The following is a 59,421-nucleotide window of genomic DNA, read 5'->3' as shown; positions in this document are numbered from 1 at the left end:
GGATGGATTTGGATAAAACATTTGAAACCCTAAATCTATCATCTGTACTGTTAACACAAAATTTTTCAGTGAGAACTTAGAAACTAAAACTGACACAAATTTGTATAAATAGTGTTTTTTATGATCCACATAATATTGTAACATTCTTTAAAATTAAACTAAGCTAATCAAAAAGCCAGAGTAAGATCATAAAATCAGAGGAACTGCAGAAAAAAGGTGTAGCTTCAAATACTGTGTTTACATGAAATAGTACATGAGCCAGGTTAGGAGAAAAAACAGGTGAGAGAGAATGGAAAGAAGAACTGTACCTTGGACAAGGAAGAGCAAGACACTGAAAGAAGCTGCTGCTGGGAACAGCCTTCCGTCCTGGAGAGGAGATGAGGTTTTAAGTCCTCAAGCTCACATTAAACATCAACTCTAAGAGGGTGCATTTAGGAAGCAGAATGCTGGTAATTGGTTCCCTCAGATAACAGTAGCCAAGTCAATTCTAAATATCAAGATAAGAGCACTTTTCTGGTTACTTTTTTCTTTCACTTAATGGTTAGTAACTTGTTTCTGCTTCTGCTGTCAAGATTTCGTGCTACAACAAGCATGCGACTTCTGTCTTCAAGCTTTGCTAATGTTAAGGGTGACCTCAGTTGAGGCTGACAAACAAGCTATTTTAACTTCTCCAATAGCTGTGATTCTAGCTGAAGTGGTGTGGTCTATGACTTAATTTGGGAATCTCAGTATCTGGAATGTTTTTTCAGCTAAGTAGTGAGGATTAGTTTGAGATCTAAAAACACTAGGAAATTCTCTCTTAAAAGTGTGCCCTTTACTTTTCTAAGCAGGAGGAAGAAATAGGAGTGTAAAAAGGTACCATCTAAGCAGTCACAAGATTAAAAACACAGGTAGATTACTAGAGAGAAAATAACCTTTTAGTTAAGATCCTAGGATTTTTGTGTAGAGAAAATGAATAACAAGAAGAAATATATCAGAGAGAAACACAGAAAAGATTTTGTACAGGTGTTCCCAGTAGCATTAAAAAAAAAGTGCTTTCATTAAAAATACAAATATATAGAAAGAGAGCAGAGTTCAGTGAACTGACTGGTGAAGAAACTAAACTGAGGGGCACCCGCCTGTAACATGTTCACTGTGACTAACAGTGACGCTAAAAACTTAAGCTGAGCTGCCTGTAGAAAAAATAGATTTCCATAATTCATACATGCTCATTTCACAGTGTAAAAACACATAGTTATTTGTCAGAGACTGAGAGAGACTATGTGCTCTGGGTACTTGTCTGATACTTTCTTTTCTTTCTTAATTATTTGCAGTGTTTCTTTAAAAATACGTGCCCGAATGGGAAACTAATCTCCAATGAAAAGCCTGTTCCATCAGGCCAGCACCCCTGGAGGCAGCCTAAGATTACCAGTCTGTCTGAAAGTTTGGAGTCAGGTTGTTGTCTTATCTCCGTATTGTTGTCTGCTGTGTTTTAATTCCAATAGTAATTAGAAAAAAACCACAAGTGTGTATGAGTCACAATTTTAAGTAGCTGCCCCACCCATCAGTAACATGAACGAGAAAGATTGGCTTCGTATGCAATTCTCAACTTGAACTGTGAACCAAAAGCAGTAGTCGGGAGCTAAAAGGAGCAGTCTGGAAGTAATCCCGAGCTTTACTAAAGCTAACGTGCGGTTGATGTTCTCTTGCTGAGGGTTTCTCTTGTAAGTGCTGACCTAGGACAAGACAAATGCTCTCTCAGAACTCATGAAAATGGAAGCAGTTAGACTGTAGGCCAGAACAGGCTTGGTCACACACCAGTGTGCTGTTCTCTGTTGTTAGTGAAATATATGTTAATAATTATCAGAAAATTATTTCACTTATAAAATATTCTAATAGATAGAAAACTAAGTAGAGTCACTGCTCAGGAAACAACTGTCAAGTAACGCTCACCTTCCCAAAAAAGGAGAATTTCATTTAATATACATAGCTTGCAAACCAATGGTCTAGGAGGTGCTAAGACATACCAAGTACTATTTAACTGTGACTCTGGAAAAATTTAATTTTTTTTTTTTTTTTCTCCTTTGGCTTCCAGACCGATTTCACAAAAACTGGAATGCTCCAATTTCCTAACCATTTCTTTCAGCGCCTGTCTCTCAGCGCTCTGGAAACTGCTTTGACTTATACAATGTTCCACATCTAAATAAGTGCACATTATTGCAGACAACTGAGAGTGACTGCATAAACAAGTTACCACATTTTTAACATTCATAAAGGCTTACGATCAGAATAGTCAGAAGTGTACTTTGCATGTGCAGTTCAGCATTTTCATACTTCCATGATTTTATTTCCAAACCAAATTGCCTACGAAAAGCAAAGCACATATTCATCAGCGAGAATTAACTACGTACCAAGCTTGCAGATCCAATACAAAGCTGCTTTTGAGTTACCATGGCATTAAAAATAGCATCTGAAAAATTACTTGAGAAAAATGATTTTCCATACATGAATAATTTAAATATACAAGTGGCATTTTATTAAACTGTTTTCCTATCACCCCCAAGAAGTTGTATTTGGGGAAGACATATGCAGTTTAAGAATATTAAGTGTAGAATAGCAGCAATAGCAATGACAATTTTAAGGGTAGAGTGGCTGCCAGAAATGCTTGTGAAACAAGCTACATTTTATGTATGGCAGTCTATTTCAAATGTCATTTTTCTGGCCTTAAAATAATTCTCCCTTACATTAATAAGTAATTACAGAGTCAGATTTAACTTATTTTGAGTACTCATCTGAATACTTCTTCACAGTTTTAAGAGATTTAGGTTATTTATTTCTTAATGTCATGTCATACTCATCTGTAGTCTTCCACAGGCAAATGTCAGCATATTTTTACAAATCTGAACAAACCTTCACTGTAATGTTTCTGTGAAGTAGGGCAAGTCAAATCATGCTTCAGAGAGGGGGCAAGGGGAAGAAGAGGTAAGTGGAAATAGTGGCACTTCGGCAGTACTTTATGATAGTCCTGTAAGGACTTTCATATGTTAGTGGATAGATGAGCAGGGAAAGCACTTGCTAGGGAAGGAGAACATGCAGAAATGAAAAGCTCACACTGCAGTAGGACCTGTTTGAGAATAAGTAGCTAAACTGAGTGGGAAGTCTTGTACATCTTGCCATTGAAATTATTCTGCTGTGACCTGAAAACAGCTCTTCTGCCTTTAAATGGTAGGGAAAAACAGCCCATTTCTTCCCAGTTTGTACACTGATGACTAAATTCAGCACTTGTGATGCTATGAACAAGTCAGACAAAAGTAAGAGTGAACTTATGCAATACAAATATTATGACAACCAACAGTGGTAGGAATATAACAGATAGCTTAAGGTCTGGTTTGCCAGTTTTTGTAATGTAATTTTTCTAATGTTTCCTCGGACGTAGCAATCACACGTGGACTGACTTTTAAAGAGACACGTGTACTTCATATAATATGAACTAATTCACTCGCTCTGCAAGGTAAGACACCGTGTTTCATCACATATAATGGCCTTACCCTGTAAGCACACCCACTGATGACAGGCAAGAAAACGCTTACCAGTAGCTTTAGAGCAGACATGCATAATGATCTCATCATCCTTTAGAAGGACAAATCAGTGAGGAATATTATAGCCATTGTGTTATGAAGGGCAATATAACTTTGAGAATTGAAGCATGGCATAAAACATCTACATGTTATATGTATTATTAAAACATATTATTGCATATTATGTAACATGACACTTCTGCATTATTGTGTGTGGTTTTTCACAGAATTGACCACATGAAAATTGCTTACAGTAATCAAAGACCAGATGGCAGAGTCTGAGGCTCATCATTCTTCCCTAGTTAAAGGCCAGCTTTAAGTGTGGTTTGAGGACTCCAGCTAAACAATACCATAAACAATACGATCCTTAAATTCATGAAAGTGCAGTTCAGAGACAATAGCATAGATACTATCCCATTTTTCAGTTAGATTTAGTTGTATCTGAGAACTGTTACAAAGTATCCCATAGTGTATTTCCTTATCAAAATAACTTAAGTCCTAGGTTCTAATAGGTCTACTTGAAAAAATATTTTAAAGAGCATTACTTATTTTACAGATTTATTATTTGAAATGAACTGTCACAGAGGATTACAAAAAGTAACATAATATGGAGCACTTAAGCACAATGCAATACGTAAGTATGAATTACAGCAGTTCTCTTTATTTAAAGAATACACTGGATCTTCTCAGAAGTCACATCTCTTACTAAATATAAATTTTTCTAAAAACATGTATAAATAGATACTAGTATAATTCTTCATTTAAGTCAGTCCTGTAAGGAATTTAGAGACTGTCCCATGGCCAGAGATGTCAAATACCTGCTTTATTTGATGTGCTTGAATGTTTTGTTCCAATTGAAAATGAAAATTTAGAACCTACAACAACCAAAACTAAGCTTTTGGTGCACGGCTTCAAAATGTGATCAAAGTACAAAGAAAAGTAGTATTATCTTTCAAATTCTGCAAGCAGTCTTAAACAGCTGGACTCCACTTCCATCAATCTTTCTGGGATGCTATAGGGTTCATCTGATAAAGAATGAATGGAAATACGTAAGAATATTCATATAACTCCAGTCAGTGACATAGAGCTTTAATTGATTACCACTTTAGCTAAACAGGAGTTATAGAAATGTATTTTTATCATCACATAACTCCTATTTTAAAAAGTAGCACAATACAGTATCAGTAAAGCACATGTTACATGAGAATGACAGATTGTGAAAAGTAGCCATCAGTCATCATTAGTAGAATGTTTTGGGTATTTTCTTTAGTAGGGTCCTGGAAGGACTGATAATCCAACATATTAACTGATGATCCAGATATAGATGTAAAATGGGTGCTAATAAAAGTTTGCAGAAAAACAGACTAGTAATTTATGTGGATAAGATCGATCACAAAGAGTGATCTGTGTAAGATGGAAAAGTGAGCCCATTCAATCAAAAAACATTTTTCATAGAGCTATGGGTAGGCTGTCCCTTTGGAAAGGTAAGACTGTATTATGGAAAATACAGTTTCTGGAAAAACCCTAGGTGTCACATGAGACTGGAGAAGCAATTTAACGTGAGCTCCCCCTGCGATAATATGGCAAGAAGCGGGAATGCAGTCTTTGATACAGACATAGGAGAATAGTGAGTAGCAGTATGGAGGAGCGTATTCCAATGTCACATACAGTGATAAATTATGCCCAGTGCAACATGGACATTTTTTTTTTTTTTTAAGAAAAATCTGTTGGCAAACTGGAGAAGGTACCAGTTTTCCAGTCTGGAAAAGTCCTTATAACAGAGATGGTCTCTTTAATACAACCAAAAGAAGATAGAGATTACATGCTCGCAGTTTATGTATCCCTAAAGAGGAAAAAACCCACAAACAAACCAAAACAAAGAATGCCAGGCTCCAATGGCTATTTAACATAGCAGAGGTAGACATTGGAAGAATGGTTCCTCGTGACACTTTTGTGCAATTATCTACTTCATTGATGATCATTTGAATAGATCAAATAGGGGGAGGGAATCCTGAAAATGAAACTCAAAAAGGAGGGATTGGAAATTCCTGATGGATATAATACAGGGAAAATTTGGTTAGTGAGTAAAACAAGGGGCAAAAACCAGATGTGTTCCTCAAAGTAGGTACATCTCCCATATAGTGAAGCTACATGTAACAATAACTCCACACGTAATTGCTTATTTTGTGCCTTACTACCTAATGGCCAAGTTCTATAATCAACTTTAGACATCCTTCTTATGAAGATCAATGACAGATCTTCAAGTTGAGAGCACTGCATATTCCTAAATGCCTGCTACAGTCCAAAGTCCAAGCTGGAATATGACATGACTTTTCCTTTACGATGAACTTGCCATCTCCAGTTTAGTACATTACTTAGCTCCAGCTGTTACTGTTCTTAGGAGTTTATGCTAGGCTCCAGCTGTCACTGTTCTTAGGAGTTTATGCTAGATTCCAGAATTAATCCAGGAGGGTTGCTGCTGTATTGGATCACTTCAGATGCTGGCCAAAGTGAATGTTATCCTGGAGCTCATCTGCAGCAATTGAAAGGACAAACGTCCTCCCCAGTAGTGTAATTCCGGCAGATGTTATTGGAGGGAGTAAGTGTTGCTCAGTTATTACTGTGCTTAACTAAAGGTCATCTTCCTTATCTATAAGGAATGCGTGGCAGCCCAATTAAAATGAGTTACACAGTGCTTGGGGTTTTGGCTTTCTCTACCTGTCACTATTAATGATATGACTGCTAACATAGTACCTTTGGTGCTCTCTCTATATTCTGTTCTCCAGAATCAGATACATACTCAGATAAAAAAGTTCTTCAGCCATTCTGCACTGCCTGTTTGCTCTGTAGGGGTCACTTCTGTTTCTCTCCACATCTCTCTTCAGGCCCACCTTTCCTATGTAAAGTACCCTAACTCCTTGCATTCCCACATGTCAGGAAGATATGGACATGTGCAGGGATAAGATTTGTTAACTCTACTTGAGAAACAGTTGTAGAAATTCTCTATTAACTTCTCTTTCTGTATCAACGAAGGGAATTTCTACTCACACCTCTGTTTCTTGAATATGAATTCAGATTAAACCATGGAAGACATCCTTAAAATGTATTTTCAAGGTAAAAGAGAAGCCAATATTTCAGCACTTTTCTTGTTCTGCATTTTAGCAATACCAACATATCTGTTCCATTATCAAGACTGTAAATGCTAGGACAACATGTAACATATCTTTTATTTCATCACTGTACAAAGAAATTCCTGCAGTCCTCACTTATTTATACCTTAAATGCAAAAGCTTTATTATCTGTAAAACAAAAAAGAACACTGTGTTAAAACCTACGTTATTTAACATATTAAATACGACTTCGTGACTAATGTGAATAATTGTGACATTTTCAAAAACTTCTTCACGGGTCTCGGACAAAGGGTTTGAAAGTAGTCCCCAAGCCCATATGCTGCAATGCTACCACACTTATTTCAGAAGATTCACCTAACACATGTAAAACAGTCTACAATGAGTTTGGATGCTCTTCAGATCTCCTGCAGGTTAAGCTTCAGTAAAGGGAGTAATTAGATACATTTAACATCTGCTACAAAACCACCGACATGATTTTTTTGAAGGTTTGTACAAAGACTCATAGTAGCATTCCCAAGCTGTTTCCACGTTAATTCAACTGTGAGAGAAAACAAAAATGCTTTTTACAAGTGAAGCAAGTTTTGTAACTGCTTCAGTGAAAACACTTACTGCTACTTTCACATCTTCTCTTTTGGATCACTGTAATGTTGGCCCTGCTCCTGCTGAAAGGCGCTCTATTATTGTTGCTACCTGATGGATCGCTTTTCTAAATTTCATGTAAATGCAAATAGCGACAACCCAGCAGTGCACTTCCAGATATTTGAATGATGATACCCACAGTTTTTGCTTAAAGACACTGGCATGTTTTGTGGCAGAAAGATGTTTATATTCTGTATACCTCCTTATTTTAAGTATCAAACAGTAAAACCCGTCATAAAGCTCAGGACCGAGGCCATTAGCTTGTCTTGAATGACTACTGAACAAGCACTTAATGACTAGTCACAAATCTGTCCTCTTCCACAGCAAAATGAACATACCGTTTCAATACCTTCAACATGAGATAACACAGACCAAGTAAGACGTTCAATTGTAGATCCACGTAAGAGCTTTAATGAAAGCACAGAGAGTAAAAAATACAGTATTCTGAAAAGTTCCCCCCTAAAGATATGAAAATACTTCATAAGAAAGGCAAATTTTCATTTTACAAATAATATACAAATGTTGCTCATCGCAAACCATATAATACATTTCTATGTTACAACTGTTGCCTTCTTTTAGGATTGCGTGTTCCCTGAACCGTTCTCCTTAGGAAACAAGAGAGTACTTATCACCCACAGTATAATGAATGTATTGCTAACTATGGTGGAAACTGTTGAAGAAAATGATTCAAAACATACAGTTCTTTTATCCATCAGATTGATACACTAAAGGGATTACTCACATGAATCATATTAACAAGGATAAATGTTTTGAGGGTCAAATTTCAAGCAAGATTGAACAATCCAGACAGTCAGCTCTCCACGCTCTGAAAAAAAAAAAAAAAAAAAAAAAGGTACCATCATGCTTTGTTACCAACCTAGAAAGCAAATAAGCCACTTTGGAGCTTGACATTTGGGGCTGATTAACCCTCACCCTCAGAATGCATTGTAAGAGAGAAAAGATCCTTCTAGACAAAAATAAGAGAGATGAAGTTATTAGTTAGTGAGATTTATGCAGAAAAGGATGGTGCACAGACTACAATTTCCGCTTTACCCCAGGCAGGGAATATATAAAACCTATTCATGTTATTTGATAGCCTAGCACTGGCTTTCCATTGTCACAATTCTGCTCTTTTCCACTTGCCACAATCCATCATCTGCTGAAGTAGATTTGTCTCAGTCATTTAACAAATGATTCTTTTCTGGAGGCCAAAAGACTTGCTGAAAAACACAGCAGACTCCAGTAACTGGTGCAGAAAGTCTGGGGAACGTTTGAGGAACGCTTTGATTTATGGATGTTTGGAATTACATTATGAAAAAATTGAGAAACCTTGAATGAGGAGTAGAGATTGGTTGAACAGTAAAAATACCAGTAGGATTCTACTGAAGGGAGAAAGGAATTCGATACCTTTCCTTCTAAAATAAAGCTTTAATGAAAAAATTACTTGCTGAATGTTATGCAATCTCACGGCAGTACACTCTTTGCTCAGCTGTAGACTGGGTCAACCTGCTCAACGTCCTAAAGACGTACCTCCAAAGAAGGAAATACCCAGAATGCACAGGAGGAGCCACGATCCACATCTTAGCAGCCACACACAAAATAGTAACTGACCCAGTTCTTTTGGTGACGCTGACCTAGACAGGGACTCTGTTCTCCTTGGCCCACTTTTTCATGATGCGGATAATGTATTCTACTTGAGGATTACCAGTGCTCCTCAGAAGATGCAGCACTTCCCGTAAAGTCTCTCTGCAAAGGTGAAAGGCAAAGATTTAAAGGACAGTGAGAACCAACTGATACCATTTGGTTTCTATAAACAACCCCCTCCTGTCACATATCTTGCAAAACATTGTTCCTAGACAGAGAGATGCTTCCATCTGCAGAGCAGAGATAGGTAAAAATGTGCAATAGTTTAGATCCTAAGACAATAAATACATCAAAAAAGTCTTGCATGCAATTTCAACAAGAGAGAAATTAAAAGTAAAAAATCAGCAAAACATAATTAACTGGTTTGGAATTTAGCCTGTATACATATATATATACACACACACACACACAATTTATATAATGTTTATTATACATAAAAATGTGTGTGTATACATACACATACACGTGTGTTTATATGTATATATTTAAATGTATATAATTTATCATATTTATAATATATATAAATACATAAGTGTGCGTATACACACACATGCATATATGTATATATTTACACACACACACAAATCCTTACTCTTGCAAAATAATTCCCCAGAACAGAGCAAATTATTAGGGAGTTTTCTGTTTGTTTTTATGCTGTTTGCTAGTCTTCAAAATGGCAGCATCCAACTTAATGTTGTCAGTGCACCATACGCCTTACAAATGAACACAAATAGCATGGAAATTAGTATTTCCAATAGAGTAAACCAGCACAAACCTGCAGTTTGCCAGCCGCTTTACGGTAAGAACTTGCATGCATAATGCAGAACAGGTAAGCTATATGTATTTTACTGCATCTAGTGCAGCACTTGCCAAAAGGACTCCTGAAGGGTGCAGCAGTTAATTACATTATGCCAGCAGAGAAGGGGATACAAGAAAGATGTAGAAGCCAAGATACACACCTTCCAGTCATGTACAAACAGCAATTTTGGCCAGGGTGAAATGGCGATCTGGCATCACAGCTGAATATTCATGAGGGAACAGTTCTTAAACTGGGAAAGGGAGTTCACAACTCCCTTTCATTCTTCCATTGAGTGAAATGGGCCAAAAGTAAAACGATCAGCAACACTTACAGATCACTTCCTTTGAGCTTTAATCAAATAAGTATCTTTGTCTGACAGGGACAAAGTCTTCAGAAAGCAAATTTTAGTGAAAGCCTAGTCTCATCTACTCATTGTTTAGAGAAACAGTGTCCTTCCTGGACTGTTGAATAAATGTTTCCCTATTTTTGTTCTATGAACCTTAAAATGTCATAGGATAGTTTTTCCATTCTCGGGCCATTGACATGAAATGAGTTCCTTTCCCTTAGGATAGAAGCATAGTAGATTTATAACTTAGTTTTTGCTAGAACAATGATGACCAGCAGTATATTTTGGTGCCCTACAGTTCATAGCATTCACTGATAAGATACTCTCTGCAATATATTCGGTAACTGATGGTTTGGAAGACGATCTTCAAAAACACTACATATGGAACCACTGGTCAGAGTTTGTATTTTCCAAAAGGTCAAAAAAAATTTGGAAGAGGACATGCATTCCTGAAGCTATGATCATGATTCTAACTTACAGCTAACTGGAAATAGGAGAAGAGCAAATAAATTCAAATATAACAAACAATACTTACTTTGCTTCTCGGCCAGCTAAGATCATTTGAAAGACACCCACACAAGCACCTCTTTTGCCTTCCCAGTATTCAGGATTACTGTCCAGTCTCTCCAGAACATCAAACGCTTTGGCTGAATAGTAAAACTGACCCATCTGTATAAAAAGAGAAACAGTACATATTTCTGAGTATGTGACCGTCTTTCAGAAGGGGATTAAACGTTTTGATCTCGGTTTTCTGAAATCAGCAGTAAGTCTGGCTGGTTTTCTCCTGGCTGTGAGTGACACAAACAGGCACATTTCAGTTCCTTGTAGGAAAACACGCAATATTATAACATTATTATTGTAGGTCTTTGAATATATTATAGAGAAACGCACTGTAAATTTTATTAGTTGGCTATGATCAGCTCTGTTCTTGTTTTGATCATATATAGCTAACATTAGCTAATAGAACATCTTTCGTGCCTTTGCTTTTTACAACCAGCATTAACTAACTTTAAGGTATGAGTTGCCCTATCTATAGTAGGTACAAAGTCCTCTTAATATCAGCTTCAAACTTTGTCAAATGTTTTAAAATAGAACCAATTTTCCTCATCTAGAGATGGTCACAAAGGCAGATTTGGATGTCTTTTGGGCTTCATTTAGAGCTAAGTTTTACTCTTCACTGTTATGGTACAGTACAAAATAAGATTCAGTGGCCCTTTATTCTAAAATTTTCCTGAGCATAGGAAAATTCACTGTGTACCCTATTTTTCTCCATCAGTTTCTCTACTTGTAAATGGGAACAGGAAGCAAGTTGGTTGATACAGTCAGTGAGAAAGGTGTGACTACAGTAACTGTGGCTTTTGAAGTTAGTATAATTGATGTGGACCTTATTTATGACTGCCAATTTTCTTCACTTGGCCAAGCCTGAGTAGCAATGCTGTTTGTGGCTATGCATCTTCCCATGAGAGAAGATGGAAGGCAGATTGCACATAACCTCCCATTCGTTGGTGGTTAGAAGCCTGCATCTGCTGAGAAAAAAGGGCAGGCTGTGTGAGTTATATTGGGATACTTTAGTCAGAGAAGGTACTGCAGGTACCTACTGACCTTTAGTCAGTACAGGTACTGCAGAATGAGTAATTATTCCCTTTTCCTCGAATACGTGGTGATTTTACCACAGGGACTGGCAAGCACTTATCAGATGGAAATAAGGAGTAAGCATAAACCATATCAGATATCTCAGCTAAGGAAAAAAAAAAATACTGATCTCTCCAAAGTGGCATCTAAATGAGTTTCATATCATTTGACAAATGAGAGTGAACTGAATGTCCTCCTATCTCCCAGAAAAGCAGAAAAGGTTTCACCTCATATCAAATGCTGTTCCCTATAAGGATAAGATGCAGTAGTAGCAAGAGATTAGCCAGATGTCCTGCACCCCAGTATGACAGCTTTCTCACGAAACAACTCCTACAGGTCAGAATAAACTGCTATGAGGCATCCAGCTACACCGGGTCTCAGGTAGCTGTTGGCCTTGCACCATCCATGTTCATTTGGCATTCTGTTGAATGAAGCCAAGTGTGACTGCCTTCCTCAGGTACGGTTATGGCATTGTCTGCAGACCTCCAATATAATATAATATTTCAGAAGCAATTGGAGAATGTTACACAGGCTCAAACAATGTGGGCCTTATCATTTAGTGGGAGAGGTACAAACAGTGAGCAGTGTAGGAAGGTAAGTTATAATGTTACAGTTATAATGTTTTTTTGATAGTCTTCACAATGAAATTTCTTGGTCTTTGGAGCAGTCATCAGTGGCCATGCATAGACAATGTAAATAGTCTGAAACATATAGTCCTGTAAGCGCAATTTTTAAGACTTTTGGATAAATCAAAAGGTGGAACTGCTTTTCCTCTAGTGTACTATATGGTTTTGAGAGGAATTGAGGCAGTAATCAACTGATTTAAGTGAAACTCAAAATGACCTAGAGATCAACTCACTTTCAAAGCTTGCAGTCACCAGAAATACCTAAGGCTTAGCCATGTGCTTGACCAAAAAGACCGTTTTAGGGTGAGATGGTGAATAGAATACTTACGAGATGCTTAAGACAAAACTCCATCAGTTTTGGAAGAGTGCTTTTGAGATCAGAAGGTAGATTGTCTGACTTATAGTTAAGTGTTCTTTAGGATTTTGAGAAGCATGGTACTGTCAGATGAATGAAAACAGACAGTAAGAAAGAATGTTATGGATGGTATGCAGATATTTTGCTCTTTGGAGAGCTTGGCTGTACTGAGAATCATTGGGAGGTTTTCAAGAGGACTCTTACTATCTTTCCTCCATGTTGGGAAGCTTGGCCACTGTATCTCTAATAAATCTATGCTAGTAGCTGCTAGCTCTTGTGTATTCATTTATCTTAGGAGTCTCTATTGAACCAGTTCCATGAGCTTTAAGTCTATTATCTTTGTTCTGCTGTTCTCACATCTGCCTTCTTAAAACAGTATACTATTATACTTTCATGATCACCAAATTATATGTCTTTATACTCTACATTTAATTTCAATTACACCTAAAATGGCTGCTCCCCAAATAACTTCAGTCCCCCTTCTAATATAATCAGCCTGTGCCAATACATTCTGAAAATTTGATGGCCTGTGTCTCATGATAATACTTTTCCAAAGAACATCCCCTTCTCCCATCACAGAACCACTATTCCTCTTCTCTAGGTGCCAACACAGTGCAATCATCCTTGTAGACAGTAGAGAGGACACTTGGATCTAGCATGCCATTGTTGTCTACTCACATCTTGCACAGCACTACTTTTTACTTAGGACAACCAATTTTTCTTTCACCTATAACACCATATACAATCCTCTCAAAACAGTTGGTCGCTATATACCCTGTGGATGAAGCTCTCATGTTTTCTTTCACATGTTTTGCAGAAGAGCAAAGACCTTGATAAAGCAATTGCAAATAGCCTCTTGTTCGCAAATGTTTGCTCAAACTTCTAGTTTGCTATGCAACACTTTATTGGGCTGGACTGAAAAAAAAAAAAAAAAAAAAAGAGGTGCTACTAATATGGAGTACCTCACTGTAGGTAAATCTCATAGAAAGTTTTCATTTGTCCATTAAGAACAAATCTGAGCTAAGCCTCCCTGTGTATAGGCACCATCTAAAGAACTGGAGATTAGGAACTGAGGCAGAATTCTGATCAGATCCCCAAGACCTCTTCTCATTTATACAAAGCTACATTAGTAGTGATTTTGGAGGTGTGCCAGCAGTATATTAGTACTTGCTATTTGAACTACTAAACATTCTCTAGAAGCTTAGTACATATAAAGTAGCACATATTTTAACTTGCTCTAAAATGCCCAAACCATCCGTTCAGTCTCTGCTAAAATGGACGCTGTCTGGTCTAGCTTGATTTTTAAAAGCATATCCGTCAGCTCAGTTTAAGCTCATCTCTTTAAAAATCTACTCTAGAAAAGGTTCAAGAGAAGAACTGTTATGTGTTAGCATGGATCCCAAGCAGTTAAGTTCACAATTTTTTATCAGTAGTTTTATTCATAATGACTACACAAACACCCTCTGTTCTTTGCCCCATTCAGGCAGGGCAGAATGGCGGAGCTGGGAAATCTCTTTCCATTTCCTTATTATTAACAAAGGAGAATCTCCCATTGCCATTGCAAACTTGAAGGAAAAATAATGCCGTCCCAGAAAAAACTCCAGTACAAGGCTCCTTGCTGAATCTATACTAGATTTTCTTTTCTTAAAAGTCTCTTGTCATTTCTACCAACAATGAATCCCTAGTAGTAAAAGAAACTGTTGTTACATTCTATTAATAGCTCAAGCATGCAGTAACTACCAACGTTTTAATCAGTGGATTGTCTATCCAGAAGACCTGTTGGTTAAAAAGCTGACTAGTCCTTGCCAACTTATGCACATTAATAGTCATATCACTGTTATAAGTGAAAATTCACTAGTGGTGATAAAAACGGAAATTATAAAAAAAAAAAAAAAAGGTGATTAGTAAGACCACTGAATTGACATGCCATATACCAAGCTCCCAAGAGAAGACTCACTTTGTAGCAATCGTTTGCAATGAGCTGCAAAAGACTAAAGGATTCCCCTGAGGTCTCCATCTTCAAATAGAGCTTCCAGGCCAGCTGTGGCTTCTTATTCATAATATCTGCAATAACAACAAAAAGTTGGAATTGTGAAAAAAATACACCATGCACAATACTCAATAGGAGGTGGAATAAATATTCCTAAACCTCTTTGCTCAGGGTAACAGCATGCCTTTCCCTATGAGCATGAGGTTGGGAAGGGAAACTTATCACCAATAAGGCAAAAGGTCAGGATAACAGTAACTCATTAGAGAACACCAACATCACGGAGAAGAATTATGAAGTTTACATCTCAAAATTTACATTTCACAGATACAACGATAACCACAATTCCTATGATTTCAGATGTCATTAAAGAACAGAACGGAAGGTGTTAGAAAAGGCATTTTACCCAGGACAAGAGCTGTGGCAATCCATTTAGACGGTGAGACTTAGGACTGTGCGTTCTTACACATGGAAAAATTTTAATTGGCACTAAACTGAGGTCTTTAATGCTTGGTGCCCACCTCATTCTAAACATTCAATTCCCATGGTTCTTAGCAAACAGAAGTGCAAAAAAACCCCTACAAGCATAACAAAATTCGTCATTATACACCTACTAGAAAAAATGCTTCAAAATTCCTGACATTTTGTGGTCATTTTAAATTTGCATATATGACTGGAAATTTTCATTGGCCTTTAACTTCAAATATCACTGTTATAATACAACTACAAATGAAACAATCTGAATCTTCCATCTCAGCTAGTGGAAATTCTACTAGGATGTTTGAATATAGAGAATTCTAAAAATTGATTTTCTGAAGATAAGAACCCATTCTATTTATTCCTGGTACCTTCAAGTCCTGGGGAAAAAAAGGAAAAGAGCTGAAGTATTTCTTTCCTTTTCAAATCTTACAAGCTACTCATAGAGCACACTGACTGTTAATGCATGGGCAAGTCTTGTGCTCTTTCAAAAGAGGGATTGCTTACCCTTTAAATCTGTGCCCCTAGGGCCAATAGATACTTTGTATGTAAAATGGGTGGCAATCAACAATGAACACATAACATCAAATCAGAGGATTTATAGACACTTCTGATGTAGAAGGTATGAAGACATCAAACCAGATTTTTTGTTTCATTAGCTGCAGATAACGTACACAGTGGCAAAAAAACGGGTTCTAATTCTATATGTGATTTGTTGAGCTAGTGAACCCTACCTTCTTAACAAGGAGGGGAAAAAAAGGAGAGAGAAAAAAAAAGCATTTCTGATACTCACCAATTACCAAACTATCCATTCAGAGAAATATAGTACTGTGCTAATTTAGTGGCTTTTTACCTTCTCTGCAGGAGGAGTTCAATATAAATCATACAACATTAAACAAAAAAAACAAACTGTCTAGCATCCAAAAAAGATGCATCTCCACTACTTTTCGCCCATTGCAAATATTTCAGGATTGAATTGTCTATGACTTGATACTTAACCATACTCTGACATGAACGTATTATGATGCTTTGAAATTTCCATAGCAGCTTTCACCCAGAAGGACGTAATAGTAATTTACATACTTAACACAAAAACTCATCATAGAACAGTTGCGTCTGCAAAGAATTCTAGCAGCTATTTGGGAGTGAATGTCAAAATTTTAAGACAGATACAGAAGAATACACCAGCTCTACTGAAACTCCACCAGGAATTTAGAACGGAGAAAGGCCCACTCAAGAATAAGTAGCAACTCTTACAGAAGTGCTACAAATTTGTTATTGATAACATGGTGTTAGTTTTACCTCTTGTATAAAAGGTAGCACCTTCAAAAAGTTCCACATCCCCAGCTCTATGTCAAAGAACTGCTTTAGCAGAGAATCAAAGGGATGCACACTACTACTGAACTACCACGATTTCCCTTTGCGATGGGAGTTCTCCCATCAGAAAACAAATGTATATAAAACATTCACAAATAACCAGGTACTGTGGATTGATGAAAAAAGAAACTGGCATGTCCTAAAATAGAGTCAAAGATAGCCATCCATAGCTGTGATGTGCCTGTCTGGGAAGATCACATTAGCGATGTCAACCACATTTGCACTATGGCACAACCCCCTGAAATATATCTATTTAGATTCCATGTACTACTACTCAAATTTGATTATGATACAAGAACATTTTTGTATTGAGGCACTGTAAGGAAAACAAATTAGGCCAGGAAGTCTCAGACTTGAGTCATTAGAAAAGCCCACCTCTATACCATTTTACATGTTGCATTGTAGCTATGTCTGTATTGAGGTGTGTACTCTGCAATGTTTTCAGAACAAGTTTGGAAACATTGAAAAAGTTTGCTATAGGATATTAAGGCTATCAAGAGCTTACTCAGTTCAAGGGAATAATGGACAAATCTACAGAAGAAAAAACATGCTGGCAATTATAAAGGAAATCCCTGAGCCACAGGTGTTTGAATAGTGGGAAGTATAGGGTGGCAGGAAGGAAAATATCACACCTCTTTGCCTGGTTCTTTTACTCTTCCTTAGACATCCAAGATTGGCCACTCTTAGATAAGAGGGCATTGAGCTAGACAGACTCCCTAGGCCTGACCCAGTACGGCTGTTTCTATCTTATATTTAACCATTGCAGAGTTGTAACCAATCTTTTAAGACAGAAGATCTTCATTCAAACAATTGAGTAGATAGATAATTGAGAAGAAAAAAGTTCATGGGTTAGAACAAAGCTGCACTGACAGAACCATAACAGCACTGCACTGAAGCAGCAATTGCTTACAAAAGCCAGATGTATGAATGGTGCAATAACCACCCACGCTATAACTAGTGCAATCAGCTTTTCCACTTTCATACTCCTAAATCCACCTACAACATTAAAATCAATTAGGAAAGTGGATTGCCAAGACTGATGCAATAGAGGAGGATCTGTATTTTGCAACGTTGAGAGTAAAGTGACTCACAGCAGCGTGCTAGCCAGCTAAGGTAAACAAAATCATTCTTTATCTTCTCACTCTGGATCAAAAGGAACACCTGCAGGAAAAGGTAAAATAAGAGATTATATTTGCACATACTTTTAAGCAAGCAGAAGGCAGCCCTGCCTCGTTTCAACATGCAGCTAAGGCTTAAGCCATATGAACAACTGCTTCATGAGAAGAGTTAAGGTATGGAATTTCAGTGCAGGGGGATATCTCTGCGTCGGGCAGGTGGAGGATTCAAACACTGCAATGCTTATCAAGGGACTTCTGCAGTTTCAAAACGCCAAGCTGTGCCGAGGGTGCGGCCTGCTCTGAACAAGTGCCAGTGGGCGGCCACACAACACGAAGAACAGCACAAAGAAAGACGGGGGCTGCGAGAGAAGCTATTTGGAATGTGTTTGCTTAGAAAGCAATGCAAGCAATTAAATTAGCATCTTCCTGAAATGCCAGAAGTTTCACTATACATAAATGATCCTTTCTTCCCCGTACATAACAGAGATCAGTTTGGGTCAGCAATAAACTCTCTCTTAACTGGTTTGGTAAATTTTAGCAAGGTTCTGAGGCAAAACGTTAGTCTTTGTGCTACATTTAAAAATCTGCTCTGGCTTTACTTGCAGAAAAAAAGGCTGCTCACGCCTTTCAGTAGGTATATTTGTTGTTTTATTAGGATGCTACTGGCAAAAAACATTTCTAACCCTCTATTTTTTTTTTTTAAGCATTATTACTATGAGCAGCACTTTATCATAGGGTTTACTACATTATGCCCAGGAAGGCAATCTTTTCAAGAAGTTATATACAGCAGTATAGGCAGAGATATCTTTCGAGTTTATGAGATGCTGGGGAAAGGTAATCTTTATCTGAAAGTGCCATCATGGTCAAAGATGAGACACCAGGACAGACTAATCAATTCATTTACATAATTCTATGATTTAAAAGCATCAGCTACATAGCACAAGTTTGTACAGAATCACTGGTAAGAATATAAGCAGGAAAAATGTGGATTAACAACAGCTTACACCCTTGTGTTTCTTTTGCTGCCTGGCTGCAGCTAGAGCTTACTTACAGCGTTATCATTTTCATTGTTTATGAACTCTCAGGTATCAGCACAGCTTGCTAGCATAACTTCAAAAGATATTTACCTGTATTTTCATTAAGCTAACTAAATTAAGCTAAGAGAATTGCAATACGCTTCCATTTTGCCTGACACTGAGATGTTTTTCTTAAGGAGAGATTGAATCACAGAAATTAAGCGAGGGGTTGGAGAAAATAAAAAGTTAAGCAGGAGGAAGACTTTGTTGTTCAAGTAACCTGAAGGGTTAAAAAAAAATCAGAAAAAGAGAAAAACAGAAAGATACAAAAATTATATGATTTGCTTAAAACAAAACTACATGGATTTCTTGGTCTGTCTTCTGATAGCCTTCTGGAAAACGTTGCTTCCATCTTCATAACAGCTATTTGCTTCTGCATATTTTAGTTGTAATTAAGTTTCTGGTGCACATAGACACAAAAAATGCTGTGTGTAGAAGTTAATCTCCTCCAGCTGCATCTGGATGCTGCTGAATAAGATAGTGAGCACTTCCTCTTTTCCTCCCACATCTCCCAGAGGAAGAAAATGTTTCTCTTTTTTTTTTTTAAACAAATTTCTAGGGGACACCTAGCAGCTCTTAACTATTCAGTGCCTTTTGCTTAGCATGCTCTGGTCACTCTGAATAAGACGACTATCTGGGATCCCAGACAAAGCGTAGGAAATCTGATTAAGAAGGCATTCTTTGATCAATTAGAGATAGCTGCAAGCACTCTTGTGATGCACCACAAGCAGCGTGACTTCCCATGTACCTCACATCATGCTAATCTGGTAAGATTAGCAAGACAATCTTTTCTGAATAGCGTTCACTTGAGAGTTTCAGTTCCTCTAAGAAGGGAAAGATGAAGTTCCACACAACTTGTTTATTTTCAGCCAGCATTAAGATTTGGAGGGAGGAAAGGAAAGAAAGAAGGAAGTATGTGGGAAACGCTTCCATTGTTGTTGTTGTTTTCTGTAAAGTAAAACACATACCTCTTCAGCCTCACTAGAATTGCCCATAGCAGCTTTGGCTTGGGCATAGTTAAAGTTGAAAGTGTCATCATTGTAGAAGTAACTCTGGAAAATAAACCACAGAGACAAAAAAAAAAATTCAATGGTATAGTAACATTAAAAATAAACTCTCAAATCTGAGTCAGACTATATCAAGACAATGGGAAGGAAAAAGAAAAACCCACATTATGAACATACAGCATTTATAAACAGTGGGTAGAAAATTATGGACTGGCTTTCCATCCTATATTCGTGACTACAAACATAGCTGAAACATTCCACAGTATTAACCATGAGAGATCTGAAGAATGCTCCATCTCAAAGTTGCAGTGGCAGCTTTTATGGGTTTAATTTTCAATTCGGGCATGTGAAGACATGCTGTGATGCCATGGTCTCCTTACCTTCCCAAACACTTACAAATCTTGGGCGGTGAATAGGCAGTTGGCTCCCTAATGGCTTGAGGAAATGAACCTTGAGAAGTCCTGGAAAAACAAACTGCTCAACAGAAGATCCTGCGGATCTGGTTTTGTGACAGATGCCAGTTTGACATACTGTGTCATGTGATGCAGGTGGAGCTGCAGGACTGGACTGTAGCCAGGGAACATACCTTGTAACACGGCTTCCTTAAGCCCAAATGTTGCTTAGAGGCACCCGTCTCCTTATCTGAAGTGCAACACTACGGTTTTTTTCCTACCACAATATTAGACTGGACATAATCTGATTAGTGGTAGATCATGTTTATATAGCTGTATCTTTTCTGACAAGCTGCGTGGGTCAGTGCAGGAAATATGATTCTAGCTATAGATGAGCCACATGTTTGGGTTTGACCCAAACGGCTTAGATTCAGTGTTGGTCAAATGTCCAGATTAAAGTGTAACTCAGATTACCAAAAGTCAGTTGAGCACATGCGCCACATTCAGTACTATCACCACAATGCTGCACAGGTAGGCCTGGGGTAGGTAAGCTGGGACATGATACCTTAGCTACAAGCATGAATGGGAAGAAGCAGTGAGGATCCCTGCCAAGCAGAGGATCATGGTGTTCATGAAAAGCATAGGAAAAGAGCAGGGTGGTTTATCCACTGCCCAAAACCACTGCAATAAAAGTTTTCCTGGGTACATAACAGCAAGATATGTGGAGACAGAAATGCTTTCCCTTATATAACACCTATGAGAGAAATAGAGGTTGCGTTAGGCAGTTCAGTTTTTAGCTAACTTTTTACCTCCTCCTCACCCCTAGCAAGGGAACAAAACAAAAGTGCAGTTGGGACTATATAAGGGATACAGGATGCAAGGGATAAGACTCTTTCCCAGGGCTCTCTATCTTCTTCTGCTGCGGAGAGACACTTGAGAACCTCCTCCCTTCCCTGTCCCTCGCAGTCAGAAAAGGTACTGACCAAGTCCTCCCACATACATCAAGCCAGACACACATGAGGGGAGGTGGAGGTTGCCACCATTTGCCAGATGTCTAGGTTTCACCCAAATAGTCTAGGTTAGGGTCTGGAAAGAGCTAGCAAATATAGCATGCTACAGGAAAGCACAAGGATAAACCAGTTGGGTGAATCTCAAGCTCCGTTTGTGAAACATTTCTGTACCTTTAGGGTGAACTAACTGGTTTCACAGTATGAGAATTGCAACACTTCACTGTATTCCTCCTCAGTGATGGTTTTGGGTGAATTAGCACAAGCCCAGGTTCAGCAAAGGTGGTGAGCAAGATGCTCGTTTTACTGCATGACTGCTTCCTTCTGGTCAAATAACCCCCACTGTATTTTTGAACTATCATGGGAAAAACTCTATCAGCAACAAAACTCAAAACCTGTGTCATTCCATCCAGGCTCTGTTAGTGCTAGAGATCAGAAACGCTGCAAAAACAAAACTGGTAGAAACAAACCTGGGCTGCCAATAGTGCAATGTGTTCATGTCAGCTAGATTATGTATTTATCTTCAGAATGGACACAGTATCTGCACTGCACTCCACTCTTTGGGGTCTTTTACTCGTCTTCAATCTTTTCATAGAACTAACTGTGCTCTGAGTGATGTCTGTCTCAATGAGATGCTTTGATACCCAGCTGAAGTACGAAGTGTAAGCAATGGACCTTGGTAAGCAATGAACAGTCAAACAAGTTTCTGAAACAAGGTTTCTGCAATATATTACCACTCTGACACTCCTAAATCTAACAATGATTGTTTTATGTATATGTACACATGTACATACCTACGGGCCATAATTTTAACCATCTTAGCTGCATTTAAGTTTTGTGTTTTGTTTCCTCTTTAACTACTACTTCCTTCTGTAACTACTTCGCGCTCTGTTATACTATCCTGGAAAGACTGTAACACTAAAACAAATTAATCTGTGTGACAGACCAAAGATATGGAGAAAGTGGATTCTGCACACCTGTGTGCTCATAGCTTTCTAACAGGTGGTAAATGGAAAAGACTCTTAACAGCATATCTCAGCCTCTTTGACAACTCACCTAATAGAAATACATCTCTGAGTATGGAACGGATAGGCCCATACAACACTACTGTGCTGTATGTGGACTATAACTAACTTTCTGTTGCACGTTAGCTTTTTTTCTTCTGATTGATTTTGGCAAGCTATTACAGTTCACCAAGTGGAGAAGCCCAGTTTGCAAGCAGAGATCCACATAGGTATGTTATAATAGGCAACAGTAACACTCTCACTTTTTTCTCCTCTTTCAGCCAAATAAGTTTTAAAAAAAAAAAAGACAAACAGTCAAATAAGTCTTCCCCTTCCCCGTGCACACATCAAAATCTTTTCTCTCAAATCTGATGAGGCAAGAACACTCCTTCCTTTAGTTGATAAATATAGCAGGATTGAAGGTATGCATACCTGTATCTGTCACTATTTCTGCCTCTCTCTTGACACTGTTTCTAAACATTAGATCTATCCCTCACCTATGTTTTCTTCTGCATGGGATCTTGTTAACATTTTATGAACTAACATTGACAAAATCTGGGCTCTTCCTTTTCCCTTTAGATTTTCTTTCCAGCCCTCCCTACAAGACTTTCCTTTATCCCTGCACAGATGTATCATCTAATCCTTTCCCTTTAACACTGCTCTTACCTTATGCCTCTGACCTATCCTCTGATCTCCCTTCTGCCCACTTTCATCCTCTTAATTTCTGTTTAGCATCTTGTTTGCTTCTATCTGTTTCCTTTACAAACACTAGCCATGCCTTACTTTCCAACACTAATCCTGACTCCATTTGCCTCTGCAGATGCTACCCTTCTCTGTCTCATTTCTAAGCTTTCCTATATACCTTGGAGGCAGTGATTAATCTCATTTAACTTTAACCTTTTCAGGTCAGAACTAGTTGTTTAAGAACTTTTTAAAGTAAATGGAAAGAGATGGTCATTTCTATGAGGTGACTCATTCCATTCTAAGATAAGTTTCAGATATAGACAGGATGAATTCTCCTTTGGAAATTACCATCTGTCTCTGCTGCCTATGGAAGAAGACCAGATCATTACTTATAACTAGAAGCCTGACTTTTAGACAGCTCAAGTTATGCAAAATGAATCTCATTGTTAGTTTCTAGCACTCATTTTCTCCAATTACACACACTCTCCAAACTGTTTTTTCGTCTCTTCATTACACTGCCACTTGTGATTTTTTCAGTGGCCTCTTCCTAGTCAAAGTTTAAAAACATTTTCCAGCTTCGTCTTCCTTGACTCATCAGCTGCTTTTGGCTCCATTGCAACCATGCTCTTTTTCTTCAGGTCTCACCACCTTCCTTAGAGTATCATAATTGTCCTCATCTAGCATATCTCTCTAATCATTCTTTTAAAAAAGTCTCATTCCCCTTCCCATCAAATGCAGAGTTCTCACTACTCTCACTAGTTTCAAACTGCTGGAACAAGACCACAATCACTTAATCCCATAGTCAGAATCCAGCCTCTCTCTGGGTCCTTACATCTGATTTATAGCTGAGTATCTTTAAGTTATAACCATTATGATCCATCAAGTACAGGTGATCTGATAATGTTGCACTAGGGTTAACTGCAGGCTTCTTCTCTTACTTGAAGAAACGTGACTTTGCCTGCAGAGAACCATTCTGATTACTTCTGCAAAAGTAATATTCCTAGCTCACTACGTTGGTAATATTGCCCTACCTTAGCCCTTCAGTGGATGCTTTCTCTAAAAAATATAAGCTTTATTACTTTCAGGGTCCTTCATGCCCTATCTTTCTTACACACTCTTGTTTATCAAATTTCTGCCCCCAGTTATCAACCACTGACAAAAGTCTCCATCATTCATTTGGTAAGTTTTTAAATGAACGCTTGTTTTTTTCTTCCATGCTGCCCAAACCCATAACCATCCAGAAACCATCTCATTATCTTCCTTTAATTATCTTCCTCTCTTTCTGTGATGCGCCACCAAAAGGCCTGATAATGGTTACATTGCAAGCATGACGATACCATAATCCACCATGGCGAACAATGCTATCTTATTGTTTCTACGCATTTTGATGCATTTGCTGTGTTTACAAGCCATGCCCCATTTTAGAGTTGTGTTTCTGTATCTTTTTCTGTTTACATACTGCCTCACACAGCACAGTGTTCATTACACAGGCAGTGATTCCATCCATTACAGTACTACCTATACTAAATTATAATACTAACCTTGACTGAATTGAGGTAGATCAGGACATCACCAAACTGTCTAAGTAGAAAGAAGCAGGAGGCCATGCACTGTCTCCCTGGAATGGTATCTAAAATTCAAAAGAGAAATGCAAATTTATAGAATTTAAAAATGGTAATGGAAATTAATGCCACAGATAGTCACTTTCCAGGTTGTGAGCAAAGTCCTAAAAATAATATAACTTGCCTTTTCAGGCAAAGGATTGAGGTTAGAAAAACTATTACATCATCTTGTCAACTTTCTCCACTGCATACAATAACTATTGCAAGATTGCATTCAACAGCACATTCAACAGTGACAAATTGTTTAAGTAACAGGACATTTTCTACAGAACATCATCTATGTAGCACAATTTTACCATTAATCTTTCTTAGGAAATGAAACTTGTTAGAAATCCTGAGTTTGTTATTCTAAACTCATTTTGTTTTCATGCATTTGGGGTTGCCATACTGCTCACGAGTGGTAGTCATAAATAAGTTTGGCAGATCAGTTCCAATGAGCGTCAGTAAACTTTTCTACTATGTTGTTGTATTCCCAAGCGTGTACTCTGCCAAATGACTGTTAGAGAGCATGCTGCTTGGTGCAGAACAGTGGGGTGACAGGAGGCAGTAAGGTCCTAGGGCCTTAACGGTCCTGAAGTAATTTGATCCTGCAGGTTAGTTACCATCAATTCACCCACAAAGGAAAATCAAAATATTTTTTCTGTATACAGAAATTTCGTACATTTCAAGGCCCCTATCTTTGACTCTGCACCATTGCACAAAACTCAGCATTTCAGTGGAAAGCTGTAAATTCTTCTTTCCAAGGTCAGGAAGTAATTATTGCTGGAAACCATCATATAAGATCTCAAAATATTTTTCAAAGAAAGGCAGAAAACTCTCATTTTTTATCCTGCAGCACCAGAAGATACTGGGCTTGACGTCCTGTCATTTCCTTCTAGAGACACTACATCCTTATCCATAGCTGAACACATTAGTCAGTTCCCTGTCTTAGAGAATTATTTAATTATTTCTACAGTATTCACCTGGGAGCAGAACCTGGCCTGTTTATTTATCTGTCCTTACTTACATGCAGGACTACCTAGCATTACATTTATATGCCTTGGCGGGATGGTAAGAGAAACAACTTTTTTCAGTGTTCCTCTACTCTTGTGGTATTGAGAATGCTGATATCTCAAAAACGTCCCTTTCCTCTCACATGCAATTTTTAAAAGTTCACAGCAATCTATTTTAAACAAAATCCAAGAACAAGAAAACAAGTATTTAAAGAAGACTTAAAATTCGAAAATAAATTTTCACTGGAAATGAATCACAATAATGAAATATTAGAAAACTCTTTTCCCATAAATGATTGAAGAATTTCTAAGTTTCAGTATCTACCATCACATCCACACTTTGGCAGGAAACTGTGTTATCCCAGGATATCATCCTCCGTGTACTTTTAACGAAACATTTAACTAAAAACCCAAACAAATAAAACATCTGTAAATCTCCTAAAACTCCGTTGCTAATAATGCTAACGACAGGAAAGCTGGAGTTTTATAGTTCTAATCCATCCCATGTGACTCATACAGGAAGAGGAAAAAGTTCTTCTTTTTAAAAATTACTTTGGCTAACCTAAAAATACCTTTAAGAGAAGACGGCCCAAAGTTCAGAAGAGATGTGTCATTCCCTCCCCGCAACACTGGGCATGCCTGACTTGTCTTAAAAAGAAGACTACTGAAAATGAGTGGGGTGCTGTTCTCCATTATGTTGGCAGTGTATAGGGTAGTTTGTAAGACTTATGTTCAGCATCACAAACACTGTATTTCATGGAAACATTAACGTTTATTTATTTTCACTGATGTTACATTTACTAATGTTCCTTTTACCCCCATTTCCTCCTTAACTTACCTCAAAAATCTGATCTTTGTTTCATTTTCTACCAAGTTGAGACACTGGGAAAAGATCACTTACAGCATGAGAATTAACTGTAAAATTTTAGTTATATCCTCCTTTGTAATACCATTTCATGAGTCATTTAGGAGTGAGAATTCTTATTAAGTTTAAAAAAAAAAAAAGCAATACAGAGCTGTTGTTCAGGTCGGTATTTACTGCTGCTAGAGGGTGAGCATTTACTGCTACACTGTAAGTGGTTCCTTTTTTGTTTTTGGATGTCTCTTAAACTGCATAATTCACTTCCAAAGCAGCTCAGCATTTCAACTCATGTTGGGAAGTACTTTCATGTGAACTCTGTTCACTCTATGTTCCTTGATCCTCTCAGTGAGGGATCTAGTTAAAAACAGCAGATTTTACTGATGACCCCAAATGACCTTACCAAATACAGGACACAGTTTCCTTCATAAACTAACTGTTCTTGCTGCTTTTCCCTTAATCCAGTCACAGGATTTCTACAGTTAGCAAGAGGAAGTCAGAAAGACAGGAACTAGGTTTGAGAAAATCTTCCACGCTTTCATTTTAATCTGTTCATTTTTGATAACCCACACTAAGATCAGGAAGTTTGTGGGCCCAATTGCCAGAAAAGAAACAGCATGGGATTTCCTCACTTTAATGAACACAATCTATTTTTCCATTATAGATCCGTGAAGCAGCTAGCTAACTTGATAAAGGACCTTGAACAAGCAATCTAATTGTGCTAGCTCCTTGCAAGAACCGGCACAGCGCAAATGGTGAAGCATGACTTCCATGCTTGAAGAGTACAGATAGCTAAAAGCTCAAGTACACAAACAACGAGAATCTGGTTCTCCATTCTAAATTCAGCAAATAAAAGGCAACAGATCAAAAATGACCACAACTATTCGAGGTAATGGTTAATATGTTAAGTTACATAAGAACATAAAAATGGTCTTATTGGATTGGCCTCAAAATCTATCTGGTTCAGAGGGCTGCTTAATAAGAACATATGGCTGAAAAAAAGAGTATATTCTGATTTCACACATAAAAACATATAATATATTATATATAATGTCACCCCTTTGAAGCTCCTCACTGCTTCCAGCAATCTGCACAGAGAGACTTCCTAACCAGCACTGAAAATTGTGTGCTAAACCTTTCTCCTATGAACTTCTTTATATCTTTTGGTTTCTGCAACATTCGATTGTTGTGTGTTATGTAAAAAAATACTTCCTGCTGTTTGTTTTAAGCATCTTGCCTGATGTTGTATTTCAGTGCTCTTTAGTTCTTGTAAGATACAGTGACTAATTCTTTTCTATTCATCTTCTCCCTGTCATTTACGATGTTCTGTATCGCTAACATAACCAAAATCAGTCATCACCTTTCCAGGCACGTAACCTACTTTATTTAATTTCTCTTTGTTCAAGATGGTATCCCCTTCCTCTGATCCTCCTTGCTATTTATTCTTTTTGTATCCTTTCTTGTTTTACCATGTTCTTTTGAAATTTAAGAACAAGAACTGTAAACAGTATTCAAGAAAAAGGAGAGTCACAGCTGTATACGCTAGCACAGTGATGATTTCTCTTTTGTTCTTTGTCTCTTTCTTCATAATTCCTAATATTCTATTCAACTTTTCTACTGCTTCTGATAATTTTGTAATTATAGTTTAGTTTTTTTCCCCATGTACTACTTCATGCTTATCAAAACTCAATTTAATTTGCATCTTATGACCCCAACCTCTTATATTCTTCCGCAGCTTTCATAGTTGTGGGAGCTTTCATTTTACCACTATGAGTAATTTTGCATCATTGGCAAACTTAGTCACATCATTATTTGTCTCATACATCTCATTATTTATGAATATAAGGCCTTTCTTAAAGAAAAAAAATTTTTGAGGTTTTTCTCATACACGGATTTTGAATTTGACTATACTCAGCTCTCTGTAACAGAGTTGGTTTTTGATCAGAATATTTCAAGTCAGTTTCTATGTAACATCTGTACTGGTCATGAAGCACCTGTTCACTTGTACGTTTTTTTTCTAGTCTTGCTAAGAAAGGCAAAAAATTAGTATTTAAAAATGCATTCTCTGTATCATGCCATGTCATTGCATTTACCCAGTCAACATGGGCAGAATAGAAGTCTCTGACTATTATCTTATTATCTGTCTCCATAGAGCCTCTAAATTCTTTAATATGCCAGTCACTGTTACCATTCAGGCTGGCTGGTGAATTATTTAGCTACTATCTGTCTCCTATTTGAGCATGCAGTTTTAAATAATTCTGTGTTACTTACTGATAATGAAAACCTATTTACTTTATTTTGAGCTGAGGTTTCTATAATGCTTAGAACCATTTCTGCACCAGCATCATCTACTTAGTAAAGCCCAGTTGCCAATTAAATGGAAAAAATATCTTGTATGTTACCTCCCTTCTATCATGTTTTTTAAATGATTTTACATTTACAGCCTCTTTTAAAGCCAGGTGTTCCATTTATTTACCTCCTTATAAAACATCTACTATATGTATAAAAGCATTTATATATTTGGTTTTCATGTTTGCTTTTTGTTACATGTCCTACGTAAGTGGGACTGTCTTTTCTATTTCTTACCTGAAGTTTGTTGACTTCCACCTGTCCTTCATTTGATGATACAAAAATCATACAATTTCATCTTTAGAGGAGGAGTTACCTTAAACTGTGTTCTCTTCTGCACCTGTTAGCTTTCCTCTGCAAGTCTTCAGAAAGATGACAAGGGAGCACTGCAGTACCAATGTTTCCAGTAAAATGTTTCCAGTACTAATGTTTCAATTTAGATTTAGATGCAACCAATCATTCCCATAGGCTCAAATGTTAAAAAAAAAAAATTATTTCTAACAAGGCTAAATTTCTGTTTATTTGTTTTCTCAACAATTTCTCAGTCTCAGGCTCTCTGTCTTGTTCTATATATGCTTTTTAAAATGTTTCAGAGTAAAAGTAAGGCTTTTAGTTTCCTACCAACTTAAATTTTGAAGATATCTTTTCTCTGTGCATCTTTTCAGCATCTCTCTTCTGTCTCTGTATTACTGTTATCCATGTGTGCTATGATCACTCATCACATCGGTAAGACTATTTATGGGCTTCAAGAGGTCTATCATCACTGCATCAGTCACCCTGTGACTTTACTGGCATTACAAACCCAGTTCGGTATATGCCCACTAACCGAGTCCTCCACCACTACAGTTTTCCTTGGTTCTTTCTGATAGGTGGGATCCCAACTCCAAAGGGATATCCTCAATGCAAAAGGAACATGGTAGGGAAGGCTCCTCTATAGGATCGCTTTCAGCTTTCCAGTGTGATGCCCACCTCAGCAGCACAGAGGCTGCAAGCCTGGGAACAGAATGACTTTAAGGTATTTCTGGAAGTTTCATCAGTGCTGCCCCTCCGTCTCTTGACCTCTTTCTCTTCAGGCACCCTGGACCCAGGAGGCAGCATTCTGTCTGTGAGGACCACGAGCTGTCTGCATCATATGCACGTACAAGCTATCTGCCAACAGAAATAAACCTACTGACAACGCCCACAAAGGAAACTGAGGAGCCTCAATTCTGCTGAACTTCTGTATTCTGAGCTCTTTTGGTTTGGGATTTTTAGTTTTACTTTGGTGAGGGAAGACAAGGTCTTATTTTGGTCTACTAGTTTGCTTACTCTTTTTAATCTGTTGATTCACTATTGAGTTTTCTGATGTTTTTAGGATTCAACCAAGGAATTAGTCCAGGAACCTCCTTCTCTCTCTGTTGTCAAATTCCTCTTTACATTGTTATTACCCTCAGTTTCAGGGCACACTTCATGCTAGGACTCTATATATTCAATAGGCTTTTATCTGCAGTCCCAGATTTGTACCTATAAGTAGGCTGCAGCCACATGTGTCACCTAAATCTGAGTCTACAATGGGATGATTAGGCAAAGACAAGCTGCCACAGTAGCTATCACCAAAGACTAGCATTTTGCAGCAGAGCCTCTTTCAGGGCAAATTCTTATAGTAAGGTCTGGAATCAATCGGGTCTTCTATTTTAAACCTGTGAATTTATAGAAGGTGAATAAATTACACCTTCTGTTACTCCTACTATAGCAACAAAATGCCTAGCACTAGCAATACTAAGAGTCAGCAGTTAGACAAAGACATGATGGTATATATTTGAATATCACAAGAAGGATTACTGGAGGAGAAAGAACATTTCAAACATACCACATTCACTGGCTGATCCACCCACCAACTGGAAGAACTGCTGAGCAATTTTCAGATGATCTCTCTAGAAGAAAAAAAAAAAAAGATGACATGATTTCCAGAGTTGATTCTACAGTATACAGTAAAAATATGCTCTGGGAAACAGATAGGAGAAGCACAGCACAACATGCAAACTGGGGATGAAGAAAAAAAAAAAAAAAAAAGGTAAACATGCCACTGTACGGCCCTAAATACACAGAAATACGGTAGAAAGCAAGTAAGATTTTTTGTAAGCAGGATGGAGAAGCTGAATTCAGTTTGATTGATGCTCAGGACTAGTTACAGAGATCTGTAGTTTAGTCATTCTGGACTCAGTACTACCAGGGGGAAGAGAGGCGGCTCAGAGATCCTGCGATCTAAATGCGAAATGACTGTCTCTTTCACCATCAACTCCATTCCAATCCCTGCAGATCCACTCACATCCTACTGTTGGAAACTGGAGAACCTCACAGGTCTCACTCACCGAGCCTATTTCTTGTCCAAGTGCCGCATTTACCACTCCTTTGAGGATGTACTCCTAAAAAAAAAAAAAAAAAAAAAAAAATAAGGGGGCTCAGAGAAGACAAGGTGATGATTTCAGGAGACACAGAAGAGCCTACCTGCACATGATTTTCTTTCTAATGTCAACTCTATCCCAACTCACTTTAATAGGTAGCTGGTTACCATGATAGCAAGTGCTTCAGTGCTGTGTGTAGTACAAAATGACCCTCAAAAACGCATTCTAAGTGTTAGCTAGTCACTTCTGCAAAAGGTTTGGTCTGTAAAGAGGTAGTGTGTTTTCTGATAAGATCTTTTGCTCAAAGATGATTCACCAGAAGGAACACCACAACATATTACCATGCCATTTTCACCATCATGTGATGTGACCAATAATCAAGTGCAATCTTGTTACATTAATGCACAGATACCATCTCAAGTATGCACATTGGTTAACTACTACCACCTGTGCTACAAAATGCATACCATTTCTTATTGGGACCAAAATATCAAGAGGTCTGCGTTCATGCTGTTCTACTGTAATTAGGAATAGCAGAGATTACAGGATACTCCACTCCTATGAACTACAACTACAGTTTAACTCTTCTCTGAGCAAGATTTTCTCAGCATGTAGTAGACATTTGTCTTGTTCAAATCTTGTAATTCAGAGTTCTAGCTATAAATCTGTTACACTAGGTACTCCTGATAAACCAGAATTGCCCTGTCACAGATGTAAACACAGGAAAAAATAAAAAACAGATGTACACGGACCAAAAAAAGAGCGTAAGGAAACAATCTGTCAATATTAGCCAGCACGCTAAGTAATCCTCTTAGAACATCAACTCTCCTAACAGATGTTGAATTAATTATTTAATTTTATAGACATCGCGACAAAGAAGAAATTTGAGAAGAACTTGTATCTTGAGAAACAAAACACACAAGTAGTTTTGCAAGTCTTAATGCAGAGTTCCTTCAAAGTGTGAGGCAGAAGATGAAAAAAAGCAGAAAGATTCCCATTTCAAAATTTATCAAGTGGGTGATGACGAATGATATCATGATAGTATTTATGCAATATACATAGGTGGGGAATTTAGGAAAGAAAATGCAAGGAAAAAAAAAACCCAAGAGGCTAAAGGAGCAATAAGCTGCATAAAACTTCAAATAAGTATTGCCACATTGAAAAGTGCAAGGAGAAGTAAAAGGCAAAGCAGCAGAAGACACTCCTTCAGCACAGAATCACCACATCTGTGTTCTCGAGGTTTTCCTTTTCCTTCCCTCCATCTAATCCTCACACAGACTCATGAAAGGTCCCTTTCATGCCCAGCTATGTGACCTTTGGAAAATAAACTGCAAAGAGGAACAAATCATGTCAGAACAGTCACAAAAGAAAACTACAGTAGGAGTCAATATAGTTTTCACTCATTTCAGCCAAAGTGAGATAGGGTTAGCAAAGAGCTATTACTGAAACTATTTAATCCAACCTAGCTCATTTTTAAGTGGCTTCAGGAGAAACCATGTGAGCATCTGTGCTAGCTGACCTGAAGGTGGGTAACTGCTACCAGGGCAGATGTGAGAAGCAGCTGTAGTTGGAAGAAGGCTTGTATCTACGCACTAATGGTCAGCTCCTTAGAACCAAGTCTGCACACAACAGAGCTGTACACTTAGTTGATCCCATTTTGGACAGCAATAAACATACTAAGTATTCATATATGCACATATTATGTTTTATGCAAGCACATTAAGTCTTATTGAAAAATGATGGAAAACACCAGAGGCTTAAGGATGGAAATGCAGCAAGCTGTCCTCAGGGTGCCAGTGTTGCATGTGGCTGATTTCATACCAATTTATAACCTCTCTCTTTATGTACTATGACGTAAGTTTCCAGTTACCTGTGGAGTTGTAGGTTCCAAGTCCTTAATCAGGTTATAAGCCTCCTGCACATCATCTGAAATATCAGACGTTAGAATGCATGACAAACTATAGCAGATTGTATTAGAACAAATCACTCACCCTCTGTGACGTCCCTTGATAGTCACAGAGAAATAAAGCATTCAGACAGGAGGAAAAAGGGAACTATAAATCATTGTGAATTTATATCACAATGGTGATGGTTTTCTAGAACTCAAATAACAAACATGGAGTGAGTAATAGCTTCTTTATTACTACAATTTTCTAGTAGTGATGACTTGGCCCCTTATTCATAATCCCGTGGCTGCCTTCTCAGCAGTACAAGGTCAAGATAATAAAACCTTCATCTTCCTCTTTTCTCTTCTCACATTTATTTATCCCTCAAGGTGGATAAGGGAAGATGATTCTGAAAGGAGACTTCATCGTTTCCTTTATCAACATTGCAACATCTGTCCAGCAGCTCTCATCCTAATTCTATCAAGCAAAAAGCACTATGAGTACAGCACCTAATTTAAGGTTGAATTCAATACACAATTTCCTTCCCCCAAAGAAGAAATAACTGAAAAGATCTTAAACGTTACCTGATTCCAAAAAGATTTTGTCAGTACGGTCTGATTAGTAAACTAAGCCAACCTAGTGCAGATGCCCTTTGGACTGACAAAATTTTGTTAATACAGTATTATGCCAGGTCCCCATCAAAATAAACCATATAAAAGAAGGTTTTTTGGTTTTCTTTGCTAGTACAAACCACACGTACTCTGAAGGGACAGAGCTCCAATGTACTATGTTTATGTATACCTAAATTCTCTGATGAATTTATTGGGATGCATAGTATATAAAGTAGGTGTTGCTTACTTTTGCCTATAAAATAAATCCCTTTTGCTGGCAATTTTTCAGATTTGCGGAAAAAAATCATAGTCATGGGTTTTACTTATTTAAGAGGAAAGAAAAGACATTTACTTGCTTTCAGGTGCTCTAGTCGCCTAATGGTGACAAAATACAAGGTTTATAAGAAAGCAGTGGATGGAAAAGCTATTATCACATCACCTTATACTAGATGACTGCACTTAACACCTACTCATCACTTGACTAATCAACCCACTGTTGAATAAAGGCACACAGTGGGAGAAGAGGAAACCTCTGAAAATAAATTCAAATAAAAATCAGAGGAGCCTGAAAATTAGAGAGAAACAAGTAGAAAATAAAGACAATCTTTTTTTCCTACAGATTCTGACCACCTACCTGCCTTTCTTAAAAGCTGTAAAACGGATTTGAAATGACATGGCTCGTTCACAAACTTAACCCTGTTTCTAGTCACTTTGGCTCATATTCTGTTTGCACCACATTTATAGAAATAGCTGTCATTGCCTTGGTAGGACACACACCTATCATTCTCATAGACCCAAGCAGAGGAGAGGTCCTCTCGCAACAAAACAACCCCCTCCCCTCCAAACCCAAGAACCTCCAGTTGTCTGCTGAAGTAATTTATTCGACTGCATACAATTAAAGGCCTTCTCTGCAAGCCAAGGGAACTCATAAATCACTGTTTTCTACAGAAATTGAACCACAGATTACTACAAAGGAAAAAAAATCAGTGATCAACAGGGATCAGATGAATAGATGTTATCCCTGAAGCTATGAAAGACCCTGAAGAAGATGCATTTACCTTGCCGGAGATAGTAAATCACAAGATTTAGTCTAGCCTCAGGAATAACATCAACCAGAGGAGGCAGGACCTGCAAAGCCCCTTCTCCTCCTCGGAACACCACCTGCAGAGAAAAGCAGCTTATGATAACTGTATATCAAAATTTTGTCTATGATCTCTTAACTCAAGGAATTTTATCCTTAAATTCCTACACTAACAGTAAGATAAGGTCATTGGAATTGGCATTTGTGTCATTCCTGATTTAATATAATTATAAAATTGCAACACGTGACAAATTTTTATCCTGAAGTACATCAAATATTTAATCAACCAGTAAAGATTAACGAATCAGCTTTTCGCAACTCAAAGCAGTAATACATTATATATCAAATAAGTTTAAGAAAAATTTGGCACGAAAGAAAACTGGAACACAGACAAAAAATTACAATTTACTTATGATGCATTTATGGGAAAATTTGGGAGGCTAAGAACTCTGGATTTGTTTAGAATCCTAAAACGATCAGGAGTAATCAATACTTTATATTTCAGTTCACATGACAGTTCCTCCAACAACATCTAATATACTGATTCAAGAAACCACTGGCAAAAAGGCCAACAACCAAAACAAAGAACGTTAAATTATGAAAGTCCAGTCTGATATCAATTTTAACTCTTGGAAAAAACGTGCTAACTTGTTGTGACTGTTCTTGAATAATGACAAAGCAACCAACTGCCCCTCATTAAAGAACAACAATGTACTATTATCAGTCACTCAGCAAAATAATAGTAATACCATTGTAGGGAGCATTAGGAGTTATCAGTGAGTTGAGCCTTTTACTTCAAAACACAAACATTGTGGCTTGTATCAGCATCTTTTCCCTACGAACTCCTTGTCAAGTATATTTGGACAGAAACCATTTTCTTGAGTTATCTTAATTCCACTGACATCTTAGTCTTACTAAACAACACAGTTCATGGTCATGCATTCTAACTTGCTCTACAGTCTTGGCATGGACTGGGCTGTGCAAAGTATCTTGCAAAGGTATTGTCACAGGGCATTAAATTCTTCTTTGTATGCCCTTGAGGCTAAAACCAACGCTATCATTTTCATAACAGTCTCAAATTGACAGGGAAAAATGCCAGGGGAAAAAAAAAAGATACACTTGATAGCACATTGATTATACACTTCAGATTTCTGGAATGGGACTCACATGGCAGCAGAGATTCAGAGGTCTCCAGTTCCCAAAATATTTCACTTCATGAGTCATCAAAAAATGCTCTACAAATGGCTGCAGTCTATATTAAATTTGAAAAAATACATTACTCACCAGGTTGTGCTTAATGAGCTCCTTGGCAAACTCAAAAGAAGATGAGGCACTATCCGTCAAGCTCTTGAGCTCTGCCTGGAATTATATACATTCAAAAAGCTTAGCAAGAAAACAGAAAAGCACACAAGATAAGTGCAGGTTCATATTACTCCTTAAGCTGACAGAAAGACATCTCCAGCAGTGATAAGCTGGGTCACAGGAAGAACTGTGCCTTTCCACTTCAATATGATTTTTTGCAGTTGGATAATACATGCGGATACAAGGTCAAAAGTGCACCACGAAAACAATAAGATCAATGCGTGCGAATGTGGATGGACAGGGACACACACACCTCAGCGCTTAGTACCAGGGAGACTATGAAATAGGTGACATTCCTAAAAGGAGGACACAATGACATGATAAAAAGCCATTATCAACATCAGAGCTTAAGATAACAAGAAAACCTGTATGGAATCGTGAACTAAAACAAAGGAGAACCAAAGCTCTTTCCAATAGATACCTCAGCAGCCTTCCCATTGTAAAGTCGGAAATGGTTACAAGCCTTAAGGTTAAGAGCAATGGTGCTGTCAGGAACTTGATGAAGGTAAACAGCAAGCACTTCTTGTGACACATCATAGTAATCCAGCTTGTAATAGCATAGGGCCACATAAACATTCAGAGCCAGGTACTCCCTGCAAGACAGAGGAAAGAGGGTTAAAGGGAGCATTCAAATCTCACCAGATTTACCACAAAATTTTAAAATCAGTAACAAAGCCCTCACATGTCTATGCATCTTTCACAAGTACATCAAAATTGGGGGTTCTGAGGAAATGCTTATTAGGTAACTTTATAGCTCTAGTTTCTGTTAGATAAATTGCACAGATTCGGTTACAGATGTGTGTAAGTAAGAGCTTGTCAAAAGCAGCTACTGCAATTTTAAAGCATTACCTGCAGAACTGTGGTTTGCAAATCTAGAAAATGGTGGCAACTTCACACTAAGGAAATGCACAGAAGAACTCTGTATTTAGCCTGACAGAATAGGCTTTTCTACGCAATGTGCGCAAAACTACATTTAACATGCACATAAAACTTCACAAATATTTTTAATGGCTATTATTAACTCTTATGTCAGGTATAGTTACTGTAAAAACTTGCCATTACAAGCTATGAAGCCAGAAGAATTAGACACAGAAATAAGACAGACATTTGTGGTGACAGTAAGTTAAAGGATAACTGTTATGCAGGTTACTAATTTAGCATTGAGTGATTGCTCCTATAGGGTTTGGAGGCATTTAACGCTTTGGAAGCATTTAATGCTTCCCTGAGCATTAAATGACATACTAATATACATTATGAGGGAGCTTCAGCTTTCTCTGAAACATTCAGGAAGAGAAACTGTCAAATACAACCACGTATTCTGAAGTGGCAGTTTCTATTTTGCCAAACTCTTCTTTGACTCCTGCTCACAGGCCGGTAAGGAGGTAGAGGCAGCATGCTAAAAAGTAAAATTGTGCAAGGATGTAGAAGTGGAAGGAGAGGGGATGGAATGGACACCATGACATCTTTTATCGCTTACAATGGATACTTCCGGCCACTTAAGAGTTAGTTTTCTTCCTTGTTAAACTCTGAACTAAAAAGTTGCAGAATATGATTTTAAAAACCCCTCAGGAACTGTTACAGCAGAATAAATAGAAACGGAAAGAATCTTAGACTTAAAGGAACACATACAACTCTCTACATAAAAACTAAAACTGAATCCTTCTTAGCAAGGCTAAGAGATGAAGGAAAGCAAATACACAAACAAGGCTCACCAGGCCAGCAGGGGAGGGGAGAAAAAGAAAAAAAAAGGAAAAAACAGATATACAATGGTATATAATTTCAGGAGTAAGTAACAAGGAAAGAAGGAGCTCAGAATGGATTACAAGAAAGTATCACTACAAGAAAGCAAAGGATAGAGACTTTCTTAATATGTATTTTTCAATAATGATTTGCAACGAACAAAATTGAGGGGATGCAACTTGTCTGCGTTTCATGGTGGGAAAGGGACACAGTATTTGGAAAAAATCCATATTTTCAAAAATCAAGCAGTAAATGGAATCCAAATACCAGCAATATCAGAGATTGCACTAAGATTTAGAGTAGAGAGGCCCACCGATTATCAAGAAGAATGCGTTTGTAGATGTCAATAGCTTCTTGGTAGTGGGATCGCATGTAGTGAATAGATGCCAAGCTAAGCTGATCTTCTGTAATGTCTTGCAGATTCTGGTGAAAGCTCATCAGTTTCTTCTCATCACTGAACTAAAAAAGAAAGGACAATATATTTGCAGGAGAGTTCAGTGAGAAAAACATTTCAAGTTAATTAGCTGGGTTAGTTTTGTCCTCGCTGGCAAGCAGCAGGTGATTCATATTGAACATCTGGAAAAACTCTTGTTACTTTAAAGTTAATCTGACCAATGGAGAAAGCCAAGAATAAAGGAAGTAGACCAGTTGAAACTGGATAAATCTGAGGCTAAAGCTAAGTCTACACTTTTCTTTAAGGTTGGATCTAGACATAATTACATGTCACATGCCTTGATGGATAAGAGAGGAAGAGCTGAATTAAATATTCCACATACAGAATCTTGCAAGACAAGATTTGAATGTTATTATTGGGGCCAACAGAAATGTTGCTGTTTGTAGATCCAAATCTTATTTCTCAGGGATAGCAGAAAAACGCAAGTCTTGCCAAGACAACAAACTCATTCTCATCAAACTTCTTTAGAGCACCAACAAATGCTCTTTCATCAGCCCTTTAAAATCCTAGTTTCTTTAATTAAGAGGTTTATTTTTAAAAGCACAGCATAGTGCATAACAAACAAGGATAAAAGCAGGCAACAGAGTTAAACAATCATTTTACATTTGTGTTACAGCAGTAAAGTTGAGGCTATTCACCTAATCAGTTTACTCAAATCACTTATTCCTGTGCTTCTCTTTGCTCTTTCTGCTGATGTCAGCAACAGTAATCATTAATTTCTCTTACATACAAATTCTCTCTTACACGCTTGTTCTTTATCTAAATTACCTACCTGCAAAATTTTTCTTCAAATTCTTTTCCTCCTTCTTTGAGCTAGTCGCACAACGATACTCCAATACAAAGGTAAGAGAAGTTGCTAAACAGAACTCAATGCAAGGAGCTTTGTATTTTCATAAAATCTTTTATTTCCAAAGACTAACTACATGAACTAGGGACCATTCAACTTCTCTGTATCACAGACACCTCTAAGTGATAGTGCCACTACAAAAATGTTCTAACATTGTTCTCTTAAGCTTACAGCAATTTAAGCAAACAGAACCCGACATCAAAGCAAACATTTGGGATTTATACTTCCTTTCACCCAACACACAGTCTCTTCAGGAGCACAATACTTGTCAGGTATACTTCAGGATGGTACAAAACCAAATTAAAGAGAAGACAGCTATGTGCAATATTGAAACGGTCTTTTAATTGCCGTTGAAATTAAAGTAAATTTCATGCTATAAACAATATTATATTTTAGATACTGAAAGACTTAGGTCAGTAATAACTTTTTTTTTTTTTTGGCTCAAACTGCCAAGTATAAGACAGCTTTGAGATAGGAAAAACTTGGTACACTTCGAAGAAAAGTGAAAATAGCGGTGTTTACATTTCTGATTCTATTCAGGTCCCAGGTTCCTTGTGATTAAAAATACTGTCAGGCTCCTGCTATATGACTTATGTAAAATGAGTTGGTAGGACTTGCTTTAGATACATGCTGAGGGCATCTATTCTGAGATCCTGTTTCCACACTTTCTCCTCCACATTTTAATATAGCAGGGCGGTTGTAGAAAACGTTTGTTCTCCTGCCACTACAGACATTTTAATTGTTTTGCCAGGTTGCCAGCATAAATTACACGTTACTAAATTGAAAAGAAAATAAAACAAAAGCGTGAGCAATGAAGAAACATCATACCTTATGTGCCAGGTGAAAGAGTAAACGGTTCTGGAGACGACTCTTAGGCGCTGAAAGAAAAATTCAGCAAATATCGATACAAAGAACAATTCAGTTTCAGCTCCCTTCCCTGACAGACACACATACATACACGTGTTCTCTCATTAACTAGCCCAAGTACACTTCTTCACTGCAACAGCCTATGCAGGTCATGCCCTGGGGCAGGTTCTGCCAATTTTATAGCGGTTGAAAAGCCTTCCTGCTTCCCATCTTCATTCTCTGTTATTCCTTTTGAAACTTCTGTAGCACATAATTTATCATCGTCCTTTCCTTCCATGATCCTTCTATGAGCTTTAAAACTTCAGTGAACTGTACTATTATTTCTCTGCAGAGCCTTCTGGATAATTCCATGGCTTTGCACAAATCACACACAGCAGAGCATCTCTTAAAAAATAAAAAGCAGCAACAAACCCATAATGAAGGCTCCTTCTATGATTTGTAATATTTGAAGTAAATTACATGATTCATAATTCTAGGAATCGTGTCAACTTTCCGTGTACTGCAAAATCCATTGCTGCTACTGTTTTGTTACTCACGCACGGTATAACATACTTAATTCTAATATTTCTTCTGTCCTTAGGAACGAAAGACACGTAGAAGAGTCCTGCGCTCAGAGCAGGTAAGGTTCAAACTAACAAACAGAGGGAGGTTTAAGGGACATATCTTCTCACCAGAGCCACTAAAGTTCACTAAATATCTTGCTGTAGCAAGACGAGGAAGTCCATTTAACACGCTCCTTAGGACACAAACTGTTAACTGTGGGGCTTTTAAGTCACCAAAGAGGCTTCACCGAGACTGACAAAGATCCCTGACAGAGCTATTAATTTCTTTTGCGAGCAGTCTTCCAAAAAGCCTCCCCTTGTTTCCTGTGTTTTCTTTAGCCTGCTCAGATAATGAGCACTCTCATTCTTGCTCAGACCAACCAGCTGGCAACCTATGTACCACGGAAAGGATTTATATGGAATCGCTGCAAAAAGCAGAATTAGTTACTGTGTTTGTGAGGCCACAAAAGTGCAGAGTTAGCAAAGAAACGGCATGTAGCACAAGGCTGTAATTCTGACATCCTAAACCATGAAAGAGGGCTGAAGCCACCAAAACCTCTTCCCCTCCAGCCAAAGATGGAATTTTCTAGTAATAATTTACATTTTTGGAAAAGCAATTTTGGGAGAGATTTCCAGACTTCTTACTCTTTCTCCATCTAACGAGGGAACTTTGGAACTCAGTGAACAATGCCAAAAAGCAGGCCGCTCTTGTCAGGTTGGCAGTGTAAAGCTATCTATCTACTTCTGCTAGACACAGCAATTGCTTCTTCCTCTCCCCCTTCCTAAGCTGTGTTATTTAAACATGTCCCTCCTCACCAACTTCTCCAGAACAAGGGCACAGTGAATCACATCTGTAAAGAACTGCCAGGAACAGGGGAGCCCCAGAAGAAAAAGGCAGTAGGAGAGAGTTCTCACAGAACCAAAACACCTTGCGAAATATTACTCACCGAGGATCAAGCTGAACAGTCTCCAATGCAGAATGTTTCTGGGAATTCTCATTAGCCTAATTATTAAATAATGGAAATGTTTTCTGATCTAGAATCTCTGTTCGATAAGGACCAGTAGTATTACAATAAACAAGATAATACAGTCCATAAATGATTTCATCCATTGAGTTTAAAAGTTACAGAGTACATTAATTTAAATGCAAGTTCTTAAAAATGGTGTCAGCAACGATACCATGGTAATTCCACGTGTGCCTCAGCATTAACTGATAGGTTTTACTATTAAATTTTAAAAGGGTTGCACATAGACCCCACATGTGCTTTTGCGCAAAACAAACTGAGCACAAGCACAAGCACCCTTCACAGTTCAAAACAATTGGTCATCAAAGACTCCAAAAATACAAACAGAACAGCTTGTAGGATTTACCCTACAAATAACATATGTAGAACCGCAGAGCGAGGAGCAAATACACCCATGTAGGTTTTAGCATGAGTAGGCTTTAGCATGAATTTCACTGTAAGTGATGTGCAAGGAATGCTCCCTTAAGAATCTAAAATGACAATTTATTGTTTCACTGGTCAACCAATAACTGCAGCACTGCCCTCTCAAACCTGGCATCTGATCCAACATCTAAATTATTACTTTACTTCTTGGCAAAAGCCAGAGAGTCTATGTTATCTTATACTTAAAAATAGGCAAAAGATGAAATGTGAGTTCTGATGGAGTAAGCATTGGATATATGGAGAAGGAAAAAACCTCCTGCTTCATAACAGATTACATTATACAACCCGTGTTGATATTCTTTAAAAAAGAGACACTTTTACTTAATGCCAGCCAGGGAAGGAGGGGGCAATAACCAAAAAATGTAGTCCTGTGGATACAATAAAGGAGAAGCCTGGCAACATTCAGTATCATCAGTTTCTTTTCTTCCAGTACCAAATACATTTTTTTGGAGGAAGACAAGGAAATATGTGAACTAAATCAGATTAACTTCCAAGACAAATTTGGTTGTGAATATTGGATAAAACTGCCGTCACTCACTGGAGAAGGAAGTCATACAATTGCCTCATCATCAGAGAATGATTTTTTTGAAGGACACCAGGATTGTTCTTTTATCACTCTGCTGCTAACAAATTTCATTATCACTGATCTAACTACTGATGCCACAAGGAAGCACAATCTTCTTTTTTTTTTTTTTTCCCCTTTTTAAGATCAACATTAAGCAATCTAGGGATCATAACAAACATAAGGACAATGTGGCACTGCAGTAAGTTGGGCCCTGCTCCAGTGATTAGTATTGGCCTTGCGCTGAACACACCTCTGAGGCAGCTGGACAGGGTATATATATCTCTGGCTAGGAAACACACTAACATTCCTGTTGTCATGACCAGTGCTGATGTTCCAGACACTAAAGTGATTACAGTTGACAGTAATCTTAAAAGTGTTTCCTGTGTATTTCTATGTGCTGACTCTAAACGGATAGCTACTCAAAAAAGTATTTGTTAAAATATAATAAAGAGCTACAATAAAAAAAATGAAGAGAGTTATTTGCACTAGCTTTTAAACAAAAAATTTAAGTTAAAGAAACGACAGCTCATACGCTTGGGGGGGTTCCATATTGCTGCCGCAGGCGGTAAGAAGATGATGAAATTAGGGTCCCAGACACTCTGGCTTTTATGTCCTCTCATAAGCGTATAAGGCAACGCAGGTCATGTGTTCAGCACTAACAAATCCCATCTAGCAAACATAAGGCATATGGACACTCTACAGCAGCGCTTCACATGCTAGGTAGGAGCTGGTGGGAGGGACACGGTGCTAAGACGGCTCCTGCCAGATACCACAGCAAGTACTAGCAGAGGAAACCCTATTCCCCTGCCCCCAAGCCACAACGTCCTGCTCACCCAAATACCAGAACCACAGCCTCACTGGGGGAGGGAAAATGCAGGGCATGGTAAAAATGTCGGAAGAAAAATCATGGTCCAACAGTGAGGTTCACACTTGCAGAGTGTTCAAAATTTTCTCATATGAAATTTACTTAGGAAATTAACTGAAATTTTCCCTCTCTTAAAATATTTTTGTTTTCTCTCAAAATTAGAAGTCAGTTCAACTATTTTCAGTTACTTGGAATATATACACATTTCATTTCAGTCATGCCTAAGCAGAGTAACTTGATGAGTGAAACAAAAACTGTCAATTATTCCTGTTTTGTAGCTTCCACTAGGCCTCAAAAAGCAAAACAAGAAATAAGGCTAGTAGGTTTTGAAGTTTAAATATGTATAAATTGATATTTTCACTTGTGTACTTTTAAAGTTCCATATATCAAACACTGCTGTTTCAAAAGCAGCTAAAGTGCAGGAGAATGAACTAGTGCTCTCAAGAATTACAATGCAAGTAGCAAGCAGATACTTTTGCATATAGGTGAACATGCAGTTTAAAGAAAAAAAAAAACAGCAACTCTTCCATGCCCTTTCATAACTTTCACTGCTGACAAATATTTGACACCTGGCAAACATTAGTGTATGCATAAGCGAAACTGGTTAGGAAAATGCCATTGTTCTTACTAATCCTTCTATGTTCTGCTTTTGTGCAATATCACTCCTTCCAGCGTAGACTGTTAAATGAGAAATCTCTCTCTTCAGTTAAACCACATTCTGAGCTGACACACACTGTGTTGTGAAAAAGAAGAGTAATTATAAAAAAAAAAAATCTTTCTTGACTGGTTCAGCACAGTCCTGTCGGTGCATGAATCTTAAGTTTAATTGTAAAATTCCACATTTATCCCGAAAAAATGTTTTTCAAAACAGATTTAACTGCAGCCCCACTTACGTGCAAATCACATATCCTGGCATATACTTCGTGGTTTAAAAGACACTGTCAGTTCTTGTTTTCCTCTTCATGCAGTGTTAGCCAATGGCTTCTGAGAACACTAGGTTTTAAACACTAGGATTAGTTGCCAGGATCTCCATACAAACGTGCCAGATGGAGTTTCTGGTCCTTGCCCTTTGCTTCTTTAAGGCACAGAAACTGGGAATGCAACATAAGACTATTTGTTTTTATATATTTTTTTAAGATTTAATTTATTCTTTATTAAAATACAATTAAGACTCTCAGTCTCATTTTCCCAAGGCTAGATGGGCTGTATGTTCAGTTCATGTATTAGAGCACAGATGCAAACAGAATAAAATATCATTTGGCAGCTTTGCTGCGGGAAGACTATGAAACAACAGTGGCTGACTTGAAAGTAACTCTACCTTCACCTCAGATCCAGGAACATTAGTAACTACAATATAAGGGGACAGCAGGGAAAAAAGAGAAGTCAGAAAAGCCTGAAAGGATTTGGAAGAAAGCCTAGGGGAAATAAAGCACAAGTGTAATGACCAACCTCCAAAGAAAGATTTGCCTTTATCACCTTTTCGTTCGACTACTTTGGTTATATTTGCAATAATTCTGGTTTATATAACTTCTGGTCTACCGATTTATTCTTTCCTGAGAGGATAGACTGTTAAGTTTTAATTAAGTAATGACAAGCTAGGAGAACACTTCACATCTATTATAAAATAAAGATAAAACCTTGTTCCAGAAGAGAAAGCAAAATACAGATCTTGCATGAAATGTAGTAGTTACCTCATGGCTTTTAACTCTTATTTCCTAATTTTTAAACATCCTGCATATTTTTCCTCAAAAAGTAAAAAAAAAAAAAGTTCTTAAACAACAGCAATAGTATATGGCAAGAAAGAACTTTTATTTGATTTATGGATATTTAAATTTTTGTATGGAAAAGCTATTCCAGAAAGTTAGCTGACATTTATGTTCCTTTTCATACAGAGACTCCCGCACATGACAAATTTAGAATTATAGGTGAAAACAAATTACTTCTCCCTCATTTGTGTTAGCACTATGCTACTTTCAGGGACTTAATCTGACAGCTGCAACAATAATCAATAAACAACAAAGAGTATGTAAGAGTTCAGGCAAAATAACTCTAAAATAGCAATCACAAGCAGCCCAACACTAACAACATCTATCACTTTTTTCAGCAGTTTTTAAGGTAGTACTTGATAAATGGTGTTCTTCTGGAGAGTTCACCTATTGGGTCTACTATCCAAAGAAATATTTTACCTCATCAGTGTCTTTGCAATGCCATAAAAGAGATTATAAGATGCCATGGCCTCAGCTGTTAATAATACATTAAGAATAGTCATCACTGATGCAATCCTAAGATGTTAAAAAACCTGCAAGAGGGTATCTCTTGACTAAAAATAATATGGTTCAACCTCACTTTAGACAAGACTGAAGTGATGTGAGGGGAAGGGGGAATATGTAACACTTGTCCGTTCTCCAGTTCTCCACTGAAGGCTTCAAAGTGTTGCAAAGCCTCAGTTGTGCCTGCCTTGTCACCATTAAGTAACCAGGAATTATCAGTATTTACAGCACTCACAAGAGTATTGTCAAAAGGTTTAACACCTCACTGTAAAGACTGGCATGCTGTCCTACTTAAACACTTAAGAAAAATCAGGACACCACCAGTTTGAGTGCTCAACTACTCTCTGCTCCCTTCCCTGGCTACACTCCCCATGTCCTGCACTGTTTTTCTAATATTCCTTCCCTTTTCCCCGGTGCCCGAGTACCACTAATCTCACCCCTACCCCGTGACTTGCCATGCTACTATGAACTGATCTGAGAGGGCAGAGAAAATTAACCTTCTCTCAGTTCGCAGTTTATAAAGATGCATATTCAACTGTGTATCTGCCATCTCTAGAACGGATTACTGTAATTCACACTATCTGAAGCTGATGCCAATAAGCAGGCTCCAATTGCTACAGGATGCAGCTGCTCGCTTCCTCCATGGCTTAGGTCACGGTGACACCTCAGGTTCTATTGCCAATTATTTTTAGATTCCAGTTCAAGTCCTAGATAGCAATCTCCAAGCTCAAACTTGTGCGGTTCTAAAGATTAAATTAACATCTGTGAATATTAGAAATTGACACACCTCTTGAACAAGTTGGACCACAAAGCTCCACTTTTGACAGTTGGAAACAAAACATTTTCAGTTGGGGGAATCAAGCGCAGAACGAACTTTCAGAGGATTTTAAAGGGATGTCAAGCTCTAATGATGTCTGAAAAATACTACAAAACCATCCTCTTTGAAGAAGCTCCTCCACAGTAGCAGAAAAGTACACAATTCTTTACTCCCTACCCTGTGTTCAGCCCAAGACAAGTACAAAACTAAAGAAACAGGGAAAAAAAAAGAGGAAATCCACACTTCAAGAAGAGTTTTATCCTAAAAAGGCAAGAGTCAGAAGTTGACTGAGAACTTCGCTATTATTAATTTAACTTAGAAAGCACCAAGATATTATGGTGATGGGAAACAGTATAAATCACTAAGATAAACAAAAGTGATGGGTAACAAAATTAAACAGCAGAAACACTTTTAGGCAATAAAAACTGCCTTGGAATCTAATTGCCATTCCTCTTCTTTTAAATGTTCCCATGCATGTTCACATTAAAGTGGAACTGTAAGAATGATGTGACTGCAGTGAACTCCATGCCTTGAAGAATCAGATGCCTAATATCCGACTTGCAAGGCAACAAGACCACCTACTAAGTCACCCAGACTACGTAAATAGAGTTCCTATCCACATCAGAGAGAATGCTGAACTCCTTCATTATGCTTATTTTCTGATAATTTCCCTATCCTAATCACCATCATCTGCACTGGCTCAGAGACAGGGAATCAGTCAAAAGAACAGTGACTTTTTGCTGCTGGTCAGCATATGCTGGGTTTTATATTTAGAAATTAGTAAGAAAAATTATTTTCCAGATGTTTCTTTCAGTTCCAACTGCTCCACCTGCCCACAATTTTTTTTCAGAAGGCAAACAACATCACAGCTCTCCTGTTAAATGAAAACAATCCTTTGATCAAAAGTATACTTCATTCTTCTCCAAAGCATCAAGTCCTTTCTCTGGAAATCCCTTAAGTGTTCAAATCAACAAATTATCCTTTACATCAATCCAAGACATGCATCTCACCTTTCAAAGCTGCTTGTTCAGCTTGTGTATACATCCCCAGGAAAAAGTAGGTACAGGCAAGGTTCACCCAAACATCAGGATTGCAAGCTGGTTTTTTGGTCAAAGCCTCATATTCCTGTAACAGAAGAGGGTTTGGATTTTTTTTTTTTAAACCTGTAATAGCACAGACATGTATTAAGTACCACTCTTTCTTTCATCATTTTATAACCTATTATTAAATTATTCAGATCACCCAACTTATTCTCAAGATAATCCTTGTAGTTTTTACAACTAAATTATTTCATTTTGGCATAAAATACACTCTAGTGGCTCTTTTCTGATTATAGCAATAGAACAGACAGAGACAAACAGCACTATGAACCTTTACCACAGCTGCATGCATTCTGCCTAACATTGTAACAATTTTAAAACTAGCACAACCAACTTTTCCTCAGTCTTTTCTGATGCTTTCCTCATTCCTGCTCCAGTCAAAGCCTGGGAGCCATAAACACTAGGGAAATCCCTTGCTAAACTGTTAAAAAATTCGTAGATAGGGACTTAACATAGATTAAAACGCAAGCCTAGAAGTCAGTATTGGGCAGATTCAAGATTTCCTAATAGCTAAAAACATACTTACAGATAAAAATTTAATTATAGCAAATATTATTACACAGTGCTTAACATCATCACTTCCCTTTTTAAGATGTATAGCAAACAGCTATAGAAAACCACTGGCTACCATATTCTGAAGTTTCTTACACATCCACATTCATTACATCTCCTTTAACACTGTCATGTAAACTGTCTCACTTCCTGTTATTTTTGAAAAAGTCAAAGCCTGAGCAAATCAATCTTTCAATCTATTTTTTAATGAAAAGAAAAACACTTTGCAGATACTGACCAGTGATACTCCTGATACATCTTTGCTCTGCATAAGAACAGAGTACTAAAAATAGAGGTAGGGAGATCCCTTGATTTCATTTTTCCCTCTGTCAAGTGTCTGTTAAATTATTATGAAGGATCATCTTTGTGAAAGTGCCTCCTGCTGGTGTTCCTGCTCCCCATCCAGCCATGCTCAACAGGCAGCATAAGGCAAACAGGCTGGGTCACGCCAGGTTGTCACTTCCCAGCCATCATAAACTTCTCACCCCAAACAACAACACAGACCCCATTGCCAACTCCAATTGCCACTTCCAAACATGAGAGTGGGGATTTTCCTTTCCCCTGTGAGAGTTTATCAGATAGTGACACTACTGGCGGGAGTCTTCTTCCCTTTGGGGTAAAGGCACAGATACACAGTGCTAGATAAGCTAAGGCCATGCCCAAAGGGCAGTGAATCCCCAGAACAGACATGCTGACGACAACAAAGTTTAGTTTGCAAGCCTAAATTTTTTTTTTCTGTTGCCAAGTGAAAGTAAACAGTGCTCCCAAACAGAGAAGCTATTGGTAAGGTGTGTCCTTGAAAGCTGGCCCAGTCTTATTAGTACGTCAGGGGCTAGCTGTCCTTCGAGAAGACTTTAAAAAAAAATCAAAACCCTCAAAGAAAACTTGTACACATAGACTAACTCTTCCAACTGAGGCCAGTCCAGTCTTAACATAGGCCTGTCACAGAGCCCTGAGAGACAGGCCATTGTTGTTTATCAGGACCATCTGGAATATTTCAAAATCCATTCAGATTAAATGCACCCAGAGGTCTCTTCGGGCTATGGCTTCAAGCAGATTAATTAGAAAAGACAAAGTGCATAAACACAAGTCATGCTCTGGCTTGGCCATTCAAAGCAAGTAATAAATAGACACTACTCTAGCAGTACCAATGTGAATCCGTGGAAACACAGTAAATAAAAATGACGATCATTAGTCCTCCCTACCTTGCAGTTCTGGGCCATGAACCCAGATTATGCTGTTGCCCATTTACTCATTAAAGGGTATTCAACATTACCGTCGCTCAAATACTCCTCCCCAGGAGAGTTTTCCTCCCTCCTCTCTGTAAGGACACCAACGGCCTTCCAACAGTCAACCTGTGGCATACTTTTGCCAACCAGAAGCATAGCAGCTTCTTGCTACTTCACCTTTCTCTGCCTCTCACCCTAATACACAGGCACATACAGCTTTCCTCAGACCCACGCTGCCAGGTTGACTACCTAGGAGCAATGTTGAGGGCACCAAGCAGAACCCTGCTGGCCTCAGTACTTGTCTAGATTCTCCAAGAACGTAAATATAACCCCTAACGAGCCAAGAAACAGGGCAACCTGAGGGACTGCCTTACAAGTACTCAAAGGAGGTGGGAGATATTCATTGTACCCTATCTTTTACATTCTTGAGCTAGATCCATCTTTTACTTTCTGCTTCAGCTATCAGTAACTTGAGTGTTCCTGATTTCTCATACTTCTACTAGAAGCACTGGAGCAAGGCCAGATATTCCTCATGGATGAGCCATTACCCCAGTATACCCCTGTTCCTTTCAAGCTTCACTCTTTAACCAAAGTCATCCTGAGTCAAACTGGGGTAGGCAGGAGGTCTTGCCCAGTCAAGAAGTGGAATGGCTCACAAATCTTTGCTAGGATGGAGACAGCAGATCACAAAGGCTATCTGAATCCCTGACTGTGGTTTATGAGAATTCAACAGAAGTAACGCGTTAAAGGCTCTGGCTAGGAGATCACGCTCTGCTCTCATAATGTGCAGCTGATGGGCCAAGGTGGCTTGCCTATGCAGGAGAACTTCTAAGCATTACCATATTTGGAAGATGTATCATGCTAGCATCCCACATGCCTAAGCCAAATGTATGTGTGTGGGACATCTATGTGAAACCTGTTCCTAGTAACATGCTTATCCTCACCAATTAAATCATTAATATCTCAAATACGTCTTATAACCTTCACGTTCTTAGCTCCTAGTTGTCTCATCTTATAAGATAAGGCAGCCCAAAAAGAGACTCATCAGACTGATGTTCTGATTCTGATCCTTTGGTCCTTCAGTAACATTACAATTTTTTTTTCTGGAAAGGTTTAAGATCAGTGATATGAATAGATTGTGGTAGAAAGGCAGGCTTTTTTTTCCTCTCATTAGGGATAGCAGAGGTGGAAGGCTCCAGAAAACTGATTAGATCCTGCTATCCTAGGAAGACAGTGGCCCACCCCGCCTTGTTAGTAAAAACCTGCTTATGAGTGTAGGAAGCTTGACAGTCCCTGGTGAACTGGTGCACAGTGCCAATGATAATCCTACCAGGTCATCGTCAGTGATTACATCCTTTGAGAAAGGCATCTGCCTACTAAGAAGGGTGAAGCGTGATCCTCGCTAAGCTGAGGGTAGAGCTCTACCTAGAGATTATCTCACTGTTGACATGCCTATTACAAGAGAAGACCTCCATGCGGATGTGCCAGATATTTTGTGGTCATTCTCTCTGGACATATTCCTGGAGGTAGAGCTCTGTGTGTCTTCCAGTTTTTTCTACTTTTCACAGTAGATGGTGATGTCCACCTCACCCCAACTCCTAAGGCTACCCAAAAGCTGCCATGCAACCAGCATGCCTGGCTCACCATGATGGTACCATAATAGATTAAAGGATTACTGAGCAGCAGAATTTCTGTGGAATCCCACCAGGTATGAGGGATAAGTCATGGACTGGGAATGTATGGCAGACTATGCCTTTTCACTTGCAGGCACTCATGACTGTGAATCATTTAGACTGCGTGTAATACTACTCTAGAGAATCCTGCACAAATTTCTGCTCATAGTTTTTGATTTACAAAGTTCTCAGCACATCCCAAAGAGTGCTACAAAGTCTAGGGTATAAATAATCAAGGAATTTGTCCTTGACTGCACCAAGAAGGCCTGCAGTGAAGATGCAGCATTCCAGTTATCAGCTTCAAAGTTGAAGTTATACATAAATAAATAAGGGAATTCAGTCTCCAGACTGAACTCATGCACTATCCCTCGATTGCTAGAAAGTAGGAAAGTACAAGTGCATATGTTGCATCCCAAAAGGAACTAAGTCAAGAGGCACAGGCTCGTTTCTCACATGTCAAAGTGACAGAGGTATCTTTTCAGCTTTAGTATTAATTTTGGCACAGTGATGAGTCACGATAGGCCCTATGATCTCTCACTACCAAAACAAAACAAAAAAAAACAAACAACAACTCCTAACCTTGCTAATTCCCTGAAACACAAAAACCTTTTAATGTCCCTATTAGTGCAGAAAGACTGAAAGACTGAGTGTATTGCAGTTTATAAAGTCTGAATTAAGAGCATCACCTAGTGGTGAAGCAAACACCACAGACAAGTAAAATCTGATCTCTGCAAAAATAATGCAATTATTCTTTCATTGAAGGGAACATCTAAAAACTATTCTGGCTATATAAGCACCTACTAGGTATTCAAAACAGCAGCATTTATTTAAAAGGAGATTCCAAGCTAGTTTTATATGTATACAAATATTTTTCTTTAAGTTTTTATTCCCTATTAGCACCTAACATCTAGCTATAACTAAGCAAAGCCATTGAGCATTACATTCATACTCTTCAAACTACACAACTAAATGTGAATATTGTTACCTCTATATTATATACTACTTTGCAGCTACTGTCAATTTGTTGGCAGTAGAATTATTCAATGCAAACAGATGTTTCCTCTTCAATTTCCTACAGCAAAGGGAAAGTGGAACATCTCTGTGATCCTACTTGGAAGTTTTAGAAAAAATAAATTCAATTTCAGCCTCACATTTGAGCCTTGTGCATGTGACCATGCATTACTGTAGTTGAACATCTAATTTCATCTAAAAGGGAAAATATTATCATTACTCCATAATCTATTTCTCAATGGTTAATTTTTTTCATTAATACTTCAAATTATCACCTGTTCTAAATAATTCTCCCAGTGAAGGTGAGTTAAAAGGCTGTGAAATGCATGGAGCACACCTATACTTCACAGGGGATTGTGATGAAGTCCTCCTCTAGATGTCATAGGCTGAAACTAGTAAGCCTAACTGGTACAATACAGCATTGCGTGGACCCACCAGTTTAGATCTGTAGAAATACAGCAACGAGAGAAACACTACTCAAGCAGACCACTGTTCCAGATCTTCTCTAGCTTATGTGCAGCCCCTGTAGTATCTCCACACCACACTCCACAACACTCCCTTGCACTGGTGTGCACACCTAGATTCTTCATACTCAGCGCACATGTACTCTCAGAGGTATACAGCAAGCTAGGCAACACAAATCCGTTAGACTTCTACGGAGAAACGTGCAACGAAAAAGAAAACAACCTCAGTAACTCTGGCAAAAAAAAAAAAAATTCATTGACAACAAATTGATTGGCAACAAATTCAGTTTCAGTGGAGACATAAACAAACATAAGAGACAAAGAATGGCAAAGGGACTCCTGCATGAAAGAGATGCACCATGTAGTGCTGCTGTAAGTATTGATGATTTACACATATTTGAGAAATCAACTCTTTGAGAATAAGAATATTTTATTTCATTTCATCTAATATAAGAAAATACATAGAAGAACAATAAAGTACATTAAAGGTCCAGAAATATCAGCCTGGGAAGAAAGAATGGAAAACAAGAAGCATGTATATTACAGATTAGCTACAAGATGAAGCTGAAGATAAAACTAAAATCTAAAAACAAAACTGAGGAAAGTTATCTGCAAAAAGGAAGCGGAAACTTTAGGACACATGCTATGACATTAAAAACAGCAAATTAGGCTACTGAGTAAGTATTAAACCACAGCAGGCAAGATTTAAAAAAAAAAAAAAAGGGTCTAATTTCATGAGCAAATACCTCTTTCTCAATCCAAACAGCTTTCTACACTGCTGGCCTTATTACTGTAGGTTTATACTTTAACAGCCTGACAGAGTTCTTCCCTACCACAGAATATCTCCCACCTGCTGTCATCGCTTTAGGACCGCATCCTGATTCCCTGCAGCAGGGAGCAGGACTGCCTCACCTCACCTCACCTCCAGTGCTCTCTTGTAGTCCCCCAGGTGAAAGGCAGAGTATCCAATCCACAGGTCGGCATCCTCCTCCTGCTCACCCACTTGCCGCTTGAACTGCGGAGGGAAGACAGCGCCTAAGAATTCTGCCCGTTAACGAGCGTTTTGTACCACCGGAGAGGCTCACCCACAGCGCGCCCGTTAATCAGAGGTAACGCTAGGCCAACTTATTTCACGGATAACTTGATAACCGGGGTGGAGCGCCACCCCAAGGGAAGCGGCAGGCAGCTCTGGCGCGGCCGGAGAGACCCGCGAGGGTGCCGCGGCCAAAACGGGCACAACGGGCCTAACGGCTCGGAGGGAGGCGGCGGGAAACACCGCGCAGGGCAGGGGTGCCCCGGCGAGCCGCCCTCTGCCGCCGGGGGAGGCTCAGCCCCGGTGACGGCGCTGCCACCCTCCCGCCGCCGGGACACCCGCCGCGGCCGTTACCTCCAGCAAGGCGATGGCGCCGGTGAAGTCCCGCAGGGCCAGGAGCTCCTCCAGCTGCGGCACCTTCTTCCCTTTCTTCCTCCGCCGGTCTGCGGGCGGCGGGGCGCCTCCCACGGCCGGCTTAGCCCGGGAGAGCATCTAGGCAGAGAGCAGAGCGGGGCCCCGCCGGGTCAGAGCGGGGCTCCGCCGGGACGCCCCCACCCTGGGCCGGGGGGCCGCGCCGCGCCCCCACCGCTTGCCTTCCCCGCCGCCTCTCACCATCCTGCCGCCGGGCCCGGGCTCCCCGCTCCGCCGACCTCTCCGTTGCCGTGGTAACGGCGGATGGCGGAGGCGCGGCGGTGAAGAGGCGCCGGCTGGCGCCAGGCGCCGCCCCCCCACGGTTCCGCCTCCGCTGCGGCGGCCCCAAAAGCGACCGCGGCAGCGGGCGGGGGCGTGGTCGAGCGGGGGCGTCGGTGCCCAAGATGGCGCCAGGGCAGAGGAGGAGGGGTGGGGAGTGAGGTGGTGTTGAAGGGGATGGGGGGTGGGGAGCAATGCTGGCGGGCAGTCTCTATAACCCCGGCACCGGAGCAACGCTGTGGGGATGTTACGGTGCTCCCACCAGGGCTCGGGGTGCTGAGGTCACCGTCGCCCTCCCTGTGGGCCGTGGTGGGATAGGGAGGCCTGGGGCTGAGGGGTGCCCAGCTGTGTGGCCCCAACGTGATGCCTGATCACCGTGCAGGCAGGGAGTGGAGTCTCCTTCCCTGGATATATTCCAGAGCTGTCTAGACACCATCCTGGGTAACGCACTCTAGAGGACCCTGCTTGAGCAGGGGGGCTGGACTAGATGATCTCCAGAGGTCCCTTCCAACCTCAGCCATGCTGTGGCCCTGTATGGCCACTTGTCCTGTTGATTTTCCTCAGTCATCAAAGGAAGAGCAGAAAAAAAGTCCTGAGAAAACCAAATAATTGCAAGGATGAAAAATGAAAAAAGAGAGCACGGGTAGATAGCCGGAAATGGACATCAAGCAGAGCAACGTCCACTGTTAGGAGCTGCCAAATGCAGTAGCCTGATAGAGGCGAGGCTGCCACAGCTGCATTTTCCCAGGTTCAGTGAGTAGTGAGGTGGAGCATTTATTCCCAGTGGTCACACGTGCATATGTACGCACAATACATACATGTATACACGTCCAGCCGTGCAGATTGACACAGCCCTCACGGAAGCACAGCAGCAATGGCCTCATCTTGTCCTCCTCTCTGGCTGATCAGAGTGAAAGTCCATTGGTGGAAAATATGTATACCTGTATACAATACGGATCCTACCAGTAGCTGGCCTTAGACACTTGGTGTTTCCAGTAGCTGGCCTCTGGACCCCGGCTCCTCCCAGGTGCTGGCACCTGGACCTGAGCTCCTGAGGTCTGAAGCCCCACTCTGATTGCTGGTGCTCAGACATCGTCCCTCCCTACACCCACTACGGATTCCCTCAGTAATTGGCCTCAGACATTCATTCTATCCAGTAAGTGGCACCTGGTCTCCCCTGTTGCTAACATTTGGGTATGCAAGCCCCCAAGACCCAAAGCTTCTCTCCATTTCCTGGTATGCAGACCCCCTTGCACACACAAATGCATGCACAAACACACACATATTATGGATCCCTCCAGTAACTGGCCTTAAACACTCAGCCTACCCTGTTGCTGGCCTGTGGATCCTCTGGTCTCCAATTGCCTTGTGCACAGAGGCACACACACATGCAAAAGAGTCTCTCAGTTGACCCCCAGACCTCACAATCTGCAGTAGCTGGGCTGGACCTCCTGGACCCTCTAGTAGCTAACTCTTGGACCACTCTGATCTCTCCAGTATCTGGCAAGGCTTATGGCTGCTCCAATATTTGTCTCCCAGGCCTCTTATTGTGCTTGCCAGCTAGTCCAGCTTGATGTTTGCTAGTGATTACCCCTGGACATACACACCTACACAGGATGCACACATTCCAGCCTCTCCAGTTGCTGACACTCCAGATACACAGGCCCCTATGACCTGTGACCAGTTTCAGTTGCTGGTCCTTAGACCTCCATAAACACACATGCACACAGAGTAGAGAGTCCTCTCACCCAGGAAAATAGTTAGAAATTGAATTTAATTAGGACAGATTGTGGTGATCAGGGGCAGGGCATGGCCAGACAAGCGTACTGGCCAGCAACATGTTTACATGTGATCAGCCCTTTTATCCCTCATCCCTCCATTTTCCCACACTGGTTTCTCCCCCAGTCACCTTGATCTCTCTCTTTCTCCACCTTTGGTCCTTCCCCTAAACATCCCATAATACATTTTGTGCAATGCCAAAATACTCTTCCCCCACATCCCATAATCAGTCCTATACCCCTGTAGTCGGTAACCCTCTCTCACTCTGAAAGGTGATCCAGAGACCATCTCATTGACTCATCTTGGTGGGTTTCACACGAGGAGAGTGGGCTCATCGCTGTCCTGTGACAGTCCTATGAGGAGCCAGGTCCGGGTGCTTAGGTTATTTGGGTTTCTCTCCCTGCCATTGTTCCTCTGTGCTCCTTTATGTTTATGGAGATGAGCCTTTAATCACATAACCTTGTACCCGGTGTTCGCTGCTCCGTGGTACTTGTAGATAGGAACGGCTGAAGGAATGGAAATAGGCTCCATCATTGCCAGAATCCCCCCATCTGGCCGTCTTCACCAGAGTTAGGAGGACTTTGACCAGGAGGTCTCATGTTGGGACCTTATGTAGGAAATAGGACACCAGAGCATACTTATCTTTAGCCTGACCCAGCAGGACTGTTTTGTGCTCCAATAAAGAACCACAGATTTGCTGGATTTGTGATGTTAATGTTCACTTGTTAGGATGCTACATAGCTGACAGATAATGATAATGCACAGATGTTTATACTTCACTGAAATAAACATAGCCACTCCATCTATATTTCTATAATTATGGAGCATAGAGAGCATAATATGAAATGTTAGGTATACAGGCTGTGTATATTTTAACTGTATACAATACCTGATCTCTCTGGCAAATCCTGGAGAATTTTCAAGCACAGCTGTGACCTTGTTTCCTGCAGCATCTCTGACACTGCAGTTTGCTGCAAATGAGATAAATCACTTTTAGTTATAGAGAAACACCAGATGGTGGAAATTCTTGAACTTCCATTTTTGTACTGCCTGAATTGCACCATTAGCAATTCCAGTGAAGAGGAGCAATACATTACACTACTGCTGACATCTCAGCTAACCAAAAAATACCTACCCATTGACAGGACTTGTCAGGTAACATCATTTCTAGAATTGTGCCCTCCATGAGAAGAAAAATATTTTGCACTCTATCCAGAAGCAAGCAAGCTTTTGCTTAGAGAGATTTCTGTAAGAATAAATATATCCCCATCACGCTGCAGTCAATCGTAATGTAGTTCAGCAATGAAGAACTGTGTGTTTTCTTTCTGGAGAGCGGGTTTCACGTTCACATTCTCCTAGTCACTTCAAGCCAACCTGACCCTGGAACAACTGGCCCTGAGAGGTTGCCCTGCAACCCACAACCATGGGAACACAGTAGAACTGTGATGATGGCCCTTGCCTATGAATGTGCTTTCATACCACAGGCCATAAAAAAGGAAGGCTTGTTACCCGTTCTCCAGTAGAGGATTTCTCTGCAAGAAATGAATTTTGAGTTATTCAGTTAAAGTGATAAAGAACATGTGCCAGTGATTGTGCCTCCTTTAATAGCTCTTACCTCTCTGTTAAGTAATGCATTCCTTCTGTCAGGAGAAAATTCATTTTCCATAACACATTCTGAATGTGTTACCTTTTCAGATAAATATTTGATTTTTAGTCTTTTTTTTTTTTACACTGTCAAGATTGCATATGTAAACTAATTCATATAATACAGATATTTACCTTCTTATCAGTTGTCTAGGATTTTCTATTATCTAACAGAAAAAAATGTTCTGCAGGCCAGAAACATTATCAGGTCTAAGAGTGTCCTTATCGAGCCCTGTGAAATCAAGAAAAACATCTCGATTGACAGGGATATTTTAAGATGACCTTTTCCTTCCAGATCTTAAACAATGTCTCAGAAGTATTTTATTTCAAACTGAAAGAAAATAATAATTGTTGTAAATACCTTGCAATAATTCCTGAACTATAATTTTCAGTACTGCCATGGAATACTCTGGCTTTGTACAGTAAGCCAAGAGCAATGAAGACTTTGGTCTGAATTTCTTTCAGCATACAAATGTTGTAATAAACTGGATAAAGGAGGAGAAATAGAAGGAGCAAAAGGTTTCACTGGTGGAGGTGTTACATTTTTGACTGAGTCGCAAGCAAGCAAGCAGACAGAATGATTAAACAGAATTATTTTTAAAAAGTAATGTAACTGAAAATACAATTTTTCTACATTGCATTCTTCCATCCTTTTTATGTAGATTCTTTCCCAAGATCCTACTGTTCTAAGAATCAACATACTAAATACAATTAAAATATTGACTTCAATGGAGGAAAACTCTCAACTGGGTCACAAGGTCACTCAACTGGTTACATTTAATAGCGAGGTTCCTTCTTAGCGACTTCAGCGTGATTGAAATTGAGTTGTTCTGGCATGTTCTCAGCAGGCAAAGCTGTAACTCTGCCTGTCAGATCGTTCCATTATATGTGAGGTCTACAGCAGTATTAAAGGACCAGGTGGTGACTTTGGTTGTGATTTCATGTCCAGCCTCACTTGTTTATACTTTGGGGCTTATACAGAAAAGTGATAGCCTAAGCTGGTGATTTCCCAGTCTAATTACAGCTAGCTGCCAGTCAAAATCACAGACTGCCATCAGAAGGGCTGCAAATTATTAATTGCACATCTCAACAGATAGGCTATAGATTGAATAGATCATAAAAATTTAGTTTTCTCTTGACTTCTGCAGGTATGTCATGCATGAGGGACATAAGTAGGGGACAAAAGGCTAGAATTCTGCATTATGGTAATTGGTAAGGGCTTTCTGCATGCAGGAATGGTCTAAAACCCATTCAGAGCAGTAGGAGTCTTTCCATTCAAATCCAGCGCTCCAGTCAATTGTGTAAGAGAGCTGAAGTCATTCAATCCTGTATTCTCACTAGCATCATTCAAATATTTTTAGCAAGTTTGATGCAATTGCTGTTAACGTGCAAACCAAAGGAGGTAGAGATGTTATAATCTTGTTCCTTATATGAAATGCCAAGATGACACTTTGTAATTTAAAGCCAAGTTGAGAAGTTTACCTTCTCTATCAATAACATTGGAAAACTGCCGCAGTTCCTACTAGCACCAGTCTATTAGTCAGTGGCATTATCTTGGAGGCTGTGAGCTGTAAAATGATTAATGATCTTGTTTATTCCCACACAGAACTACTGGGAGAGAGGGTGTTGACTTATGCTGATAGCAGCAGAAGGGAAGTCATTCACCGGGACTAAATACGAAGATAAGCATGAGAAAGCATAATGAGTATTTACACGAAAAATCAGAGCATAGAAAGGGAGGACTGAGAAAAGGTGAGAAAATAGGGAAACAGACATAAAAAAAAGGGAGAAAAGGGAAAGGCAAGATGTGGAGAGAATCATGACATA

General features: G+C 39.1%; 1 protein-coding gene across 5 annotated transcripts; it reads right to left on the bottom strand.

Annotated features, from left to right (window-relative positions):
- Positions 1–7,236: 7,236 nt before the first annotated feature.
- Positions 7,237–54,233, bottom strand: IFT56 (intraflagellar transport 56). 5 transcript variants are annotated; one of them, XR_011140495.1, is made up of 20 exons: positions 54,094–54,210; positions 53,836–53,973; positions 53,371–53,463; positions 47,430–47,544; positions 39,874–39,923; positions 38,058–38,203; positions 36,426–36,597; positions 35,927–36,001; positions 34,620–34,722; positions 32,935–32,990; positions 31,032–31,085; positions 30,530–30,593; positions 24,400–24,488; positions 19,733–19,816; positions 17,662–17,731; positions 14,687–14,793; positions 10,652–10,785; positions 8,939–9,073; positions 8,070–8,153; positions 7,237–7,734 (listed from the first exon to the last, which is right to left on the bottom strand). XR_011140495.1 is itself a non-coding variant. In XM_068940202.1 (19 exons), exons 1-18 carry the CDS (start codon positions 54,094–54,096, stop codon positions 8,962–8,964), a joined length of 1,665 nt encoding a protein of 554 aa, XP_068796303.1. In that variant the 5' UTR covers positions 54,097–54,233; the 3' UTR covers positions 7,237–8,153. The 5 variants fall into 5 exon arrangements, 4 of the variants coding, with proteins under 4 accessions (XP_068796303.1, XP_068796327.1, XP_068796310.1 ...); XM_068940202.1 differs by having other exon boundaries at positions 7,237–8,153; positions 8,962–9,073; positions 54,094–54,233; XM_068940226.1 differs by having other exon boundaries at positions 7,237–8,153; positions 54,094–54,203.
- Positions 54,234–59,421: the final 5,188 nt, after the last annotated feature.

Source organism: Struthio camelus, chromosome 1 (assembly GCF_040807025.1).
Source record: "Struthio camelus isolate bStrCam1 chromosome 1, bStrCam1.hap1, whole genome shotgun sequence".
In the NCBI taxonomy this organism is placed as follows: Eukaryota; Metazoa; Chordata; class Aves; order Struthioniformes; family Struthionidae; genus Struthio; species Struthio camelus.
This window is presented reverse-complemented; position numbering and strand designations above follow the sequence as displayed.

What these genes read in the sequence shown, in the direction of transcription:
- IFT56 (XM_068940202.1), bottom strand. An exon ending in CGCATTCTTCTTGATAATCG is followed by an intron (nt 36,598 to 38,057) that starts GTGGGCCTCTCT and finishes TCTGTCTTGCAG; the next exon opens with GGAGTACCTGGCTCTGAATG. An exon ending in TTAGCTGGCCGAGAAGCAAA is followed by an intron (nt 9,074 to 10,651) that starts GTAAGTATTGTT and finishes TCACCTTTGCAG; the next exon opens with AGAGACTTTACGGGAAGTGC.